At 38.8% G+C, this 72089-nt stretch overlaps 1 protein-coding gene across 1 annotated transcript; it reads left to right on the forward strand.

Moving 5' to 3' along the window:
- Window positions 1–5189: 5189 nt before the first annotated feature.
- Window positions 5190–56145, forward strand: PPP4R2 (protein phosphatase 4 regulatory subunit 2). Its single transcript, XM_041762031.1, has 9 exons — window positions 5190–5465; window positions 6513–6594; window positions 42006–42176; window positions 49451–49544; window positions 51124–51161; window positions 52021–52095; window positions 52347–52490; window positions 53290–53579; window positions 53833–56145. The coding sequence occupies exons 1-9, from the start codon at window positions 5432–5434 to the stop codon at window positions 54147–54149; spliced, it is 1245 nt and encodes a 414-aa protein (XP_041617965.1). The 5' UTR covers window positions 5190–5431; the 3' UTR covers window positions 54150–56145.
- The last annotated feature ends 15944 nt before the right edge of the window (window positions 56146–72089 follow it).

Below are 72089 nucleotides of genomic sequence, written 5' to 3' on the forward strand. Positions count from 1 at the left end.
CACATTAGTCAAGGTTCTGTGGAGAAACAGAAACAATATGGTGTGTGTGTGTGTGTGTGTGTTCATTTAATATAATGAATTGGTTTGCAATAATTGGTGATTATGGAGGCGAAAGGCCCCAAAATCTGCAGGGTCAGTCTGCAAGCTGGAGACCCAGGAAAGCCAATAGTTTAATTCCAGTCTAAGTCTGAAGGCCCAGGAGAGCCAGTGTTGTAATTCTAGTTCAAAGGCCAGTAGACCTGAGACCCGGAAAGAGTCAGTGGTTCAGCTTGAATCCAAAGGCAGGAAAAAAAGCCAATGACCCAGTTAAAAAACCATAGGGGCAGGAAGAATTTTCTTTTACTTGGTGGGGTAGGAGGGAGGGAGGGAGGTGTTAGCTTTTTGTTCTATTCAGGCTCTCAACTGATTGGATGAGGCCCACTTACATTAGGGAGGGCAGTCTGCTTTACAGTCTACTGGTTTAAATCCAAAAACACTCAGAAGGGCAGCCCGGGTGGTTCAGCAGTTTAGCACCGCCTTCAGCCCAGGGCCTGATCCTGGAGACCCGGGATCGAGTCCTGTGTCAGGCTTCCTGCATGGAGCCTGCTTCTCCCTCTGCCTGTGTCTCTGCCTCTCTCTGTGTATCTCATGAATGAATAAATAAATTTTTAAAAAATCTTAAAAAAGACTCTTATAAAACAAAACAAAACACAAAACAGAATAACATTGACTGAATATCTGGGCACTCTGTGGCCCAGGCAAGGTTGACATGCAAAATGAATGATCACAGTGTATATACATACATGAGAGAAAGAGAAAGAGAGGAAGAGCCTAGGCCAAAAAAAAAAAAAAAAAGTGGACTTTGATAACAAGAATTGATTGGAACCTATCTAGCCCTGCCTGAGGGAGAGAGGGACATGCAATTTCTTGCCTGTACTGGAAGACTGTACTCTCACATAGGATGATGGGATTGTGTTTCTAAACAACACCCACAGTCAGGATGAACTTTCTCTCAGATTACTCATTGGCTTGGGCTCCACAGGGCACCATCCTGCCTCCTGTGTGAGTTTGGTAAGGGCCAATCAGGCCCCTTCTTGTAGTCATCTTTGGGGGTCTCTGGTCACCACATCCCCTACTTTTCTGGGAATTCTCCATTGCCTGGCCCTGCTGCCCCACATTCATGGTCAAAGCATTCAGGTTTACACCAGGAGAACCTACATTCCAGGCCACAGCTGAGTGGGTACTTGGCCCAAGTCGGATTGTGACTGGGAGATACTGGTCAGTCATCTTAGCAAGTCCTTGGAAATAAGAGCATCTTTTTGAGAGCATTAAACACTGATTCAGAGAGATAAGGAGAGAAAAAGATGTGCAGAGCTGAAGAAGAGCACGTCTCATGGGTGTGGTGGGGAGTCTTGGATCCCATAAAATACCCTTCTCTCCTAATAAATTCCCCTTTTCTTTCACACAATTAGAAGCAAACTCCTGTTATCACAGTCCACCTTAGTTAAGTCATCCACCCAGGCAGCCCTTACTACGCTTTGCCAGCCTCCTCTCCTGTCGGGACTCTTCAGCCCAACATGCCTGCCATCAACAATCACATCCCTCATGGTGCCAGAGAAAACAACCCAGGGTCTTTCCAAGCAGACCTTTTGTTACCCTTATTTTCAATAAAACAAAATAAAAACCTGTTAGCTCTTGAAAGTGTCTAGAAAAAAGTTAGCCCTGGTGATATGTGAAGCTACCCACCTATTTAGAAAAATGTATTCACCTTCATTTGTCCGTATTTCTACCTCAGCTTCATCTTGGGGTACAAATGAGGACTAAAAGGCCATGAAAATCAAAGCATCTCCATGGCTTTTTATACTGGTATTTTAACCTGCCCTATTCCCTGTTCTCCAGCCCTTGCAGATGCGGTGTGGCTTTTCCAGACTTTTCCAGAACCCTCTGTACTCATCCCTTTCCACAGACTCATCTCAGAGGGATGGCCAAACTCCAGTAATTCTCTGTGGGGTTATAAGAACATCCTTGCACATTTTCTCTGACATAGACCTTTTCTTCCTCCCATTTTGCTGTCTCCTTCTTCTACTTCCTACCGTGTATCTATCTTCTCAAGTTCAGCTTTTTCTCTCCTGCATACACTCAAAGCAATGGGCCAGTCCTCCTGCATGTTCACGTTTGCTTAAAGTCCATCATTTCCCCAGTACCTAGGCGGGCATCAAGGACTGTTTGCTTGGTTAATACCACTCTCTCTGCCTGGAAGCTTCTTCCCTATTGGTGGGAATCTTTCACAACCTTTAGGTGAGGCCCTTTTAAAAGGCATCTTCTATCCCTGCCTGGAGGAAATTTCACAGCCCTTACACCACCTGATTTGCATACTTGCCTTTTACTTTGCCTCAGAGTCTGGGCTCACACCTTATCTCTCTGGGCAGTTTGCTATCTCCTTGAGGGCAAGAAAGATTTCTTTCTTTTTTCTTTTTTAAAAGATCTTATTTATTTATTCATGAGAGACACACACAGAGAGAGAGGTAGAGACCTAGGCAGAGGGAGAGAGGTAGGCTTCCTGCAGGGAAGGGAGCCTGATGCAAGACTCGATCTCAGGACCCTGGGATCATGACCTGAGCTGAAAGCAGATGCTTAACCACTGAGCCACCCAGGTGTCCCAGGATTGAATTTATGACTCTTTAGAAGCCATCTAGTTCATTCTGGTTTCAAAGCCTGTGCATCTGTGGCTTCTCTGTTTTCAACCTTCTCTCCACTTCAATTGGCTACCTTCCACTCATAATTCAGGTCTCAGCTTAAATACTAGTTTCTCCTGGGATACTTTCCCTTATTCCCTTAGCCTGTCACTGTTTTGTGTACTTTACCTCCTATCACAGACTTTCTCCCACATTTGGAAGTCAAGACATCTCCAAGTGAGGGGAACCGCTGATGAAAAGGGGCAAAGCAAAAATGGAAGAAATTCGCATGGTATGTTCTCTAACCAAGACAACTTTTTGTGATAATGGGATTTTCTTTAGTTTTTAAAAAAGATTTGAGAGTGTGTGTGTGCACAGGGGGAGGGGCAGAGGGAAAGGGAAAGAATCTCAAGCAGACTCCCTGCTGAGCACCCAGCCCTAGGACCCAGAGCTCCATCTCACCATCATGAGATGGTGACCTGAGCCCAAATCAAGAGTCAGCTGCTTAACCAACTGAGCCCCCCAGGCGCCCTGATAATGGGATTTTCTTGATCTGTGCTGCATAATACAGAAACCACTAGCCACATGTGTCTACTAAGCTCTTGAAATGTGAGTAGTGTGACTGAGAAATGAATTTTATTGAGAAACTCAAGAACTCAATTTTGAATTTTAGATTTAAAAAAATTTTAATTAATTAAAATGTAAATACCCACACCTGGCTAGTAGTAACTATATTGTCTCACACAGGTCTTACAAAAGAGAGACCTGCCGGAACAGAGGACTGGGTGATAGAGAGAAGGGGAGGCTAGGCTTGGTATCTAGAGAATAGGCCAAAAAAAAAAAAAAAAAGAGAGAGAGAGAGAGAATAGGCCCCTTCAGACTAGAAGGGACCATGATAAAAACTAAATCTAGCGCGTGGTAACTGTATATTTGATGATGCCACCTTCATACATTCCCCTGCAAGGCTATTTAGGTAGATGCTCTGAACAATGAAAGGGTCTAAAGACACAAGGGACTGGTTCTCTGATGGCAAAATGAGAAGTATTTTGGGTTTAGGGAGCTTTTGCCTACATCTGCCACCCAGGGTCAGGGTCAGAGCCATTATCTTTAAGAGGGTCAGCAGTTCTAAGGGCTGTGTCCAAATCTGTACCTTCTAAGACAAGTCAAAAATAGCCTTCTTTCCACCCTCCCTTCTTCCCTCTTCCCCTTCCTTTGGTGGCTTTGTGCTAGGCTTTCAGAAGACAAGGTGGAACACAATTCAGCATCTTTTCCCTGAAAAGCTCAGACATCAGTGAAGGTAGTAACAATGAACACGCTGGGCCGGGCGCCAGATGTTCTGGGTTCTGGTTGCCCTCTGGCCAGGCTAGCTTTCTACATCTCAGCTTTCGCATTTGAGAAATGTCAGGGTTGGAGAGGACTTTTGAGGTCCCGCCCTCCCTAACTTCCTGGGTGCTTATGTGATGCAACCCAAATCACGATGACAATAAAAACAGCAGCCACGTTAACCAAGGGCTTGCCAGTTCCAGGCACCGTGCTAAGGGCCTCATGTCCACCGTTTCACTCAAGCCTCGGGGGTGTTTTTTGCAGGTGAAGAAACTGAGGCTCTGAGTGTATAAACAACCGGGGGCAGGGTCCCATGGGAAGCAGTAGAAGTGGGCTTTGAATGCATGAGGTCCCAGTCCCTAAATGCTTAATCTCTTTGTTGTATGCATTGCCTTTCTTCAAGGTGGGTCAGTGCCCTGCGCTGGGTTCCGGCAGAGAGGTATTCTTGGTACAATTATTAATAACACTGAAGGGCTTTTTTTTTTTTAAATCTATTCATTCATGATAGACATGGGGGGGGGGTGCACACAGGCAGAGGGAGAAGCAGGCTCCATGCAAGGAGCCAGATGCGGGTCTTGATCCCAGGTCTCCAGCATCACGCCCCGGGCCAAAGGCAGGCGCTAAACCTATGAGCCACCCGGGGATCCCTGAAGGGCTTTTTTTTTTTTTTTTAAATATTTTATTTATTTATTCATGAGACACACACACACACACAGAGCCAGAGACACAGGCAGAGGGAGAAGCAGGCTCCTTGCAAGGAGCCCGACGCGGGACTCGATCCCAGGACTCCAGGACCGCGCCCTGGGCCCAAGGCAGGCGCTAAACCGCTGAGCCACCCGGGCTGCCCCCGAAGGTCTTTTTTACTGCACATTCTGACCGCTGTGTGCACACAGTCACTTAAATCTCCGAGCACCTGCACGCGGAGGTCGACACTCATTGCACCGACAGGGACAGTAAGTAAGGCTCAGAGAGGCTCGGCAAATTGCTCAGCATCACGCAGCCATAGCAACCGGCAGGGACTCGCGTTCCGGGAGCCGGCCCGCGCCCGCTCGTGGGGCCGCGAGCTCAGCGCGGGCTCGCCGGGGTCGCCCCCAGGGGGCGGGCGGGGCGGCGCGGGCCCGCCGGCGCTCCGGGACTGCCTCCGCCGCGCACGCGCTCTCGGGCTCCGGGCCGGGGCGCGCGGCGGGCGCGAGGACGGCGGCGGGGAGCGTGCGCGCGGTGACGTGCCGGGCGCCATGTTGGAGGGCTGGTGGTAGCGGCTCGGGGAGGTGCTCGCTCGCTCGGTCTCGCTCTCTCGCTCGCTTCCCCCGGCTCCCTTCGGTGCCCCCCCCGGTCGCCTGCGTGCCGGAGTGTGTGCGAGGGAGGGGGAGGGCGTCGGGGGGGTGGGGGGAGGCGTTCCGGTCCCCGGGAGACCCGCGGAGGGAGGCGGAGGCTGCGAGGGACTCCGGGAAGCCATGGACGTCGAGAGGCTGCAGGAGGCGCTGAAAGGTGGGGGTAGCTGCCCCCTCTCCCTGCTCCTCACCCTCCGCGGCCCCCCGTCCTCTCTTCCAGGGCCGGGGGGCCCCGAGGCCCCGGCCTGGGGGGGGGGGCGCCTCCGCGGTTCCCATCCCCCTCCCACCTCCCCAGGGGCGGGGAGCCCTGTGGGCAGCTCCCTCCCGCCCCGCTCTGGGCTTTGTGTCGGCCGCCGGCGTCTGGGCTGGGGGAGGGGAGCCGGGGAGGCTCCGGTAGGGGCCCCAGCGTCCCGCCCACCCTTCCGGGGAGACGCCGTGTGCCCGCAGCCCCCTTACGGGCAGGCTCCGTGTTCCGTCAGGCCCCCGCACGCCGGGCGTCGGGTTGAGAGGAAAAGTAGAAGGTTTGGGGTGAGGGGGGTGGGGTGCGAGGGAGAGGGCGGCCGAGCAACTTTAAAGTGTCTCAGGAAGTCTTTTTTCAGCGCTCCTGAAGTCCTTCCTGCACGCGCCCTAATTCTGAGGGGGTCGCCTTGGCCGCTCTCGGCCGCCCGCCTTCCACGCAACAGGCTTGGGAACACCGTGGTTCCCAAACTTAGAGTAGCGTGTGGTTTTTTCCCAGCGTTTTCACCATAATGCATGTTGACACGCGAAGTCCTTTGGAGAACGGCGGCCCCAGGTAGCTGCAGTCCAAGACGCAGATTTACGGGCTTTACCTCGATCCGCAGTTTGCGGGGCTTTTTCCGTGGGGCCTCAGATCTGTATTTTAATTAGCGGCCCAGAGACTTCTGTTGGTGTTCCCCTGGACCGCACTTTGAGAAACAGCGCCTCAAGGATTTATGGAGAAGCTGAGTGCCCCCTTTAGGAGGATTCTTGTTCACAGTGTGGAGAGACACCATTGTTGGGAGTAGAACTTGGGAGAATCAGAAGTGAATATTTTGGTTGAGAGAGGCTGGCCTCTCTTTTTTTTTTTTTTTTAAATAGCTGCTTAATATTTCAGGAAGGACTTGGAGAAAAAGTTTGTATAGTGTATTGGAAATGGTTGATGGACTTTGGACATACTGACTGACAATTTTTCTTTCTTATTTAGATTTTGAGAAGAGGGGAAAAAAGGAAGTTTGTCCTGTCCTGGATCAGTTTCTTTGTCATGTAGCCAAGACTGGAGAGACAATGTGAGTTGAAAACATGCCTTGGTTGTTTCGCTCTTAGGTTATCATTCAGAATTGGTTAGGAGAGGGGGGGGGAAAAAAAGGATATTTCAGAAGAAATATCGGCGGAAGAGCTGAATTTCAGAAGAGGTGAATAATCTATGTACAGCTGTACAAGCTCCACTTAGCGCATATACTGTATTTCCTTTACGCGTACTCCAGTGGGTTTTAAAAATTTGTTAACATTTTCTTTGTATCTCTGCTTTTGTAGATTTAGAATTTGTCTTGAAGAGCTAGAGAAAAGAATGCCTATCCTGTTAGGACCCTTTTTGGCCCTAACAAACAAGCTTATTTCCAGAATTTTGTGGCTTTGATTTCTGTCTCAAATTTTTTTTTTTTTTTTTTTTTGTTGGTGGTATTTTCTCATATTGTCCTGTATCCAACCTTTTGTTGTCATATTTATATATGTGGGTGTTTGAAGTGTCACTTCTATTTATTCTCTTGAGGATTTAGGGTGATTATCTGACAAATTCCAGATGCTACAGTTTTGACTGTCCTGTAAACTTTCTAGGATAGCTAACTTGTTACATATGCTCAGCATTTTATTAGGCTTGTTTCCAAATGTTGTGAATCTGAAACTTACACTATGAAGTTAGGATTGTTTTCATAAGGACCATTCCAGTTCATTGTGTGTGTAGTTTGTGTGGCAGGAGTTGCTTTTGCCATCACTAAGTCAGTTTGTAGAAAGCAGTGCAGATTTGGTGACTTCCTTGTACTCTTTGTAGGGGGGTGGGAGCAAGAAAGGATAAAGGTTTCTCTGGGTGCAGTGTTACTAAATGAGCTTTCTTTTGGCTCCCCTGGGTCTTGTCTATTTTTAAAATTCTTTTTTGAGTTCTTCAGTGAGTGTAAGCTTCAGCAAGTGATGTATACTTTCTTTGGCTTTATTAGTAGATGTTCATTTCTCACAAGATTTGCTTGTGGTTGTAGTATATGTAGCCTTTTAATAACTAGCCCAATTATAGAAAGGAAAAAGACCCTCTGATTTAGTAGTCATGTAGATAAGCTGCTTTATTAAAATTACCAGTCAACTTAAGAATGTATCTTGATGCGTTCAATCTTATATTTTTATTTATTCCACTTAAAAAGAGGAACTCTTTAGGGAAGAAGTCCTATTGCCTCTGAATTATAGTCTCAGAACATCTTGATTTTAAAAATTGATGCAACATAATTAACTGGTATTTATGTAGATAAGCGTAAAATGGCTAGTTGCCAGCTTTCAGAAATAATCCCTAAATCATAAATTTTTAGATTGCCATTATTTCTTTCCAGTTGTTAGCTGGTCCAAACTTAACCCCCTACAATACCAAGAGGAGAAGCTTTTTACTTTCAGAGTTTTGATACAAAAGATATCAAACTATTTGGAGATAGATACTTAAAATCTCTTCTCCTTATCAGGTTTGTATAAACTGTCTTTTGATAAACCTATGTTGACTGTAAATAGTTGAAAACTTCTGAAAGAAAACTTCTTACCCTGCCAGACTGGATCACCATGTGGCTAGGAAAGTTTAACCTGGTTTTTGGGGGTAATTATTTTGTCTTGATAGGGGCCTTAAGTTCCGCCACCCCCTTTAAACTCCTCCCATTTTTTCACATTTACTAATAGTATTTTGTATTAAAATGGTGATATTAGATTCTTCATATTTGGAAAGTATTTTTAAATTTGTCATAAAGCAGCTGGTGTTCACACATTTAATTTTAATCTTTGTTTTTAATCAACATGAATGTGCTTTTTTTTTTTTTTAATTTATTTATTTGACAGCACAAGCAGGGGGAGCAGCAGACATCCCTCAGAGCAGAGAGCCCAGTGGGCGGAACTCCCATCCCAGAACCCTGTGATCATGACTTAAGTGAAGGCAGACTCTTAACTGACTGAGCCACCCGGGAACCCTGAGCATGCCCTCTGATTCTGAAATCTGCAAAATTGCTGTCATCCATTTATGGTTAAACTGAGCTTTGTCTAACTTCTAGACAAAGATTTTAACAAAATGTAAAGTACAGCAGATCAGATCTCTCTGGTGTTTTAGGAGGGATGGGTTGCTTGAGATAAGAATTCCAGTTTTTATTTTCATTGATACATTACAGCAAGTAATCATTAACAGAAAAAATATGTGGACTTTATTTATGGATAAAGATCAGGGACTGCTTAGGCTATTTATTTTTCATTTAAAAAACCCTCAATTTGACACTTGTGTTTTTAGCTTTAGAGAGATTTTAGAATTACAGTGTAGGTTTTTACTAGCAGGAGGTTGTAGGAGAATTTAAAGAGTCCTGGAACACTTTTCCTTTCTGGTCTCTTAAAAATTACCTGTCAACATCTAATATAGGAAGTGGGGAAAGATGCCAAGATATGGCATACTAAACTGTAATGAAGACAGAGATTATCTATCTAAACCAATTCCCAAATTTGTTGTGTTTGGCTACTTCAAAAAATTATTTTTATGTTGAAAAGGTTACTTTGTCCTGAAAATGGGACATTGCCTTAAACACTTTACTGAAAGTAACAGTTTGTAACTTAATGCCAAGTATATATTATGTGTTGTATAAACAGAAACATATGTGGTGGGTTTCTTTTTTTTTTTTTTTTTTTTTTTAGGATTTTATTTATTCATGAGAGATGGAGGGGGGTGGGGTGGGGGGCAGGCAGAGGGAGAAGTGACCCTCCGAGGAGCAGGAACCTGATGGGGACTTGATCCCAGAACCCCAAAGGCTGATTGATGCTTAGCCACCCAGGCGCCCCATGTGGGGGTTTCAATCATGAATTTTAACATTTGATGGTGTTCAGTTGTGGATTTATTTTATTTTTTATTTTTTATTTTTTTTAAATTTATTTATGATAGTCACAGAGAGAGAGAGAGAGAGAGGCAGAGACACAGGAGAAGGGAGAAGCAGGCTCCATGCACCGGGAGCCCGACGTGGGATTCGATCCCGGGTCTGCAGGATCGCGCCCTGGGCCAAAGGCAGGCGCCAAACCGCTGCGCCACCCCGGGATCCCTCAGTTGTGGATTTAAACAAATTCAATGAGTCTTAGTTGCGGTTACTCTTTTTTGGTAATCATATTGTCTCATGTTTGACCTGTGGGAGCCTCTTTCATTTGATTCCAAAGTCCTTTTGACTTGATCCTTGGTATTAGTAGTCTTTGATAGTATCAGTAGTCTGTGGTATTAGAATATGGCCTAAACTCCTTCTAGCCCAGACCCAGAATCAGCCCTTCTCAAGAAGCTATGCCTTTAGTAGGAAATGGTGTTTATGGACTAGAGATGCTTATTATTACTGAGTCGGTCATTGTTTCCAGCCTTTTCAAAATGTAAAGAACAGCAGATCAGATCTCTCTGGTGTTTTAGGAGGGATGGGTTGAACTAATAAAATACTTTGTGATTCATACTGATGCTTCCGATTCAGAATCAGGACTATGGTGTTTTACTTCTTCCACCCCAATAGTTCTGGTTCTCAGGGACACAGTGGAAAAGTCTAGTAATAATACCAACATCACCAGTGTAATAATTACTAAGAACATAAAAAATTGTTTATATACTCACCCAATTTGTTAGCCCCCATTTAAGAAAAGTAGTTGTATCTGCACTATCTGACTATATAGCTGTTACGTAATCTCTTAACCATCATTTAATCTTACTTTTACAGTGGCTCTATATCAGCTGCTCACCACTTCATCTTTGCGTGTCTTCAGTATTTATTTTGTCCTGAATCCTTTTGCCTTTTTTTTGGTTTTGTAAATAAAGGTGTTTTTTTGTATATTTGTTTATTGGAGTTCGATTTGCCAACATATAGCATAACATCCAGTGCTTATCCTGTGCCCCCCTCAGTGCCCGTCATCCAGTCACCCTATCCCCCCCGCCTACCTCCCTTTCCACTACCCCTTGTTTGTTTCCCAGAGTTAGGAGTCTCTCATGTTGTGTCACCCTCACTGATATTTCCCACTCATTTTCTCTCCTTTCCCCTTTATTCCCTTTCACTATTTTTTTATAGTCCCCAAAGGAATGAGACCATATAATATTTGTCTTTGAATTCTTTTTCCTTATTTCTGTTTTTTTAAAAAATTTTTTTAAGATTTTATTTTATTAGAGACGGGGCGGGGGTGGGGGTGGGCACAGGGAGAGGGAGAAGCAGTCTCCATGCAGGGAGCCTGATGTGGGACTCGATCCTGGGTCTCCAGGATCATGCCCTGGGCTGAAGATGGCGCTAAACTGCTAAGCCACCGGGGCTGCCCTATCCCTGTTTTTTGTTTTTGTTTTTTTTTTAAAAACAGCTTTGTTGAGGTATAATTGACATGTAGTAAACTTCATTTATTAAAAATAACATCGTTTACTGAATTCTGACATCTACATTCGAATTTTGACCACACTCAAGATTGTGAACATATATATCCATTCATTATTCCCAGAACTTTGCTCATGAGCCTTTGTAATTTTCCATCTCTGGGTGTGGTCCTCTCCCCTAAGGCAGCTAATCATCCACTTTTCGTCACTTCAGTTTAGTTTACTTGTTCTAGAGTTTTATATAAATGAAATTATACAGTTTGTATTCTTTGGATTCTTTTACTCAGCATAATTGAGGTCTATGTTCAGGTATCAGGAAATAATTCTTTTTTATTTCTGACTAGTATTCATTATATGGATATAATATATATCCATATAATGAATATATATATATATATATATATATATATATATATATATAATGGATTTATATATATCCTACAGTTTTTTAATAGATTCACTTGTTGATGGGCACTTGGATTATTTTTGTTTTTTTCTGTTATCAAAAAAGCTGCTATGAACATTTGTGTACAAGTCTTTGTATAGACATAGGCATTGTTTTTTTCTTGAGTAAAAACCTGGGAGTGCTGGATCATATGGTAAGTGTTGTGTTTAAGTTCTTGAGAAACTGCCAGACTTTCCAGAGTGATTGTACCAGTTTGCATTCCCACCAGTATTATGGAGTTAAGGTTCTCCACATCCTTTCCAGTGATTAGTATGGTCCTTTTTTTGTTTTAGTCTTTCTGATAGGCACATGTTGCAAAGTGGTTTTAATTTGTATTTCCCTAATGACTAATCATATTGAGCATCTTTTCATGTGTTTATTTGCTATTTGTGTATCATCTTTGGTAAAATGGTTCTTCAAGTGTTTGCCCATTTAAAATTTGAGTTGTTTTCTTACTGGTTTTTGAGAGTTCTTTGTGTTATAAACGCTAGGCCTTTACGTGACATATGATTTGCATATACTTTCAACAACTGATTTTCTTTTTATTCTCTTGATAGTGCCTTTCAAGGTGAAATTTTTAATTTAATTGTTTTGATTTTTAAAAATTTCTTTGAACTCTGTGATATCTGTTATGTTCACTTGTTTTCATGTACTTTCTAGTTTAGTCTGTCTCCTAATTTATTAAATTTCTAATCATTTGCTATATTTGTTTTCTAAGTTTCTCTAATTCTGACTATGTATCATTTTTCTCAATGTCTTTAGCTCATTTTGGAATAGTATACAGTTTTGATCTGTTTTTGGACAGATCTTTCTAGCTTCTTTCATTGTCTGTAGGGATGTTTGCTCTGCTTCTTACTCTTTTTTTCTTATAATTAACTTTGTGCTGGGTTTGACCTTGATACTTTTCTCTTGGACATTTTTACATGATACTAGTTTTCCTGACCTTTTTTTTTCCTGACCTTTCAGGAGGAAATACAGTTCAGAGTAGCTTTCCTAACTTCACAGAGCTCTCTGATTGTTTTGCAAAGTGTTGAAGAACGTGGAGTTTGCTTTCTGAAATTTCCAGGTTCTCTTTTGCACTCTGGCTGTTATTTGGACCCCGTCTTTCCTTTATCTTTATTGTCCTCTTTTCTGCATACTGGGGTCATCTCTGGAGGGTCACGTTCGGGAGCACATTGGAGCAAGATTGCAGCTCTCCTTCAGCTCCCACTGTGGGGTCCCTTTGGTTCATTCACTAATGGGGTGGGCAAACCCATTCAGTTTTAGCTGCTGTTCTCAGATTGACCTGTCATGATTTCTAGTGAATGCTTGTTGGTAGTTTTGTGGTTCTTCTATTCCTAGGCCCTTCAGGTGCACCATTACTTCTCTCTGCTTTCTCTTGTATAGAACCTAATAAGGTACAGGTCATGTGACTGTCATTTTTTCTTATCCTTTTATTCTTTGCGATTTGTGAGGTTCGCTACCTTCTCAGCTAGCTTTTTTTTTTTTTTTTTCAGGCAGTTTTATTGTAAATGTTTTTGTTTGTTGGTTTTTGGTTTTGCTGTCTAGTTATGTCTAATATATGGGGTTTTGGAGAGGTAGAAAATTATAGTACCACTCACCCTCTCACAATTACACTTATAAAAATTGTTGTTTCTTCATCTATAAAATGGAAATAATAGTAGTATCTTGTAGTATAAGTGGTTAATACATGGAAAACTTAGCTCATTGCTTGGTAAACAGAGTAAATGCTCAATAAATAATAGTTACTGTGTTGAGAGTGCTTATGTTGAGTCTGCTTCCCCATCCCCCTACCTGCCCTCTGCAGTTTCAAGTTTTTTGTGTTGAGCAATTTTGACTTAACAGTAAGAAAATAAAAGTTAGGTTACTTAAAAGTAGTTACCAACAACTGAGACCTCATGATTGTAAATAAAATCTCCTTAAGTGAATGAGGTTATTAGATCCTTCTGTGGGTTGCTTGAGAGAATTTTGTTTTGTCAACATAGTATTTACTAAACATTGTTTCTAAAATATCAGTCTCCTAGAGTGCCTGGGTGAGCAGCCAATCCTTGGTTTCAGCTCAGGGTATGATCTCAGTACTGAGATCAAGCCTAGAGTTGGGCCTCTGCTTGGGATTCTCTCTCCCTCTGCCCCTCCTACTCATGCCTGTGCACCTGTGCGTGCTCAATCAAGTAAGCATATAAATCTTTTTTAAAAAAAGAAAAGTCAATCTCTTATACTGCCTTCATAATTTTTGCCATATCCTTGTATATATAATTATTCATTTAGTACTCTTCTCTAGTTTGGCTTACTTTTTTTCAAGAGAAAAATACGGAAGTTAATCCTTCATTTTACTCCTCCACAAAAATATAATCACTATGTTAATTTTTTCCCCTTGAGAGAAACAAAATCTGAAACCACTGGTTTGTTGCATTACTTATATCTTTCTAAGTCACTTTTTTTTTTTTTTTTTGATTTTTATTTATTTATTCATGATAGAGGCAGAGACACAGGCAGAGGGAGAAGCAGGCTCCATGCCAGGAGCCCGACGTGGGACTTGATCCTGGGAGTCCAGGATCCCGCCCTGGGCCAAAGGCAGGCGCTAAACCGCTGCGCCACCCAGGGATCCCCTCTAAGTCACTTTAAAATCTATAAATACTCAAATATGTATTTTTTTTTTTTTTAGACATAGGCAGAGGGAGAAGCAGGCTCCTCATAGGGAGCCCGATGCAGGACTCGATCCCAGAACTCCGGGATCCAAAGATAGATGCTTGACCGCTGAGCCACCCAGGCGTCCCTAAAATATGTACTTAATATGAATTTTTCATGTGCCATGTAAAGTCCTGTCATGTATATAGAGGAAGCACAGTAGATTTTCAGTAAATATTAGTTACGTGGATGTCCTTTTGTTTCAAATATCAGCAACTGCAGTGATTAAGGTATAGACATGAAGAAAACTGTAGTCATTTTCATTTGTTTCATCACATCATGCTATAAACCTGATGTGTTGTGTATACTGCACAAAATCTATTGATTGATGCATTGGAAGCTAGGCATGCCAACTTTGTTTTCTGAGTAGAGTTAACTTTAAAATTTCAATCTCTTTGGTGTGCAAGTGAGCTCATATTTTCCATGTTGAGCCCAGATTTTTACTAGTAGTTGGCTAGTCCCATAATTTCATGAGAGTTAGCATGTGGTAATATCATTCTTGGAAGGAGCATGGCTTGAATTCAGAATTTAGCTTGGCGACTTCCTTGCGTGAATTTGAGCACGGTAATTGTGAGCTTGTTTCCTCACCATATAGTTGCCTTGGCTCTTGTGAGGACTCAAATAAATGATAAATGAAAGGATGTAGCTATAAATATTAAAATTTGGCGTAAAAATAGAATGGTCTATATGTTGGGCATAAACAGTGAATTTGGCTTAAGAAACAAGTCTGAGGTCTTCATCTTGTGTAAAGAGCTCTGGGTTGAGTCAGGAGAACACAAGACCTGGGTTTGAATTCCTACTTCTATCACTTTGTGACCAAGGCTGACTTCTTTTGTACTTTAATTTCCTCGTCTGTAAAATAGGACTAACGTGGGACTTGAGATAAAATAAGTTTATCTCAAGGGATGTTGTGGGAATTCAATGTATTTTTATACACCTAAAGTACTTAATACAGTAACTGGCACACAATGAACATCCCCCTCTCATTCCCACCCCCTAAGTGAAAGGAAGCTTCTGTAACTAGTTATTTTATTTTCCATTATTTAAGTCAGTTAAATTACTATGGGATACAGTTTGCTCAGATACTAAGTGAGGGGCTTTTAATAGATAATTTCCAAGGTTCCTCAGCTTGGAAAGCTTATAGGACTCTGTGTTGTGGCAGTAGTTACCTGGGGATATAGTATTGCAGCAGTAGTGATTAAGGGTGGAGAATGGGGCACAGTGATAGTGGTTGATGTTAAAATGTCTGATGATGGTGAAAGATTAACTTTTGGGAGTATGTTGCAGAGGTGAATGGTTTGGAGACCAAAAAAGAAAAAGAAAAAAGGAGAATTAGTTGTGTATATTTGGATGAGAAAGACCAGTCATTGTTTGTTACCTCTTAATTCATTGGAACCACAAAGAGGTTCACAGAATGCCATTCTTAGTGTCACCTGTATACACACCTGTGGTTTTTATCTACATCCATAGATCTTTTGCCTGCTGAATGATGAATACATAGATTCATAATGCTTATGGACTATTATTAGAAGTCTGTCAAAAACTTCATGTTGCCTCAAAACATATTAGTAAGAAGTTACGGATTTTATCCAGAATTTACTGTGCTTTCCCTCTGTTTTGTGAATTGTAGGTCTTTTACTTTAATGAAATGGGAGTTTGTGAGTGAAAGTGTGTGTGTGTCTGTCTGCATCCTTCTGCATTTCTGTACCAAAATCAAGATTCAGTGTTAAGAGCAAAAAAAAAACAAAACAAAAGCCTTAAATGTATTCAGTGACTAAAAGTATAGACAGTTGAAGAGGAAAATGTTGGCTGTTATTTCATTTAATACATATGTCTCTGAAAGCATTTTACTTTAAAAATACCCGATGAATCTGAGAAATATATTTTAGACCTTCATTTTTGCCTTCACAGGCCTTCAGATGTGTTCAGTTGCTCGTCTTTGCTTTCTCTGGTTTCAACCACAGCAAGCCTGTCCGTATTATCGGGCTGCCTGGCTTTGGCACTGCTTTTGTGGAATCTACCTTGTGTAATAGGCACTTCTGTAAGCACCCTCCAAACTCCATTCCTGCCAAATACATTGAATATTATTGAGAGATTACACCGTTGACTGCAAAGTGAAAAATAGTTAAGTGTCAAATTAGTAATGATGTAAAATAACAGTATTAATGCCCCAGTGCTTTTTCAAAATGTGCCATATATATGGCAGTTAGATAAGTAGGGCTTTTTTGTTAATACTTATTAGTGACTTGCACGGGTGGGAGAAAAGCTTTGAGAGGTTCTATGACAGTGAAGATACTCTTGGAGAGGTATATTTGTCAGGGTATCTTTCTTGATTCTGTGCTTATAATTTGCTTGATTTAGAAGATAATATTGGTGAAAATTCTAGTTTCATTATAATCTGTTTGAATGACTTGATGGAACAAGTTAGTTACCTAAGCCCTATTTTCCTCAGCTCCCCAGCTGAAAATGAGCAATGCTGAACTTCAGTCTTTTGAAACAGAAAGCTTTCAGTAAATCTTTGATTCTTTATTTTGTTTGTACACTGATATGAAAATAAAAGTTAGCATCAAAAATAACATTTATTTAATACCAGTTTTGATACTTAAGAGTTTTGCAGCTTACTGAAATTGAAGTCCTAATAATGAAAACATATTGACCAGTTACAGTGATCTCTGTTTAGGCCCAAGACTTTCTAAATTTCATCAAGCTTCCTTATACTTGTGACTGAGCTACTCTTTTTTTTTTTTTTTTTTTAGATTTTATTTATTCATGAGAGAGAGAGAGGGACAGAGACACAGGCAGAGGGAGAAGCAGGCTCCATGCAGGGAGTCCCGACATGGGACTCAATTCTGGGACTCCAGGATCATGCTCTGGGCCGAAGGCAGGGCTAAACCGCTGAGTCACCCGGGCTGCCCCCCCCTTTATTTATATATATATATATATATATATATATACATATACATATACATATATACATATACATACATACATATATATATATTACATTTTATTTATTTATTCATGAGAGAGAGAGAGAGAGTCATTTTGCTTTCCAGAAGTTTGTTTTAGCTATTTTCCTTCTTTGCTGTAAGTAGATCTGACTTAGACTTTTTCAGACCTAGAATACATTTTACTTTCCTGTCTCCCTTTGATTTGTCTAGGCTCCTTGCAGATGGCTGGGTATCTCTTAAGTATTATGGACCCTTTAAAAATTTTATTTTCCTAATGTTACTTCTTGATGTATACAAGGCTTCTCAGTACTCCTACATACAGAGTTTTTATTGGTCTTAAATTTGTGGACCTGAAATTGGGATTTATCTTTAAGGGACTAGAATTTCCACATAGGACTTGTGTTTTGGGCTAAATTGTTTTTTCTTTCTAAAATGCAAACTTTCAGTAGATGCTTATTTTGTGCCAGGCACTGTCAAATGTTTCATATGTGTATCTTAATTTGATCTTTACAACTACTCTCTTAAATAGGTATCTGCTTTTTAAAAAGAAGATACTGAGACTTACCGAACTTAAAAAGTTTTAAGATAGTACATTTGGTGAGTGAATTGGAGTTTAAACTCAGGCATCCTGACTTTAGGTCCTCTTATAACGTGTACTTTTAGATCACTTGGTGTCTTCTCACTTCTTTCCTCTTCACTGAAGCACTCTGAGAATTCTTTTAAAACCTTTAGAATTTGAAAATAGACTTTTGATAGGAATCTGTTAACTAGTTGTTTTGAGATTTTCTTGCTGCTTATCTAATCCTGACTAGATATCTCTGTCCAGCTTTCCTTTCCTGTGGCATACCATCATGTATGACCTTAGAAGGCTTACCTCGTAAGCACTGACACCATAGTTTCCTGGGGATTGTGGCAAGTATTGGGAGGTTGGGTGTGGTAATTAATTCGTGATTTAAGAAAAACTGTCCGGAGATATGGAAGAGTCAGTAAGGTAAATTACTGGATATACCCTTAATATTTGTGATTTAGACTATTTTTTCAGTAACCTCAAAGGCTGAAAACTTATAGTAATTGTAATTTTCCAGCAGCATAAATTTGAAGCACATAGGTGTGAGACTGATGCATATTTTAGTTGGAAGTAGGAGTCTAGCTTTCTTTTTAATATATGCCTTTTGAATTTGTTATTCTTAATCAACCAAAAATCTTAACCTCTGAGTATTATTGGGAGGTAGGTGGTAATATTTCCATTTACAGGTGATGAAACTGGAAAAACTCTACAGAAGGATTTGAAATTTGAGAGGTGCAAGCTATTATAAGTACATTTGGGAATTTTGCACTATTGTGTGTGTGTATCTTTAAGAGGGAGGGTGAGGATAGCTTGTTAACTGATGAAATATTTCTATTTAGAATTGTTTGTACTGAAGTGAATTTGATATTTTTGGAGATTGTTTTATTTTGGTCTTATTTTAGGAATATTGTCCTTGGTGACTGCAGGGTGATTTTTGAGATTATAGATGTTTTGCCTCAAAGTAATTATTTGGAGACAGGTCCCACCTTTTCTAGGGACTTGGCATGACAGAGTATTTCTGCAGGGTGTAATCTTGAATGTGGGTAGTATGTGGCCTAGTTTTCTTTTTTCCTCAATAAGTACTGTTGGTGAGTTCAGCGTTTTCCTGTTGATGAACTGTTGTAAGACAAGTAGTCTTTTTCTTCCTTTTTTCTTCCTTTTTCTTACTCCTGTATAGATATTGATGGCTCTCTAGTCTTGCCCTGTGAATTAGAGAGAATTCATGGGGATACCGGTTTTCTTGTAAATTTTGCCTGTGGCATTTGATTTTGCTGTCTTAGTTGCTGTAGGATATGACAGAAATCAATGCCATGGTCAAGATGTAGCCACTTCACATTTTATTTTCTGACAAAATATTAGGTGAGTGAACAGGTGGTAAATTTTAAGTACCTGTTTTAAAACTTTGTCTTAATATTGTATGTATCTTGAACATGGAAACTATCATACATACATTTTTTGCTTACGTCCCCATTTCGGTTAAGGAGAAATTTGGTGAGAATAACTGCATATCGAGTTTAATGGACATGAATTAAATAATTATGCCTATACTGTGGAAAAACTCATGTACAAAGATTATGGAAATTAGTATTGCTTAGATAAGCTTGTCATTAAAATTTTTTTTTATTACAGAAGTACTAAAAAAAAATCAGACCGTACTTTTAACCTGTTTCTTTTATATTAACAGAATTTTTCTGTGTATATAAGTGTATATGTGTTAATTCTTTTTAAAAAAGAGGTATCAAAGTTCTGCAGTTTGCTTTTTGTTAACTTGCTGTATTTGGATATCTTACCAAAACACAAAAATTTGCCTCATTGTTTTTATGGGTTGCATAGTATTCCCTTGTTTGGGGTATACTGTAACTCACTTGCCCTGTCCTCCTTTGATGGTCCTTTAAGTTGTTTGGAATTACAAAACAATTCAAACAGTGCTTAAGTGAGCACAGATTAAAGAATGGGATCTATAGATGGAAGTTTATGTGCATTATTATTTTATGAAATCTTGGCAGCTGGCCTCCCAAAAAGTTTTTTCAACATAACACTTATACCAACAGTGTATGAAAGTTATCTACCCCTGTCAGCACCAAGCATTGTTAGGCTTTTAAATCTGAAAATCTGATAGATGAAAAATTGTATATCATTTTAATTTGCTTTTATTTTGTGCCTACATCTTTCCATTTGTTTATTAACAATTATAGTTTCTGTTTTCCTCATTTATGAAGTTATGATTTGTTTTTCAGGGTTTTTGCTAGATTTTTATTGATATAAAGTAGCCTGATGAAATTACTTCTAAATAATTGTACTTTTATGTGTTAGGAATAATCTGAGTTTAAGACCGCATCAAACAGCAAGTTGTTTAAAAACAATGGTCATGACTATATAGCAAAGAATAGTCTTTGTAATGATTGGGTTGAATTTTTAGTTTCTGGCATATATGTCTTTTTAGTCACATTCCATAGACAGGTAGTCATATTTATCAGTTAAAGACACTTTAGAGACAAAGTATGAGCTGTGTCTTTAATTTTATGACTGTATTTGAAGTTCTGTCCTTTTGAATTTTTTCTTTGCAATCTGGTTCTGGCCTGTTTCTTTGTAAATAGGCCAAAACAAACCAGTTATTTTAAGTTAAAAAACTACATTTTGCTCTTCAGTTGACTGAATACTGCGAGCACTCTGAGATTGCAGAAATGTCCCGGAGTCCTGATACTCAAGCAGAAGTAATGAAAATAACCACCTACAAAAATAAGCTTACCTTAAGGATTGTACTGTCTTAAGTTTAGTTTTGAATAAATATGTTCTTTTATTTAGATGTAAGTAAAATATTTGATCTTACTTGTGCTTATGTAAGCTCATAGGACTCTGCAATGATTAAAACTACTTGAAGATGTTTCAGATTTTGAAATGGGAGCTTTTTCTTCAAATTTGCATTTAATTCTCTAACATTTGCCTTCACTTTCCTTTTCAAATATTTACAGCAGTGGTTCTCAAGTAGGGATGACAATGACTAGAGACATTTTTGATTGTTACTAGTAAGGGAATGCTATTGACATCAAATAGGTAGTGGCCAGGGGTGCTGTTGGAAGAACCTATGTTGCACAGGATAAATCCCAACAATAGAGTATTATCAGACCCAAGATGTCAATGGTACCAAGATTGAAAGATTTTACTTCATAGGGAAAAGAATACATTAAGCTTTAAAATGTGTCTCATAGTTTATTCTTTGACTTGTGAAATAAAAACAATGATGGGTATAATCAAGATCTTTAACCAAGTCTTCTACTTTTACCTTTTGGAATTCTATTTGAGAAACTTAGTAAAGTTTAATTTTGAGAGATAAATATTCTTGTCAAAGATTCATAGCCTCATTATAAGTGTATTTCTTGATTTTCAGTAAAGATGGAAGTCTCAGATGTTTGCCTCTTATCAAATATTGCCTAGAAAATTCAGTTGCGTCTTTACTCACACTCAGAACACTTCTAACACTACATGTGTTAGCTTTCTTCCTCATACCAAGCAATTCTTTGAAACTAGCTAAGTGTCTGTCCTACAGTTCAGTTCAGTTCTGGCACTGTCTACCTGGGGTTAATTTGAGATCTCATAAATTAAGGGCTTACTCTCACAAAACTCTCCCTCCCCCTTCAGAGGCCAGTCACACATCCCAGATGTTACCTGTGCTCTGACCAGGCTAAAAAAATCAGAGGTTTCTATGACCTGCTCCTTGGGTTCCATTAATTTGTTGGAGTAGCTCGCAGAACTCAGGAAAGCTGTTTACATAACTAGATTACTGATTTATTACACTGGATATTGAAGGGTACAAATGAATAGCTAGATGAAAAGATACATAGGGCGAAGCCCAGCAGGATCCTGAACTTAGAAGTTTCAGTCCATGTGGAGTTTGGGGTGCACTACCCTCCCAGCATGTAGCTGCATTCTTGTTCGTGATTCTGGAAGCTCTTTGAATCCCATAGTTTATGGAGGCTTCATCATGTAGGCATGATTGATTATTCACTCCACTTCTAGCCTCTATCTTTCTCTGGAGAATGGGGAGAAGGTGCTGAAAGTTCTAAGCTTCTAATCTTCTCTTGGTCTTTGTGGTGACCAGCCCCCATTCAGGAGCCCATCCAGAGTTGCATCATTAGAACAGAAGCTGTTTTTATCACTCAGGAAATTCCAAAGGTTTTAGGAGCTGTCAGGAACTGGGACCAAAGACTAAATAGTAGAACAGGTGTCCTAGACCCCTGTTTTCAAGGCTTTTGGGAGCTCTGTGTTAGGAACCAGGAAGAGAGACCATTTTGTGTGTGTGTGTGTGTGTGTGTGTGTGTGTATGTACATGTATATGTCTGTATATTATTTCACAAATACATCCATTAGTTAGTTTCCTGGGACAAATACATACATAGAGGTGAGAGAAGCTTTAATTCGTCATTTCATTGAGAGTACTGGCTTTGTGTGTTAACATTAGCTACTCTGCACGTATTTAACCTATAATTTCCTGTAACTTCTGCTCATTGGTAGCTTGGCAACTGTGATTCAGGGATGAAATCACAGGCTATAACTTGGCTGATATATCAGTAGAACATTAGTGGTGGCAGTGTTGACCACTTCTTCCACCTCCAAAGGCGCTAACTGCCCTAGCCTTGAGAAGTCCCCTGCATACTAACTCTTAAAAGGGAAGGTTAGATACATTGAGTCTGGAAAGGGTGAGAGAAAGATAAATTAGTTGTTTCTGTCATCTTTAATGTATTCTCTTCATTATCCATGCATTTCAGAAACAAGCTGACAAGGTCATCATAGAAGAAGGTTGCAAGTTCAAAGTGGAGAGGCCTGGGATCCCTGGGTGGCGCAGCGGTTTGGCGCCTGCCTTTGGCCCAGGGCGCGATCCTGGAGACCCGGGATCGAATCCCACATTGGGCTCCCGGTGCATGGAGCCTGCTTCTCCCTCTGCCTGTGTCTCTGCCTCTCTCTCTCTCTCTCTCTCTCTCTGTGTGACTATCATAAATAAATAATAAAAAAAAAAAAAATTAAAAAAAAAAACCAACAAAGTGGAGAGGCCTACCAAACCTGCATATTTTAGTGCAATTACTAATAATGCATCATTAAATATGTTAAAAAGGGTAACTGGGTGGAACACCAGATGAACAGATGTAGACCAGGACTGTTCTAGTTAGGATGTATGGTCACTCTTTGTTCCTTTTAAAGTCTCCCATGTTAGCATTATGAGTTAATATCATTCCTTCAAAAAAAAAAAAAAAAATATCATTCCTTCTTACACATTTATTTCAGTGAGGCAAATACTTTAAAATTTTATTTTTCCAATATTGTCTTTTGCTACCATTTGTAACTTGCCCAAATTACTTGGATTTCATTGAATATGCAGTGCTGTTTTTTGGTAGTATTAAATTCTAATTGCATCTTTCTTTTGGCTATCCCTGATGTTCTTACTCATGGTATAACATCCACCTGTCTTTGAAGATTGTTCAGATAGTTCCATTCAAATATATAGTAATCTATTGAAAAGCTTTCTTAGACCCCCTTTTCTTAATAGAAACCACCATGTTTCTGATATGCATTGATCATGGTTTCTATTGCAGCTCTTTGCTTACTAATCTGTTTCTACTTGAGGTTCCCCAAGCTTTGAGGAGGCTGAAATCGTGACATAAAGTAGGAGCTGAATTAAATATGTATATAGAAGAAAAAGCAAAATCTTGTCTTCCTCTGTTAAAGAAGTATTCCGACTTTAGAAAATAATCGAAACTACTGTGTCCAAATCCTGAGATATGTATGTGAGAGAGAAGCTTGCTTTCTCTTCCCTTTTAGTTTTCCTTTGTCTAGATTCTATTTATCCTTTGTAAACTTTGTGTCTAAGCCTTCCCAGATTTTTAGACAATATAGTAACTTTGCCTTCATAAAATTTCCATTTGCCATTTCCTATTCTATGTTAGGTATTTAAATAGAACTGTTATTTCTCCTATCAAGCTAAATTCTTGGCTTTTGATCTTTATATCCTTCTGTAGTGTATGTCACTATTTCTTCAATAGTAGGCTTGCTGTCTCAGATTATAATAATAAAATAGTGTAGATTATGGCTTCAACAGCAGAACTTACGTTCTCACAGAAGTTGGAGGTCTGAGATTAGGTGTCAACATATTTGGGCTTTGGTGAGGGTTGTCTTCCTGGCTTGCAGAAATCCACCTTCTTGCTCTATCCTTACATGGCAAAGGGAAATGAGAGAAGGAAGGGAAGGGTATGAGAGGTGAAATAGAGAAACAGCAAGCAACCCCCCCCCCACCCCGCCCGTCTCCTAATAAGGACATTAATACCATTTTTAGGGACCCACCCCCATGATCTCATCCATACCTAATTATACCTCCCAAAGACCTCATCTCCAAATACTATAATTTTATGTGTTAAGGCTTCAACATAAAAATTTTGAAGAAACACTTTCAGTCCATCATATTTGCAACTCATCTGTGCAATTAGTACATCTTTCTTTTTATGCCTACTGATTAAATTCAGGTGTGGTTTCAGATATGCAGATATGTTCTTGAAATTTTGATTTCATGGGAGTTTCGTGAAGTAAATATTTTAGATGTACCCAGTTTAAAGGAAAATGGGAAAGAGAGGGTCTGGGATTTTTTGAGCCTCCTACATTATAATTCATATTATATGACATTCTGCGTAAGATATGCTGGTGTGAAATTTTTCTGAATGCAAAAGTTCTTTTTGTAATCTTCCCACCACTTAGTTTTTGTGTAATTTCTGATTGTGCTTTGCTTCCTTTCCTTCATTCCTTCACATCTCTATTAAGATGCTAGCAAATATTTATTGAGCCTATATTCTCTGCCAGGTTAGTTGCTGGGAATGGAATGCAGTGGTGAGCAAACAAACCACAGTTGGTTATAGTATTTATTATTTTAGCATTACAGTATTATTTCATACAGTATTTTGTTTGCTGCTTTTATTGGCATTTGCCTGTATCAAATATGTTGTCTTCATTTTTAAAATTAGGGCTAGGGGGAACTGTGTAAGTGTAGTTCCTTTAGAGAGTAATTTCTTTCAGTTGATCTTTAAATTAGTATATGCTATGAGCCTAAGGCTAATCAGATATAGAAGGGGTCAACCAATAATAATAATTTTTGTCATATATTTGTTTTTAGATTTTGGGTAGGGAGGGGAAAGCTTTAGTTTCAAGAGATAATAGCCTCATAATGTATGAAGTGCTATAGAGGTTGATTGGATTAGATGGAGATAAAATTGAAATTGCTTTAAATTTCTGCTTTTCAAATTTTTCTGCTATGTATATATAAATTCCAGATATTTCTGAAAATTTTGACATAATCACATATATATATGTATTTAGGTTTTATTTATTCATGAGAGACAGAGAGAGAGAAAGAGAGGCAGAGACATAGGCAGAAGGAGAAGCAGGTTCCTCTTGGGGAGCCCTATGTGGGACTCAATCCCAGGACTCCTGGGATCACGCTCTGAGCTGGAGGCAGACGCTCAACTGCTGAGCCACCCACGCCTCCCATAATCACAGATCTTATTAAAATTAAGGTTTGGCGCACCTAGATGGTTCAGTTGTTTAAGCGTCTGACTCTTGGTTTCAGCTCAGGTAATGATCATGGGGTTTGTAAAATCAGGCCCTACATCAGGAGCCCCATGTCAGGCTCTGCACTCAGCACGGAGTTGACTTAGGATTCTCTCCCTCATCTTTGTTCCTCCCCCAGTTTGCATGTTCTCTCCCACTCACTCTGAAATAAGTAAAAACTTGAAAAAGTTTAACCTCAGAGTCTCTGTCACCCAAAAAAAGACATTTTAAAATTGAAACTAAGATAAATTTTATTCATTAGTATGTTTTTTTTTTTTCTGTTTTAGTATCTCTGAAATCGAATGTCTTTCAGATACCAGTAGTAGTCTAGGATTCTTAAAATCTTGGAGAATCTTAAAATTGATCCTGATTTAGATTTGATGAATATAGTGCAGTTAGCTCTTTGAAGTTTTAGGAGAAGCACATATTTAAGTATTGGATAGCTAGTGCAGTTTGGAAGTATCATTCATTCTTGAAAGAATGGCTTCTGAGTATTCAGTGTAAGGTTGAATTAATTATTGACTTGTATAAAGTCAAAAGGTTTTTTTTTTTTTTAAGTCAAAAGGTTTTTTTTTTTTTTAAGTCAAAAGGTTTTAAGAAATACAAGTATTTAGTTTTTTATATTTAGTTGGTAGTCTTCAAAAGTTCAGGTTGTTATAAGGTTTTTTTTAAGAGGGGAAGGAGGAGAGAAAGCAGAGCGCACCTGTGTGCGGTGCATGAGTGGGTAGAGGGAGAATCTGATTCCCCACTTAGCAAGGAGCCGGATTTGGGGTTTGATCCCAGGACCTGGAGATCAGGACCTGAGCCCAAGGCAAATGCTTAACCTACTGAGCCACTTAGGTGCCCCAGGTTGTTTTAAGGGTTTGTGGATAAAATCATATCCTTAGGGGATCCCTGGGTGGCTCAGAGGTATAGCACCTGCCTTTGGCCCAGGACGTGATCCAGGAGTCCCGGGATCAAGTCCTGTGTCGGGCTTCTGGCATGGGTCCTGCTTCTCCCTCTGCCTGTGTCTCTGCTTCTCTCTCTCTCTCTCATGAATAAATAAATAAAATCTTGAAAAAAATCATATCCTTATTTATGACTTTTTGATATTTTGCTTTTTAAAAATTTATTGTTGAACAGTATAAAACTTAAAATTCTAGAATCGTCTTAATGGGATGAAGATTTCTAAGTGTGCTGATTTTTGAAATTACTGAATTTCTTATTGATGTTAGGTATAGAGTATTAAATGCGGCTGGATATTTAAAATGTAGTTTTTATTAAAAAGTAGGATACCTGTGTAAAACAATTTGAACAGTGCATTTTTTTCTTAAAAGAAGTGACAGTTCCTCCATTTTTGTGCCCCAGAATTTGCTGAATTTTTATATTCACCAAGTAAAATACAAAATGGAAGTGAGAATTTAGTGGCTTAAAAAAAAAAGCTACCAGGAAAAACTAAAAAATAGCTGGGCAAACCTTGTGTTCTAAGGAATTAAATTCATATGTTTCAGGAATAGTTGGAAATGAAATGCCAATGTCCTTTTAAAAATACTATTTGGATCAACTTTGCTTTCTAGTATTCAGTTTGAATATTTTTATTTCTCTCTCAGAAAATTTTACCATCAGTAACTTAATTTTTCCTATTTTATAATTTCTGACTTTTATTTATTTTTATTTTTTATTATTATTTTTTAAAGGAATTATTTATTTATTCATGAGGGACACAGAGAGAGAGAGAGAGGCACAAACACAGGCAGAGGGAGAAGCAGGCTCCATGCAGGGAGCCTGATGTGGGACTCGATCCTGGGTCTCCAGGATCACACCCTGGGCTGAAGGCAGCACTAAACCTCTGAGCCACCCGGGCTGCCTTCATTTCTGACTTTTAAATAATTACCTTTTTAAATATTTTCTATTTTTTATACTCACATCAAAAAGAAAAACTTTATAGATATGATTGAAATGTACAATCTCCAGACTTACAAATTCATAAATATGTACATTTCTAATTTCTGACCTAGGAAAATCAAGCTTTAGGTTGCTGTAGGAACATCATAATATTTTGAGGACCTTAGGTATTTATATTGGTAAAAGATAAAATTGAAACTATAATGAAGGGATGAGCTGCTAATAAAGAAGAAAATTAACAAAGTTACTTTATAGTAGTGATATGTCATAAAGAGATTGGCAGTGTATATAACAATATAGAGGGTCTTTGACATTCTGGAGAATTACATGCAGAGAACAAAGCTAAAATCCCAAATCTCTGAATACCATGGATAGTCTGCTGGACTGAAGATGGCTCATTTGGGAGTGTCCACTTAGACTTGAATTAATTTATTAGAGTCGCACCATTTTAAATATTAAAATATAAGAAGTCAACTTTGAAGTTGTAATTTGAAAATCCAGAAAAGGCTTTTTTCTCAGCTCAGATTTCTGCTTAAAGATTGAGCATTAAAGATGTAATCCTCAAAGAATATATGACTTTTTGAAAGAATCAAATTAATTTAAAACTTTTGCTTGCAAGCAGAACAGACTGATTTTGGATCTCTCAAGCCCAGAAGAAGATAAGAGAAGAGACAAAGATTTATTTGAAGGATACTGAGGTAGAACTTAGCATCACGGGTTGAGTTAAACTAACCAAGCCAAGGATATGAGAATGGGCTACCTCAGGCTGGACTAGAAGTTGCTGGATGTTTCTTTTAGGTTCCTGACAAAGGGGTGATTTAGTCCAGTAATTTCCAGTCTGTGTTCTCCATATTTCACATTTCTGGGGGGGAAATGTCCAGTTGGCTGGCCCTGAGATTAATCCACTTTTTGCAAGGGAGGAGGCAAGTGATGTGGACAGGGAAACAATTGATTCCTGGAGGATCATCACATACCTTTCTAAGAAAGTGGGAACTGTGAGCTGGGGAGCCAACCTCATTAGTATGTGCTGTAACCAGCATATATACATGCATATACGGTGTCCCTAGTTCATACAGATAAAGTGTTAAAGTTGTTATACTAAAATGGTTAAGGAGATTATAACTGTGATTTGTAAGAAAGAACCCCTATTCTTTTATGTTTAGAAATTTTTCATTTTTACTAACATCTCTGAATTGTTGAAATGCTTATAAATTGATGCCTAGCTTTTGCCTACGTTCCTATCATAGTATTTCTGTAACGAAAGACAAGTTTTTTTCCCCAAGGAAAAATTCTGTTGGATGATGCTTAGCTTCATGGAACCTCACAAGTGGAGAAAAAGAGTCTAGAACCTAGTGATTATGGTCTGGGCAGAATATAATAGTTGCTTTAAGATAATAATAAAGTACTTCAGGAGCAGTAGAGTAAGAAGTTGTTTTCTGAGGATTAGGGAGAGCTTCCTACATGAAGTAGTTTAGCTCAATCCAACTAGAGGGGAAAATGAGGAAAGGAATATCAGGAAAAAGTGTGTGGTATGAAGGTACATCTTGCTGATACTACATAAAATTTTAGAAAATTTTAGAAAGACCTTACAAGTTATTGAAGGTTTTTTTTTTTTTTTCTTTTAGCAGAGGAGAGATAAAGCAGAACTTTGCCTTGGGGAGCTGGAATCTAATTTAGGTGAGCTAGGGAAAACACTTAAGAGACTATTATGGGAGTTTAGGATAGAGGAAATGAGAACTTGAAATAGGACATCATTAGTGGGAATCGACATGAAGATTCTCAAACATTGGGTTACTGTTCTGTAGACATTATCAGTCATTCTCATCTTGATTTTCTTTGTAGGCTTTTCTAAATAGTTTCCTAAACTTCAGTTTTACTTGTCCTGTTTAGTCTCTAAGCTGTGTTATTAGCAGTGGTCTTGCTACAGTGTAAATATGTTCTGTGATTAAAATTTAATGCACCTTCCTCAAGTTGAAATTTAAAATCTTTATCACAAAAAAAAATAAAAATAAAAATAAAATCTTTATCACGACGTTTTAAGATGTATATTATAGGATTGTGCCTCTGCTTAAAACTTGCGCTTCCCCAGGTTGCTCCCTTTTTTTCTGCTTTCCTAAACTACTTAAAATTCTCTGGTGAAGCCTGCTCTCTCACCTCAGTGACTTTGCACATACTCTTCCTTGCTGGAAGAGAGGCTTCTCTTTTCCTTTGTGCTCATCTTTTTAAGATATATATTAAAAGTCTGGATGTAGGCAAGTCTTGTTTCCACCATTGGATGTATAGATTTTGTTTGCTCTCCTTTTTTTTTAGATTGTGAATTCCCTGAGGGCACCTAGACTCATTTGTATCTTTTCCTACTACAGAGTAGCTTCCAGTTGCATGTTTCCCTGCCTGCCCTTCTTCCCCTCCCTCCCTCCTTTTCTTCCTTTTCCTTCTTTGTCTGTAGCTAGATGTCATGACTTTCTAGGAGTATGGATTCTGAAGCCAAAATGCCTAGGTTAAAATCCTGGCTCTGCCACTTACTAGTTGTGCAACCATAGGCAAACAAAACCTCTTTGTTTCTTAGTTGCCCACTGGTGATAAGATTGGTGAAATAATACTGCCTAACTCATAGGGTGGTTGTAAGGATTGAATTAATATGTCCAAAGTGCTGAGACCAGTGATTGACATTAGTGGTTACACATTTGCTCCAATTTCTGTTATGCGTTGCAGTTCAAATATGAATCTGTATTCCTATTGCAAAAACAGTTGCACAATCAGTACTTCCCAAATCTGTTTGGTAACTGGTATTTTCCTGATTTTTTTTTTTTCCTATTGTAGGTGGGTTGTATTATTCCCACCAAAGCAGGCTTCAGGATATTCACCAAATAATTAAACACTTTTGTCAGACATATTTTCTGATAGTTTTGATATATATGGACACACACACATATATATATTGGTGAACAAATGTGTAGACATATAGTAAATACAATAAATTATGTTACTTACTTGTAAAGGCAATAGAAAAATGAAGGTAGGCAAATGAGCGTTAAGGGTGGAGGAACTTGTAATTTTAAATACGGTAATTTAAAATACTCAGCCTTATATAGTAGAAGAGCATTCCAGGCAGAGGAATCTTCCTGCACAAAAGTCCTTAAGAGTGTGTCCTGCCTTTTCAAAGGCTAACAAGGAGGTCACAATGGCTGGAATACATTGACTAGGGACAGAAGGTCAGAGAAGTAAAGGGGATTAGATTTAGTTTATGTAAGACATTGGGGACCATTGTAAAGACTTTGGACTTTACTCTGGATGAAGTCAGGAGCCATTGTGGAGTTTTCTGTAGGTAAGTGACATTAGGTTTAAGATGATTGTTTTAAGAATGGCTGTGCTGAGAATATACTTTAGGTAAAATAAGCTAGAAGCAGGGTTTGTTGAAGATGAAGATAATGATATTATTGAAGAAAGACAATGGCTCAGGTAGCTGGGGGTGGTGAGGTTTAGTCATATTCTTTATATATTTTGAAGGTACAACTTCACGGAATTTCCTGTAGATAGGCTGTGGTGTATGAAAGAAAGGAGTCAAAAATGACTCAAGGGTTTTGCCTAAGCAGCTAAAAGAATTTCATCATACCTGCAATGGGAAAGGCTGTGGCAGGGGCAATATATAGAAAGATCAGGAGTTGAGTTTTGGACATGCTGAATTTTATATTAATGTGGAGCAGGTGGATGGATGAAAGTGAGATCAGGAGACATAATTGGCATATAGATGGTATTTAAAATCTCCAGACTGGAAAAAAAAAAAAAAAAGGGATCCCTGGGTGGCACAGCGGTTTAGCACCTGCCTTTGGCCCAGGGCACGATCCTGGAGACCCGGGATCGAATCCCACGTCGGGCTCCCGGTGCATGGGGCCTGCTTCTCCCTCTGCCCCTGTCTCTGCCTCTCTTTCTCTTTCTCTCTGTGTCTATCATAAATAAATAAATAAATAAATACCTTTAAAAAAAATAAAATCTCCAGACTGGATAAGATCCCCAAGTGTGGACAGAGAAGAGATAGTCTGAGTTTTGGATTGCTCAGAATTAAGTTTGGGAAACCTGTAAAGGAAAATGAGCAACAAAGGCCAGTTTTTTAAAGAAGACCCAAGAAAATAATTAAGGAAGAATGGTCATCTATGTGAATACATTTTATAGGCCAATTAAGGATGAAATGTGTGAGAATTGACCTTTGAATTTAGCAATATGAGATCATTGATGAGTTTTATTAATAAGAGTAGATTAATTTTAGTGGTGGGGCTGAAAGCTTGATTGGAGTGGATTTGAGAGATAATGGGAGGGAGACACCTCTTAAGGAATTTTCCTGCTGAGGAGAGAAATAAGAGGGATAGGTGGATAAGTGGAAATTTTTGAAATAGGAGAAATATCAACATATTTGCATGGTAATGGAAATGACTCATTAGAGATTAAAGAGTAGATATAGATGTAGTTGACAACATAAAGAGGAGAATTACACAAGAAATGCTCTGGAGTAGGTGCATAAATGGAGAGATTCTTAATAGATGAAAGAATTAATAGTTTATATGTGATTACAGGTGAGATTTCAGAATGTGTACCTGATCCTGCTAATAGGTGGATAAATGTGGTAGAACTCTGGAAATTTCACTGCTTTAGTTTTATAAGTGAAAACAGGAGGCAGAGTCATTGAGTGTGATGGTGAGGAAGAACTCAGTGGGGGTTTGAGGAGATGATATAAAGTGGTTATCTACAGGAGTCTGAGAGTAACTAAACTGGGGAAATATTTTACCTGTCAGCTTTAATAGTGTACTTGAGTCTAACTAGCATGGTGGTTAGACCATATTTATTTTCTACAACTTTCATATTCTCTCTCCTCTGTGCATTGCCATATGGGCACAGATTTGGTGGGGATTACATTTAAGCAGTGGAGTTGATTTTGTGAGTACTATGAAGCCAAAGAGGGAATAGAGAGTCAACTGTATGCAAGGGGGTGATTATAATGATTATTAATTTTTTATGATTATTAATTTTAATTTTAGCTGGATAATGAAGGGAAAGGATATAAAAGGGGATGAGAGACCGTAGAAAAGTGGAAGGATCAATGGATTGGAGATCCTGGTGGAGTCAAAGAATTTTTGGAGCAAGTGCAATATATTTTCTAGTTCATCGAGAACTGTAAAAAAGGTTTGACAAAACTAGATAATCTGTAGGTGTTTCTTCCTATTCTCTCTTATCTATTAGCTGCAATACTCTGTGTATTTTTTTTTTTAAGGAAATATTTTGTTAGTGGTGGAGGGAGGAATATTGGGTAAAACATTTTCTCTACTCTAATGAAGGGAATAAAGAAGTATTCTTAGGCTCAAGAGATTGCCTGAAGTTCTTATAATCTGTTGTATGACAGTACATAAGGTAAGCCCAGACATTTTATTATGGCCTAACAGAGGTCTTGGCTTACTACTATAAGTCTTTTTTTTACTAATGCCACCTGGAAAGCTCTCTGCATAGTTCTACTGTGATATTCACAGATGTTCTCCCTGTCTTGAGTTTGAGTGTTTACTAAGTGTGACTTATTTTGCTGACAAGCACTGTCTGCTTACTCTGTTAATTATCACAGTTCTGTGAAGTAGGTACAGTTATTTCCATTTTTATAGATGGGGAAACAAAGGGATTATTTTAGATGAAAAATGAAAAAGTGACTGAGCTGAAATTTGAATTTAGCCAACCGTCTAGCTTATTTTCTTGGTTTTATCACATATAGGTAGACATTCTTGGGGTGGGGGGGTATCCATTTGTCGTGGTGTTCATATAGTTCTTGGACCAAAGTATAAATTGTCGTTGTAGTAGATGCGGTGCTTTTAATGGTCTGTTCTTCATCCTTTTGAGAGTATGTAAATACAGAAAATGCTTTCTAAGTAATTATATCTTTAATTAGCAGTTTTAGAGTAGCAAATAACTCTGGGGCATACTTTAAAACATGAATAAAAATAATCTGTATATGACATAGCACAAAAGAGACACATACCAATCTACCCAAAGCCCTTATTGCAAATACCGTCAAAGACTCTTTGAGCCTCATCTTCATACTCAAGATTTTCTGGGATGAATTCTGTATACAAAGTATACAGTAATCTCCCACCACTCGTGGATGTCTAAACTCTTTTTTATATTTCGATAACAGAAATTGTAAAGCCTTAACATTTACATACTTATATTTCAGTCTTTAAGAAAAAAAACCAAAACCCAGGATGCCTGGGTAGCTCAGTCGGTTAAGCCTCTCTCTCATTTTTTTTAAAGATTTTATTTATTTGTTCATGAGAATCACAGAGAGAAAGGCAGAGACATAGGCAGAGGGAGAAGCAGGCTCCCTGCAGCCTGATGGCAGGACTCAATCCTGGGACCCCAGGATCACAATGTGAGCCAAAGGCAGATGCTCAACCACTGAGCCACCCGTGTGCCCCAGCATCTGACTCTTGATCTCAGTTCGGGCCTTGATTTCAGGGTTGTGGGTTCAAGCCCTGCATTGGACTCCAAGCTGGGCCTGGAACCTACTTTAAAAAAAAGAAAAAAACCCAACAATTAGAGATTCTTTGATCTGTACCACATGAGTTTGTCTCTGGGTCAGTGTGGAAAGATTTTTGCTGTTTTTTACCTTTACCTTTCTCAGTACATAGATTACACTTGAAAAAAATTAAGGTCACATCTCACAGCACATTTTCCTGTGGAAGTGAGTCGTGAGATAGATTTTAATGAGTGTTTTATTTATTTATTTTTTAAAATTTTTATTTATTTATGATAGTCACAGAGAGATAGAGAGAGGCAGAGACACAGGCAGAGGGAGAAGCAAGCTCCATGCACCGGGAGCCCGACGTGGGATTCGATCCCGGGTCTCCAGGATCGCGCCCTGGGCCAAAGGCAGGCGCCAAACCGCTGCGCCACCCAGGGATCCCAGTGTTTTATTTTTTAAATGAATCCTCTGCATTTTAGAATTTCTCTCTACCATTAAAAAATATGTATATGCATATTATTTTATTCTTTAAATTTTGTGAGACTTTGACCTTGCAGTTCTCTCTTTCCCAGCCTTGCTAATTTTCAGGAACCAGTGTAATCCTCAACAAAAGGAATTGTGTTTTGCAGTGGTACTCGATGTGGGGGGTGGGGGGAGGGTACCATTTTCCACCTAGGGTCCTTTTGCCATTGTCTGGAGATATTTTTGGTTGTTGCCACTCGAGGTGGGAGTGCTACTGGCATCAAGTTGTAGAGGGCAGGGACGTTGCTCAACATCCTACAATGTACAAGACAGTCCACCATAACATAGAACCCTCTAGCTGAAAATGTCAATAAACGCTAAGTTTGAGAAATTTGTCCCACTAATTAAGCTTCTTTTTCTTTTAGGTCCTATACTTTTCCACTTTGTTTTTCCATATTCTACTCATCCTTCTACATCTTTCTATTTTTCCATATTCTACTCATCCAGCTTATAGTTCTACTTAGTCCTGAAGCCTTTCCTAGATAGCTCTCTAAGCCTTCATTTTGTATTTCCTTTCTCTGGGTTCTCTTGTACCATCACTAAATCTCTACACCTAATGGTTTATGCTGTCCTATTTGTTTATTGTCTTTGTATCTTGTTTTATAAACTCATGTTATTAGTGGAGGATCAGGGTTCTGAGCTTCCTAATTGCCGTTGACTCTGATTAATAATGTGAGTTGGTAGAATGCAGAAAGGGCCCAGACTCTACCTATTTTCTGGCAAAGGTGACACTGAAGGAATGGACCAGTGCCTGTGGATGGGAATTTGGAATTGCTGTCATATGGATTGTATGGAAAGTGATAGTAGCAGTGGTGAAAGTGGTGAGAAGAGCTACTCCCTTCGAGTAGGAAACAGAGTAGATCCATCTCAGCCACTAAGCTTGTGCTGTTAAAAACCCCAGGACCCCCTGAGTTCTGAATTGGTTGTCCTCAGCCTGAGCCTTGCGGTTAGAGGAGATGTATCTTTGGTTCAGTTGTTTATGAGGGACAAGAGGGCTCATGTTGGTATATTAGTAAATTTTAGAAAGATTTTAAGTAAGGGACCAAAGGTTAGCTAAGAGTTAAGCATAAGCAGGCTAACCAGAACACACTATTTCTTCAATTTTTTGCTTTGGTAGGGAGAGATGGGTGGGTAGAGGAAAAGTAACTTGACTCTTTAGACATGTTAGAATCCTTATGCATATGTAGGTTGCCAAAGAAGAGACTCAAGTTCATGCTGAGGTATTAACTGAATGTATATTTTACCTCTTGAAGCTCTTTTCCATCGGATTGGATCCTTGATGTGTACAACTATCAGGAAATATTTTAAGTTGAAAAATTCACTTTCAGTATTTGTATTAGAATTTTATTGCTTTGGAGCAGGTAAAATACCTTGCCATCTTCAGATAAGAGCTTCTGAGCAAGAAAATGTGTAACATTTCAAGGATAGTTTCAAAGTAGGAATAATTAGGGCAGCCCCAGTGGCGCAGCCAGCGGTTTGGCGCCACCTGGAGGCCTGGGTGTGATCTTGGAGACCCGAGATTGGGTCCCACATCAGGCTCCCTGTGTGTGGAGCCTGCTTCTCCCTCTGCCTGTGTCTCTGCCTCTCTCTCTCTCTCTCTCTCTCTCTCTCTGAATAAATACAATCTTTGAAAAAAAAAAGTAGGAATAATTAGACAAAAATTTTAGTGTCACTTTAACATTTATATAAAAACAATAGTTAAAGTTATTTTTTTTAAAGCAGTACAAAATGGGAATTCAAAAGTTATCTTCATACTTGTGTCACATAGTAATTTGCTTTCTCCATGATATCATAAGAGTAAGAAAAAGACAATTTTAAAGGGATGGGGATGGTGCTGTGCTTCTTAATGGAGGACAGTTTTTGTTTTCTGTGTAACATTTGGCAATATTTGTAGATGTTTATGGTTGTCACAACTTTTGAGACAGTGGGGATTGGTCACTACTGACTTTGGGAGGTAGAGGCCAGCGATGGTGCTCAACATCCTACAGTGCACAGGACATTCTCCTGTGACAAAGAATTATCAGGCTTACAATGTCAGTGGTGCCAAAGTTGAGGAACCCCAGAATGAGAGGGTTGCAGAGGACCTATTCAGGTACAAAAGAAATCTCTTGTGACAAGTGAACACAGGTTAAAATATTCAATTTTACTAGCAGTGAATGAAATGCAAATTGAAGTGTTTTTCTACTATTAAATTGTGACAGGAATTTTGAGAGAATTTAATACTTGAATGATGGAGGTGTTTCTATACTGATGACACTATAACGTGGTACAGCATTTCTGAGAGATTTTTGAAAGTACACTTAGAAGTTGATATTTATACTTTAGACTTCGTAATTCCACTTAGGAAATCTATCCTAAAGTAATAAACAGATGCCTCCAAAGTTTATTAGGATGTTAACCACAATTATTTTTAATTGTAATCAACTGGAAGAAAACCTAACTCTTTGAAATGGTGGTTATTAAATAATGGTGCAACTAAATGTGTTATAAATTAAAAATCCTACTCTCAAAGACTACTGATGATGTGACAATAGCCATAGTGAATAAAGAGGGAAAGAAAAGGGTATCAAACTAGAGCACTGTATTTTAAATAGAATTTAGTGAAAGATACACTAAAATATATTTTAATGATAATTACTGGGCAGTTTATGGGCAGTTTTCATTTTGTTTCTATTTTTTCTAATTTTTAACAACTGTACTAATATCAGAAAAAATTATTTTTACACTCTAGCAAAATTATGTAGTAGTCCTATCATTTCTTAGCGTATTTCCTGAGTAATTTGTCCTTTCCCATATACCAGGTTTCCTTTTGTGTTCTGTTTCTGGGCTCTTTGTTCTTAGATATATATGTATTTTTTTTGTTCATTTAACTGATAAAATATAATATGGTATAATCAGGAAAAGGGAATATCCTTGATTGAGGGCTCTGCTTACAGAATTTTTCTGAACTAGTAATTTGTATTTTAAAGTTCTTAAAAATGCTGTTGATATGTAAACAATTCACAGTGTGTTCTTATTTTTGCCACGTGTTTTTGCTCATGTAATTCAGCATTCAGATTAAATTTACTTGGTTTCGCTCTTCCCTGTCACGTAAAAGTCCTGACACTTTAAATCTCCTGATTCAAATAACTGCCTTTTGAAGATTTTATAAGCCTGTCACCTTGCATGAATGATTAGCCCCCTTAAATTTCTTTTTGTTTTTATTCATTCATTCTTTGCATATTTCCCATTGATATTTGCAAATTGTATAGTGTTTGCTATCCCCTAGAGGTACTGTGACTGTGATCTCTTTTGTTAGCTTCCCCTATAGATTTTGTATGGAAAACAATGGGCTGAGTAGAAGTAATCTTAATAGAATTTGGAACTGTAAGAGGCAACCACGTTAAGGTGGTGGTTGTCACTGGCCACTAAAATGTTCTAGAACCAGCTGAAAAAAGATTTTCTGCCATTGAGCCTCTAAAAAATACTTTAACTTGAGAATTGTGAGGTAAGCATGTTTGTTTTAGTATAGACTGGTCAATTCCTATGGAGAAAAAAAGTCAGTGTGTAGTATTTCATAGGAGGATATCTTTATTAGTGATAGAGTTGTGCCTTCCCAAAGGAGAAACTGCATAAAGGAAAAGATGGAAAGGAAAGAGAAAAAGCAGAGGGAGGTGAGACTACTTTTTAAAAATTGAGTAATAAATTTCAGTAAGATAATGAGTTAATTTTAGCCAAGTAGATTAAATTATGAGTATTTTTTGGAAATTTTTATGTGGAGAAATTGATTTTAAAGTTTAAAGTGTATATTTTATGAGCATCTTTTTAGAGTTATTTTCATTTGAAAAATAAGGCGTTTTTGGTTTATTTCTAGTTTTTACTCAACTAATGAGTACATTACTAAGAAAATATTTTTTTTGCCAAATTCTTAGTTGATTTGCTCATGGCCTGTTTTTGTGTTGAAATTATGTAATATTCAGGGAAGTATTTTCTGTATTTGTTTTTATTACATAGTTGTGACAAAAAGCTGCATCTTTTACATTTTTGTGTAAGTGGTTTTTCATCTATATATGGTGTAGTCACTTCTGAATTGCATCTCTTGGATCTAGTTCAAAATAACTTTTTGTTATCTTTGAAATTTAAGTTACAATGTATACAAAATTCATTGTAGTTTAATGGAACTTAATTCCTATCCAAGTTAAGATCCCCATAGTTTGCTTACCTGGGCTATCTTTCCTCATCTAGCTGTTCCCATTAATGTGTGTGGCTGTTTTGTGTCTGTGTCTTTGTGGGGGTTTTGTTTTTGATAGCATGGGTGGATTAAAAAACAGTTACTGGGGGCAGCCCCGGTGGCGCAGTGGTTTAGCACCGCCTGCAGCCCAGGGTGTGATCCTGGAGACCCTGGATCGAGTCCCACGTCAGGCTCTGCATGGAGCCTGCTTCTCCCTCTGCCTGTGTCTCTGCCTCTCTCTCTCTCTCTCTCTCTCTCTCTCTCTCTCTCTGCATCTCTATGAATAAATAAATCTTTAAAAAAAAAAAGTTACTGGAAAGGTGGGGAAAAAACTCCTCGGTGTGTAGAAATCCTAATTTGTAAAACATTATTACTTAGTGGCTTTAATAAAACAAGAAGAAATTTTAATTTAAGAAATGAAAAGTGAGGGAGGGATGCATGCACCTGGGTGGCTTAGTCGACTGAACATCAGACTCTTGATTTTGGCTGAGGTCATGAGATAGAGCCCCATATCAGGATCTGCACTGGGCAGGGAGCCTGCTTAAGACTCATTCTTCCTCTTCCTTACTCTGTTGCACTGTGTCCCCCACCCCCGCCGCCACTTATGTGCGTGTGTGCACATTTGCTAAAAAAAAATTAATTAAAATTTAAAATATGAAAAGCATAAGACTTCTCTTTCACTAGTCTTCCGTGGTGTGTTTTAGTTGAATGCTTGTGGGGAGTCCAGTGAAATTTAGAGATAAATTTTAGTAACCATTGGTAATTGTATGTTAACCAGAAATTATTATTAGGCATGTCAGAAATTAAAATGGGCTGCCTCTTCACACAAAACATTCCCAAAATAGACCAGGGAATGGAAGGAAGAGATGATCATGCAAATCAGCTTTTAATAATCATCCTCACCAAAATTTTTTAATATTAATAAAATTTATATACCATATAATTTACTCATTTAATGGAATGGAATTGTCAAGTCACGTGTTAACTCTATCTTTAATTTTGAGGTACTGCCAAACTATTTTCCTACAGTGACTACACCATTTTGCATTCCCATCAACAATGTATAGATTTCTAATTTCCCTACATCCTCCCCGGCACTTGTTATTGCCCCATCTTTTTTATTATTCCTACCTTAGTGGATGTAAAATGGTATCTTGTGGTTTTGATTTGTGTTTCCCTAATTGGTAATAATGTTAAGCATCTTTTAATATGTTTATTAGCCATTTATCTTCTTTGGAGAAATGCCTATGTGAATCTTTTATACAATCTTCCACACTTCTTTAAAATTTAAATTCAATTTGCCAGTATTTAGTATTAACACCCAGTGCTCATCACATCACGTGACCTCCTTAATGCCCGTCACCAGATCCCTCCTACCCACCTCCCCTTCTGCTACTATTTTTTTCCCCCAGAGGCAGGAGCCTCTCATGGTTTATTTTCCTCTCTAATTGTTCACCACTCAGTTTCCCCCCTTCCCTTATTGTCCCTTGGACTATTTCTTAATATTCCACACATGAGTGAAACCTTAATGATAATTGTCTTCTCTGATTGACATGTTTCACTCAGCATAATACCCTCCAATTCCATCCACATTGATGTAAATAGTAGATATTCTTTCTGATGGCTGAGTCATATTCCATTGTGTATATATATCACATCTTTTTTATCCATTCCTCTGTTGAGGGACGACTCTGCTCCTTCCACTTTTTGGCTGTGGTGGACATTGCTATGAACATTGCTGCTGTATAGGTGGTCCGTTGTTTTACTACATCTGTATCTTTGGGGTAAATACCCAGTGGTGCAATTGCTGGGTCATAGGGTGGCTCTATTTTTAACTTCTTGAGGAACCTCCAGCTTTTTCAGAGGGGCCACACGAGCTTGTATTCCCACCAACAGTGTAAGAGGTTCTCCTCTTTCCACGTCCTTGACAACATTTGTTTCCTGTCTTGTTAATTTTAGCCATTCTCATTAAAAGAGTATAAAGTGGTATCGTATTGTGGTTTTGATTTGTATTTCCCTGATGACAAGTGACAGGGAACATTTTTTCAAGTGCCTGTTGACTATGTCATACTTTTCTATTGGGGTGTACATATACATAACATATGTATACATAACACATCTTGCCATTTTTTTTTTTTTTACATCTTGCCATTTTAAGTATATAATTTGGTGACATTAAATACATTCACAGTCTTTTTTTTTTTTTTTTTAAGATTTTATTTATTTATTCATGAGAGACAGAGAGGCAGAGACATAGGCAGAGGAAGAAGCAAGCCCCGTGCAGGGAGCCCAGTGTGGGACTCTATCCCGGGACTCCAGAATCACGCCGAGCCAAAGGCAGATGCTCAACGGCTGAGCCACCCAGGCATCCCTCGTTTTATTAAACTTTTAAGTGAAATGCTTTTTCGTTTTACTGTGAATTTGTGATGAATGAAGAAGGTGGATGACTGCTACTAACAGATAGGAGTTTGGTACTGATGTCTTGATTTCTGCTAAAGTGTCTTCATTTTCCTGCTCCTGTTCTTGCACCATCAGGACAAATATTAACATAGTAAAAATGTCAACTCTTATGAAAATGGCTTATGAAATGGCTTTGGCCTCTTACACTACACTTTGAGAATTGCTGCACTAGTTTATAGGATTGTGGATGGGAGGGAAGAGTGATTTCAGATTAGTACTTCTTTGTTTTGCTTATAAGTAGTCACCCGTGTTAAGATTTCTCTGCTGCCACTAATGTTTGTTACTTTCTCTTTGGGTAAATGGTTGGCATTTCTTGATTCTTGAATCTCCTAGAATTCAGGCTATTCAGACAAGTGTCATCACCAAATTTTTTTATATTAGTGGTAAAATGTAAGAGGACAGGGTTAAAAAGATGTTTATATTAATTTAGTATGAATAGATACTAAGAGTATATAAAGAAATAATATATTTTTACTTTGCAGATCATGTTGAATAGAACCCATGAAATAAACCTTTTTAAGAGACATAAGATCCAGAAAATACTAGCTGAAAGAAAAAGAATGGAAGATTATTTTGCTATTTAACATAAATACACGACAAGAAACCTTTATTAGTTTATGTAAGCATTAGCTTGAATACTGAGAGCGTAGGGTCTCGAGTCATTCTGACTTGTCTATTTTAAATGTGAACTTGTGCCAATTTCTAATAACCTATTGAAGATGGGACAGTAACACCTCCCTGGTTAACTTTTTTAGGAGTAATAGAGTTGAAACAAAATATTTTTAAAATGCTAATAATTGAGATGTATATACATATACATACATAGTGGGCTTTCAGCCACACGGTTGTCCATTTTAAAGATTTTTATCAGAGATTGGGGTTTCATTTGGTTCAGGGGTGGGGAGAATTGAATGTACAGGTTTGGAGCTTGTGAATCAGATTCAGCAGGCATGGTACATGCTACTGAACAAAGATATTCTCACTGCTCCTTATTCACATCTTTTTTTTTTTTTTTAAGATTTTATTTATTCATGAGAGAGAGACAGAGAGGCAGACATACATAGGCAGAGGGAGAAGCAGGCTTCCCACAGGGAACCTGATGTGGGACTCCATCCCAGGACTCTGGGATCACACACTGAGTCAAAGGCAGATGCTCAAATACTGAGCCACCCACGCGCCCCTAGATCTTAATTTTATTAGCATCGGTGTCGTAGTGTATTCTGTATTTGTGCTTTGTGTTCAAGAATTGTAAAGCTACATGATACTGTGTTTTTTATTTTTTGCTTATAGGATTCAGTGGTCCCAATTTAAAGGCTATTTTATTTTCAAACTGGAGAAAGTGATGGATGATTTCAGAACTTCAGCTCCTGAACCAAGAGGTCCTCCCAACCCTAATGTCGAATATATTCCCTTTGATGAAATGAAGGAAAGAATACTGAAAATTGTCACTGGATTTAATGGGTATGCACTTAATATTATTTTAAGGATTTAATTTTTAGCCAACCATTACATGTTATTATTTAAGCTTTGATCATGGATTATCCATTAAGTTCTTTGTCTCTGGTGACATTTAGTAGTTAGTGATTTTTAGCTTACAAGTATATAAAATAGTTTAGCTTACAAGTATTAAATAAAGTACCTACTTTATTTAGTTTTAACCACCTTTATGGGTATCAGTGGCATTTGGACTTTAAGGATTTGATGGTGGAAACATTCAGGATATATGTTAGTTTTTTTCTTCCCATTTTATATGTGATATTATAAATCTTTATACTTGCCTAGAAGCTGGACATCATTGAGTTTTGAGTAACTTTTTTTTAAAAAAATGAAAAAATAACAATTTATGAACGTATTATACTTAGACTTCCCATTAAAAGAATTTTTTTTTGAGTTCCCCCTTTACTCCTAAATAACAAATAATCATTTTTAGCCCTTTGCAAAACATTGCATTGAAAAGATACACTGCATTAAAATAAACTGCCATTTTAAAAAATGTTGCTGCGTGTCATATTCTGTGTCATTTTTAACTATTTTTCTTTTTAGGACTTTGTATTTATAGAGTTTTCTTTATTGAAAGGAAGAAGTATTTATAAAGTTGAATTGTTCGATATTTAGATTGACATTAAAATTTGGAGTGTGGGATGACGATACCAAATTGAATGACATTATGGGTATGTTAACCATGAATTCATATTTGGGGTAGGTTTTATTTGAAAGATTTCATTTGTAAGTATTTTTAGGTAGCATAAACAGTCTTACTCTTTTTTGTTTTTCTTACTTTGGGGTGACTTTAAGTTTGTAATGTTTTTGCTTTTAACTAGTAAAAGCTCTCTATTAAATGCTTCATGGTATTTAGTCGTGAAAAAGATCATCCATTTTCTAAAATTATTTTAGAATATTGTCAGCATTTAAATTTTCCCTCTTTGAAGTGAAATTGTCAATTCACTTGTTGGCTTGATTTCTTGAACCTTAAGGATTCTGTAAAGCAGAGTGAATTGCCTTTTCCAAATACGGCCTACAACAGTGAATGCCTGTACACAGGTTTTCAAACAAATAATGACTAGATCAAATCAATTAAAGGAAGAAAAGCATGTTTCTACATTTATATTTTATTTCTAGTAGTTCACTTATAATAGTACACAAAGAGGGATTTCAAGGGGTAGAAAGAATATAATATACATTTCTAGTAGTTTTTAAAAAGATAGTTATATGTCCTCTAAATTATGACATGGAAGAATAATATAAATTAACTATGTGTCTTTGCTTTTCTTTTGTCAATGTTAGACCTAAGACCTTTCTAAAATAAGCAGTAAGTTTCAGTTACTGTGGGTGGTTGACTGAAGTAGTGTGGCTATATATTTATGAGCAGTTCTGGAAAAAGTATATATAACAATTTGATACTTTAAAAAATCTTTTAATTGTCACACCATCTCTAAGACAGGTATAATTGGTTACAACTGAAGAGAGCTCTTCATCTTTTGGCATGATAGTCTTTCTGAATATTGAATTTTTTCTCTAAGGTTACTTTAACATACATGATTGACCAGATTTTTCTTAGTCCTAAAACTTTGATATTATTTTATATGTACGTTGCATTCACACACAGATATTTCTTGTAAGTTTCTACATCTGAGAGTGTACCTCTTCATGCCTTTTTAAAGGTCATATATTAGATTTTTATACTCTTAAATCTAGATCATGGATTTATAGCATGATCCTTTTTTATTTGGTATTGTTTGCTTTACATTTAGTGTAGATGATTCAGGGAAGAGAGAATAGGTTCTAGATTTGGTTACTTTGTTCTCTTCTTTGACCTGTTATATTGGTACTTACTGAGTTTTCTCTTCAGATGGGGAAAACAGGAGTTTTTGCATTTTTTGTGTGTCAGTATTGATCATATTACTTCTTTTAGCTAAATGTGTTTGTTTTCTTCGCTTTCATTTAGCATAACTAATTGAGAATTGGAATTAAGTAGCCTTCCCTCCTCATTTGACTCCTGCCTTGTCTTGTCCTTTAGTCATGTGATTTGATTTGATGCTCTAATAAAATGTTTTAAATTGAAAGGTAGGACATAGCAGAAGCTTATATTTTTTTCTTGACATTTTTTATTTGATGCCAGGACAATGACAATTCAGATTATTGTAGGCACTATAAAAGGTGGTTAACTTTATTAAAAGTGTTGACAGTTGCTACAGATTTATTTTGGGTTGGGGAATGGTGCAGATACTAGTTTACAATTACTTAGCATTTTTTAAAGAGTCTAATTTGTTTTGTTTGTACTTGTCATTTTACACTGATGTTTTCAATAAATCTCAGAATTTCTGATACTTGATTTGAGATAGAAAATATATACATAAAGGATGCCTGGGTGGCTCAGCAGTTGATTGTCTGACTTTGGCTCAGGGCATGATCCCAGGGTCCCAGGACAAAGTTCCACAATGGGCTCCCTGCAGGGAGCCTGCTTCTCCCTCTGTCTATGTATATCTGCCTCTCTCTGTGTCTCTTTCATGAATAAATAAATATTTAAATATATATATACACATAAGAATATTTATGTATATGTGTATTTATACAAATGTTAAAGTCTCAGTACAGATTAGAGCATACTGCTTTATGTAAAGATGTCACATGATTCCATTGGTATTTCTGACTTTTGTAGGACTTAAGAGTCAACAGAACTGAACCTGTTCAGCCTTTGATAACTGAGATATATAGATGTAGATTTTTTTGTGTATGTGTGTGATAACTGAGATCTATTTTAAGCTAGTTTTTACCTAAATAGTTCAGGTCAGATTTAAGTAATTGTGTTAATAACTAAGACATGGTATAAATGTAGCCCTTCATAGGAAATAAGGACATCGTAAAAATGACATCTTTATGCATAAAACTAAAGTGACCTGGCTATTTTAGCATTTTTCCTAACAGGATGTCTGATTTTTATGGTTCTCTCTTAGTTTTTATACTAAATGGTCATTGTGTTATATTTTATATTCCTTTATCTTTTTTCATGAGGAAAGTTGCTTGCATTATAAAGGAGTAAGGTAATTAGTTATCTGATTTTTATCTTAATTTCTGAATTAAATGAGCATTTTTTTCTGAATGCCTCCTTTCCAACTGAATACCTTGTATTATACGTTCAGAATATTTGTATATCTTAATGATAAAATATTTTTAAATAGCCTGAGGTCAATTATAGTCAAACTATAATCTCAGGTTAAAATATAAGATAGGAAATTCTTTGCTTGTTGGCCTTTTTGTTTAAAATTTCTCCTATTAAAAATAGCATTGAGTTGATCGTCCATGCTTAGATGTTTTTCTCTGATGTACAGTCCCTGTCCTGATATTTGAATTGTCATAGCTTTCAGGTGTCTAAGACTTAATACCTTTTTGAGAGAGCACATGAGTGAACATAGGGTCAGGAGTGCAGAGGGAGAGGAGGAGAGAGAATCTCAAGCAGGCTCCACACCCAGCACAGGGCCCTATCCAGAGCCAGATTTCACAACCCTGAGATCATGACCTGAGCTGAAATCAAGAGTCAGATGCTTATTAACTCACTCACCCAGGTGCCCTGATATTTTTTTCAGTGAATGGTATTGCAGCCAAATTCAGTTATACTAAAAAAAAAAAACCAAAAAAACAAATTCAGTTATACTCTATAACTAGCATAAAATGTGTTCCTTACAGTCCTTGGAATTAAAAGGACTATTTTAAAAGACAGATAAACTTTTGGTTTTGTTCCTCCATAGTTGGTCTTTGGAATGCTTTCTACAGCTCCATTAATTAATTAGTGGGTTGCATCAGGATGATGATGGGAACTAAGATTTAATGAACACCTTATAAAATCTTCCAGGCACTATTAAGTGGTTTATATACATTATATGTATTTAGTCTTCCTCATAATCAGTGTGAAAAGTACACTTTCAGAATCCCTGTTTTCTAGATATGGACATGAAGCTGTAAGAGGGATAAATTCAACGTGGACATGGTCTCCCAGTGGGCTAGCAAGTATGCCTTTTTTAACCACACTACCTTATAATTGGTACATCAAAAGTAGACTGGTCATTAGTGTTCTATAGTATTTGAGTAATACCATTTGAAAGGACCTGTCATTTTTGGGTCCTTTATTTAATGTAGGTTTTTTTCCCCCCTCTAGGTTTTACTGGATTTTGTAGACACACTGTTTTTTAAAGTTGAAAATGCCAGTTATGTTCTTTTTAAAAGTGCCCCTCCGTCTCCCAGTTCCTTATGTAATCTTAGTTTTTATCTTAGGATGGTAGGCAAATAAGATAATGTATTGCACATTAAACTGTGAATGTATTTTATTTGAAATAACCCCACATATTTTTCTACTGAGTCATTTGTTTTTATAGTATATCATTCCACTGAACATCCTTAACTCATTCCCCCAAATTTAGGGATGCTGATTCAGATTTTTCATTGTGTGCATTATTGCTTTTTTTCTTCTTAGCACATAGGGTCTTGATTTAGTGATTTTCATTGGAAAAAGGTTTAATATTTTTAGGAGTTAGAATAAACTGTTTTGTATGCTATATCTAAAGAGTAACAGAGTAATAGCAAACCTTTGGTACAGTTTTTGTACCAACCATTCATTTTCAGTTTATCTGGTTTATTCTTATGCTTCTTTTAAATATTTAACTTAAATGTTTCAGGTTCTTGCATGCTTCCCTGGCATACAGGTTATTCTGTCTTGATAGTATGTACAAATTTTATTAACATTTATTGTAATTATTTACCTGCTCTCCTACCAAGTAAATATTTCTAGCTTATTGTAGGCTTTCATATTTACTTAAAAAGTTAAAAAGTGCAACTGTGTAAAGAGATCTTCACTGCAATTGTCAAGATTATAATAATGTTTTCAAAGGATACTTTTATTTACAAGTAATATTTGTATGTTAGCCTCCTCAGGCAGAAGGGTGGGTATTATATGACATTTTAGTGCCATCTATTGGACACTTTGTAAAATACCTTCAAAAATTCCTTAAAGTATCCAGAAGTAAACTCATATTATCATCTTAGGCTTTTTTATTGCTAACAATGCTATGCAAACATAATACACTTCTCCCCTAAAAGCAGTATCATTCACCAACACATGCATTGTTAATAATTGGCTACACTTCTTCTTACCTTCCTGAAAAGAAAATTAGCCAAAACATTTAGTGTAAATATTGTTAAATAGAAAGTTTAAAGATAATTAGGTTTTAAAGCTATTTTTAAAAGAAAATACTGATTTTTGGTGTTTGAAAGAAATTTAGTTGGAGGAAAAGACAAAGCTAGGTAGTATCTGTTTAAGTGTTTGTCAGTTAAGTATCGTTTGAATACTTTTAACACTTGGTGCTATTTTGCTTATTTTTGAATAATGTATACACTTTTAATTATAGTAGCATTGTGAGTTCATTAATGAGGGAATAGCATAAGTAGGATTTGTGTATTTAAGGTTTGGAAAGTAATGAACTTGGAGAAGAGGCTGAGGTGCAGGTATACCATTAATACTCAGAAATTCATGGTGGTAGTGCATTTCAAGTGTGTGTGTGTGTGTGTGTGTGTGTGTGTGTGTATACATGACTTAATATGCTGAACCTAATATAAAGGAGGAGATCATGTCCTTAAGCTTTCAATGAAATCTGAGGAAAGACAGTTTGTAAACTCGTGTTTTTTATTATGTATTTAGCTTGGGAAATGTTTTTCTAATTTTTTAAATACAGTTAACAGTTTTCTGTATTAGTTATAGGTTTTCAATTATGTGGTATCTTTATAGGAATGAATAAGACAGACCAGTAAGCTGTTTCATTATTAGTAAGTAACATTGTCGGTGTGACTTTCTAGTTTAAAGATTCTTACTTTTGACTATGTACTCCACTCTGACTATATTTTCAAAAGGAAGAAACCCAAAGGAATTTCCTCTAGCAGTCATGGTGAACATGAGAGTTCTGTAATTTCTAGCTGCTTCTGAGTATTTGTGACATCAGATACCCACTCTGTCTTTTAGTTAGCACTCAGTCTTTTGTTGATAGAATGATAGCTTTCTGATTTTTAAAGTTTTGGTGCTACTTGAGAAAAGATTCTTGGCCTGTCATAAGTAAGATGTTTGCTTTCGTGTGAATAACATACGTTATACCCTTTCAAAATCTGTTATACACTTTATACTGACTTTTTTGTAAGAAAAGAATAGTATTGATGCTGAAAATACGAGAACTAACTAGTTTTGTCCCATTAAAAGATAAAAAATATTTTAAGTATGTTTAGAATAATAGAGGAGTGGACAAGGAATTTGAAGTTAGAGACGCTGGGTTTGAGTTTTGGCACTGTTACGCACAAGCCACTTCCCTTGTGGGGGAGAGTATTGTGTCAAAAGGCCTATTATACACAGTAAAGAACTTTGTGAATATTAACTCTTACTTTGAGGTTTTGTAATTCACTTTATAAGGAGAATAAATAGATTTGAATGGCAAATACTGAGGTTTGAAGTTTATGTTTGTACTTTTTAGCTGTGTTTGACCTATTTAATGCTTTCACGTTTGCTGTTCAGATTGTAATTCTGAGGAATACTAATAGTATGTGAGATAATTTTTTAAATATTTATAAATGATTTTAGTTCCAACTCTCAGTTTTGTATTTGGTATGATCAAGTGAAAATTTGACTATGGTAAGGCACTTATCAAAATACTGTGTTTGCGTGTATTTTACTTCTGATGAAACAGAGTGTATGTAAAACTAACTATGGAGTAGAATCCTATTTATAATACTTTTTCATTGGAATCATTTGCCTTTTCCATCTGATAACAATATTTGTAGTTTTATTTGGAGACACTGTAAAGAAATCTTTATGTGCAAAGGAATGCTTGAGGAAAAGCTCCTGTATTTAATAAACTGTAACTTGATTATTATTTGTGTTGTCTCTCTTGTAAACTTAAAATTATCATACGCAGAATGTTAAAATATATTTATTTGTCCATTAGTTTTGAAACTTGAAAAATTTTGTGTGCCTTTTTTAATAGCTTTTTAAGGCAAAGGATTTTCTTGTTAAAAAGATAGATGTGCTTATTGTCTTGCCTGTTTTTTAAGTCACTCATCTATTCATCTCCCTATTACAGCATTTTCTTTTTCTCGCTTAATACATGGGTGACTAGATAAATCTTTAAATAGTAAGAGTAATAATGTTCCTAATTCTCTTGATAATTAATGACCTCAAACTTTAAAATTATATTCTTTTGCAGTATCCCTTTTACCATTCAGCGACTATGTGAATTGCTAACAGATCCAAGGAGAAACTATACAGGAACAGACAAATTTCTCAGAGGAGTAGAGAAGGTATTTATTTTATCACTGGGATTATATTAAACTTTAGTTCTATTTCAGAAGGGAGTGCTGACTAAGCTGTTTCAGGCTCCTATTCTTCAAATAGGTTCTCTGAAACCTACCTGGAAGTTTTCCCAAATTGTTTTCCTAATTTGGGAAAAACTAAGTTTTGGAGCGAGATTTAGTAAGAGGGACCCAGAGGGAGGACTTGTGATCAGTTAAGTTTGAGGAAAGCAGCTTATTATCGTCTCCTCAAAATTCCTAGTATACATTAACATTAAAGGCTCTGCGAAGTTCAAAATTGATATTGTAACTTCAGTTGTGTTTTGCATGCTTGTTTACCCATTGAATTCATTTCTTTCTGGATTTCGGAGGTGCACAACTTTGGAAAATCTGATGCAAAAATTTACCTTAGATATTGAGAAAGATGTAGATCAGATTTAAGAATAAAGCAAGCATTGTTTTTATGTAGGGTAGGGGATATTTGTAGTTGTAAGAGAGAAGGACATTTTGAAGCAAAGAAACTGTGATGAATGAAGATATCAAGGTGTTTGAGGAAATGAAAAGTAGGAAATTTACATGTCTGGAGTAAAGAACCAATGAAGGAGCCCTGTGGGAACCAAGATTAGACCAGTGGGTGGCTAATTCCCTCTTTGATCCTAAAACATAGGCCAGTGTTCATTTTATGGTTCTAATTCAAACTCAGTGTATTTTTGTCTTGGAGCAAGAATCCAAAACCATTACTTAATGTTTACAATAGATACTAGGGCCTTACTAGATTAGTTTGGTTGAGCTACCATGCCCTTGATTTAATAAAATTCCTGAAGGGCCAGAAACTGAGATGATTAGTCATCAGTACTTATTTCCGCTTATTGGAAAGCTTAATAATTAGCTTTTGGCGATCTTTGAATGAAGGGGTAAAGTAGTTGTACCAAGAGTGACCTTCTCACCAAATCAGGGTTGCAATGTTTCATAGTTAGGTGACCATGGATCAGTTACATAACCTAAGTCGTGATTTAAAGTATGGATAATAATCAGGCTGTGGAAGGGATCAAATGTAAAACATTTAACTCTGACTCATACTACATTTTACATGAATATTGACTGTTAATAAAGTTGGTACTCTTTTGAAGACTATAATTAAAAAGGTCTGAGCCTCTTTTTTGGGGTGTATGATGCTACTACACATCAAGTTTTTGATTGGGTACTGCTTTTTAAGGAAATTTCATTATACTTGGCCTAAATACTTTATTCTCTAAATACCTCAGTGTGATTTTGATCTCAAATAAGAGTGTGGTTCCACTGAATTACATCTGATATATAATGTCAGGGCTTCAAAGTAGCTAGAGTTGAGTTAAAATAATACTAGCAAAAGGAGCAAAATGGTTTAGTAGGTTATTAGATATAGTCTGTTACTGTTTTAGTTTCTGTTTGATTTTAAAAGTTCATTTTTAACCATTTAATTTCTTGTATTAGTGAAAATTGGAGTAGATAGGAGCTTCATCTGCCAGGATTCTGAGCGCTTAAAAACAAATGATTAAACTTTGTCATAGTGCTTCTCATATTAAAGCATCAATTTTTGTTATTGCAGAATGTGATGGTTGTTAGCTGTGTTTATCCTTCTTCAGAGTAAGTATAGAGATTTTTGCATTTCTGTATATACTAATTAATATATCATTTCTAATATGTCTTTAAAATTAGGTTACATTTATTTTATATGGAAGGAAGCAGGATGACATCTATAAATACTTGTGAACCTACTCCCCAGTCCCTCAAGTAGAATATTACCAATGATATGACCTATATGTCTTTCTAGTGAAGAGATTTGGATTAAAGTGATTTGTTGGTTTACTATAATCTTCACATTTGTGGATTTATATACTGTCTTGGTACTCAGGGCCCTGAGATCCCATCCTAGATACCTTACCATGGCATCTCTAGGTCTTAAGTCCTAGGTCTGGAATGGCTACTTGATGACTTTCCTCTTTGTGATGGAAAAGTATTTCCAGTTGTCAAGATTTATATAGCAAATTAATGTATTGATTTAAGACACAGTCCTTGTTGTTTTTCTTATGAGTGGTTACCATGGGAATTACAGCAGGTTTAACAATGTCCTTGGCTTCTACCTACTGGATACCAGTAGTGTACCCCTCTTTCCCTAAAAAATGTCTTCTCATATTGCCAAAATCCTGTGGGACTGTGGGCTAGGTGAAGGGGAGGTGAAAGGAGAAAGTTGTCAACTGTTGAGAAACACTGGGTTTATAAAATTTCTGTGATTTCATAGACAGTAACTGAGTTTGTTTTTAGAACTCTCACAAGAATATACCTGGGTTAAATGAGATTAAGGTGATCCCATAATTCTGTGTCACAGAATTCTGTTTGGTTCTGTGACCGTGAGATCATACAAAAGATCTTTTAGGCCTATGGTTCTTTTGGTTAAAAAAAAAAGCTAAACAAACTATAATGGTGTTTTCTTCTTTTCTCATAGGAAAAACAATTCCAATAGTTTAAATCGAATGAATGGTGTTATGTTTCCTGGAAATTCACCAAGTTACACTGAACGGTGAGATTACTGATTTTAATATACAGAGAGTTTGCCTTTTCCTAATTTTGAGAAGCAGGTTCAGTATACTTTCTTAAATAAAGTTGGGCATTTTATGGAAGATATAATATATACTAAACAATTTTACAGCCCATAAACCTGAAAGTCCAATTTAGAGTAAATACTTCCATGATGTGTTCACATAAGCAAACCTTGGGAGGGTGACTTCTTAACCAAAATAGGAAAATGATGTTCATTTATCTTAACCCTAGGTCTAATATAAATGGGCCTGGAACACCCAGGCCACTTAATCGACCAAAGGTTTCTTTGTCAGTCCCCATGACAACAAATGGCTTGCCTGAGAGCACAGACAGCAAAGAGTCAAACTTACAGCAAAATGAGGACAAAAGTCACAGGTTTGTATGTGATTTATATTTAAAAACAAAAAATGTTTTCAAAATAGGTTGACATTTATCGATTGTTTTCAGTACTCATTATTCAATACATAGTATTGTTTTAAGGAAACTCAGCAAGGTTTTAGTGTGTGGTATTAGGAGCTGTCTGTTTTTTGGACCTTTTCGGCATATTAGCATATGAACATGTTCATGGAAATGTCTTAAAACTGCTAATGTGGGAGGGATCCTATTATAAACAGGATCTTAAGAAAATAAAGTGGTTATAAGTTATGATGATTTTTGGTTTTGAAAGGAACCTGAAAAGAGAAAAGATTTATACATGAGTTGAAAATTTTGTGAGTTTTTTCTCATTGTAAATCATTAAAGGAAACTTTATTTATATCCCATCTCAAATTTTCTGCATCACATTAAGGAGAGCAGTGAGCGGTTTTAATGAGTATGTCCATCTGGAACACTTGGAGTTCTCTTACAGGAAGACATTTAACTTACTGGAGAATTGAGCAGAAATGTCCTATAATATGTTGACTAGTTATAGTGGGAAATGTTCATGAGAAGTTTAGGTCCCCTTGAAATTATTCTCTTAAATTGAACTCTAATTTAAAAAAATAAATTAAAAAATATATGTAACAATGTAAAAAAAAAAAAAAGAAATTATTCTCTTGTGTTTTTCTCTGCCCAGATGTTATAATTTAACTTTGACACTGAAATAACAATTTTAAAAATTATTAGACCTTAAAAATGAGAATGTGGAAGATGAAGAAAACAATATATTAATGACACTTTAAAAAAACATTTACAGTGACTCTGCAACATCTGAATCCGAAGGTTCCTCAGTGAGCCCTATAAAAAATAAACATCCAGATGAAGATGCTGTGGAGGCCGAGGGGCATGAGGTAAAAAGACTCAGGTTTGACAAAGAAAGTGAAGTCAGAGAGACAGCCAGTCAAACATCTTCCAGTGAAATTGCTTCAGTTATGGTAGAAGAAACAGAAGCATCATCATCATCTCAGGATAAAGACAAGGAAAGTAGTTGTACCAGACAGCACTGTACAGAAGAGGATGAAGAAGAGGAAGAAGAGGAAGAAGAAGGTATTTAGAGACCATCTGTAAAAGGGTGGAGTAAGGAGATCCTCAAATTCTTGTACTTCATTTTGCGTGAAAGAATTTAACATAATGGAACTCCTTTTAATGCTGATGTTGGGCTTTTCTCCCACCTGTATGTAGTTGCTGCTGAGTTTCAGGGGATATGATTTGAACTGTAGAATATCAGAATTCATGAAACTTAACTGTGGAGGTATTTTGAAAATAAAATTTAACTACAACAACATTTGCTTATTTTTAGAGTCTTTTATGACATCAAGAGAAATGATCCCAGAAAGAAAAAATCAAGAAAAAGAATCTGATGATGCCTTAACTGTGAATGAAGAGACTTCTGAGGAAAATAATCAAATGGAGGAATCTGATCTGACTCAAGCTGAGAAAGATTTACATTCTGAAGGTAGTGAAAATACAGGCCCTGTAAGTAGTGGTTCTGATTGCCATGAGACAGAAGAATTAGGATCCAACTCCAGTAAAACTGGAGAGATTCTCTCAGAGTCATCCATGGAAAATGATGACGAAGCCACAGAAGTCACAGATGAACCAATGGAACAAGACTAACTATTTAGAAACACGTAGATGCAGTATTTTACATACAGTTCTGGTTTTACACTGTATAAAACTTTTATGTAATAAAGTGGACCTTTAGTTTTACAAGAGAAGCAGGTTGTAAAATAAAGTACTTTATGGGATAAATCCTGAAAGAGTTGTACATGTAAGAACTGTGAATATCAGCTCCTCTGGGTCCTGCGTACCGCTGACTTTTTTTCGGTCTGGTCAAATCAGTGGTTTGTGTATAGATTTTTTTTTTTTTTTTTTTAAGAATTAAAGTTTTTAAACTGGAAGGTAATAATTATAATTTTGAAAACCTTTTGGAGATTATCACATTTAGTTTATACATATGCAAGAAATCTTTTTGTCTGTCTCTTTCTGACAACTCTAGCAGTTTTCATATTTTGGTCATAGTTTCAACATTTTAACATGTGAATTGTAGGGTTTCATGCTGGTTTCCAGATTTTATTGTTTGACTATGTACAATGGAACTTTAAGTCATATATACATACATATATATATATTATTCTAAGGGGGGAAATGTTATATTTTTCTGTTTCTATAAGAGATGAATACAGTGGATACTTTTTCTATTGGTAATGATTGAGTTCACCTCTTTCAGAAGACAGTTTCAGTTTCTCTTCTGAGTAATTCAAATAAAATCTGGCCCTTGTGAAACCCTGGAAATAAGTCTGTTGAAATACCAGGTTAAACACATTCCAAGAGATCTGTTCAAACTAAAATTCTTTTGTATACTTCTGAGGTGCCTGAGAAAAAGACTTCATTATTTATGAGAAAATATGCTTTATCTTGGAAACTGTGTTCAAACATTAGCTTACTATTTTGTAGAATGAATGCTGACATGAGACCATCTCAGAAGAACCCGGCAGGTTCCTTGACCTTTTGCTTGCTTTTCTGAACATTGTGAATATTACACATTTCTTTCTAAATTATTCTAGAGTATGCAAATGTCAATGGTATGAAACCCCACTGTACTGGAAGAATTAATATATTACTATAGTAATGTACTGGAGCTAAATGACTGAAGCTTTAGGGGTGCATAGAAACCACCGTAATTTGTATGACATTTTGAAGTGAATTAAATATTTTTGAACATGCTTCTTCGACAGCCAGTGTTATATTTTTCAGATTAACACAAAGCACAATGATTACTCTAAACTCAATATTTTCAAATTCACATATTTAAAGTCATGCAAGCTGCAACTTCCCTGTCAAAATTACTGGCTGCCAAATTTATACCTGTTTCTTCAGCTGTACCTTTTGATATTTAGAATTTTTAAATTTCTGTAAAGTAGATTTTGTAGACTGTAATGTGTTCACTGCCTTTGTGAAGCGGTATATAATTGTATAATTTCTGTGTGTAAACTGAATGCTTGGGCTTTCAATACAGTATTCATATAAAGCAATAAATATTAATGTTATGAAATATTCGAGTACATTTTTATCAAAATACAAAAGAATCCCTTTTTTAGTTTCAGATACCTGAAGTACGCAGATGAACTTATAAAACTGATGCAAACAATTTCTGACACTGTATCATAATCTTTGGGGTGATGTGGGTGGTGACCACAGCTTTTGCATTTTGACTACTTAAATTGCTTATGACTAAAATTACCAAAATAATTTGGCTCCGTTTATGTTTATAGGGTAATATACTACTGACTGACTTGACTGTCAGGTTCACAGCAGCTAAATGAAATATTTAAGAATATGTCTAGTAGTTGAAGTAAAAATTGAATATCGATTTATTGTACCCAGGAGGGGAGAAAAATCACACATTGTAAATTAAAATTTTTTTTTTTGCAAAAATGTTAAAATGAAGCAAATTTTAAATGTGACATTCATTTGTAGTGACCTATTGACCTGTTATTTTGTTGAGGGATATTTTGCCAATGAGAACAGATTTTAAACATTTTAAGTTTAGAAATTTTGAAATTTTCTTTAGAATATTTATGAAATTATTGTCAATAAACATATTCTTTAAGATCCTGTGACCTTTTGATATTTTTTTGTTTTGATTGTGCCATGGACCATTTGTAAACAAATCAATTTACTTCTGTTGGTTATAAGTTGAGGATTTAGCGTCATGACTTTGAGGTCTGTGGTTTTATTTGTAAACTTGCAATTGCTATTTTTGCAAGGGCAAATGTATTTCTTTATTAAATAAAGTACAATAATGGTGAATGTACCAAAATGCCATCACTTAACTCTATGAGAGATCTGCATTTTAATCTATAGTTTAATAGTTTTAATATTTATTAGATATTCATATGTTGATCATAGATCGAACTTGTTGCTGTTTATACAGATAATTGTAGAATGCTCATGGATATCTCCTTTAGGATAGGTGGGATACTTCTGTAGTTAAACTGGGAAACCTTGTTCAGCTGGTTTAAGATACTGATGCCCATTTGGAAGTAGATTTCCGCAAGTATGCATAGGTGCACTTACACAGACTTTGCTTGATGGAAACATCAGTTCTAATAGTAACTGATATGAATGTGGATTTTTTAAAGGCTAATTTTAGGCACATTTTCTTAACATATCAGCAAAGTCATATTAAAAGATCTAAATGAAGAAGCAAGACCTCAGTGATTTAAATTTTTTTTTTTTTTGGCCTTGAGCAGTTTGTTTACCTGTTAGAATTTAGACTCTGAACCCAACATGTAAAAAGAACTTGAAATGCTGATGAAGATACAGAATATATGTAATATGTTTTTAGCACTTTTCCCTTTAAAAAAAAAGAAAACCTTATCCTAGTACATTTAAAAATCTATTCAGTTCTGAAAATGTAGCAGAACAGAAATGAGTAGTGGAAAATGTCCTATTTTAAATGTTGATTAGGTAAATTTAACCTAGTTAGGGTTTATTGTAACTTCGCCTTTCAGCAGTGTGGACAGAGGAGTGGAATTCCCCATCAGGAGCCATAACCCTTTGGCTTGGAAAGGCATCCCAGAATTCCTGTGCCAGAAGGTGCAGCCTGAAGCATGGAGGTTCAGAGTACTTTGTTTTGCCGGTGTAGATAGGCATGTATTTATGCATTTTTGCATTTGTAAAATCAGTAATTTTTCAAATAATGTAAATGTAATATACTAGTTTACTTATAAAGGTACTGGGCAGAACCTGTAGCTGCTACCATGTTTGATTATGAGAAATGTAACGTGATAAGGATGAAAATGCAACTTGTAGAACCAAAGGAAATAAAAATTTTGGGTAGTGTTTCAAATTGTCTTCTGAACAGGAGTTTCTTAATAACATGGGTTTTGATCAAATGAAGCTCAGTTCTCTCGAGGTTTGTGCTAATCATACAATGGATGAATGCAAAAACACCTTGTGACTTTATGTGGAATTCTTATATTAGGTTTATTGGATTATTGGCCTAATAAGAATGCTAGTATGTATTGGTTAGGATACATCTAATATTTCACATTTACAAAATAATCAGTACACTTTCTTCAGAATTTTATTTCAATTTGGAGCCTAGATTACTTTGCCAAATGTATTATTTTCATAATGCAATAAAATATAAATTAGAAGAATATCTTTATGTGTGGAATTACTTTATTTACCATAATAGTTCACACCTCTTCTCTCCCAGCTCCTCTTCCCCAGTCACTTCAGATGGTTTAGGATCCATAAGCATTTCCTGGTCTATAAGGGAAAAAGCTGAATGCTTTATTTTATTGCAGCTGTTTAAGTGATAATGGTATTTCTACAGGGAGGGTACAGCTGGTTTGAATGGACAACTCAAACCTGGTATCTGACAAAATCCTGATTTACCTTGTAAAAAATTCTCTTGGCATAATTTGGCACTAATTTGCATGCACAGATCTACAACATTTGTATTAGGCTCATTTTAGAACTGTTTCCTCTAGACGACTACATCATTAGAAGTACAGAATTGCCCTAAAATGGAGAGAATGGATTGTTTTCTCAGAATACTGGATTCTTGTTTCTTTATGTGTTTTGCACAGTAGGTGACACTTGAGGCTTTGGACTCAGAAGATAGTACTAGTTAGCATGTGTTTGAATTTAAATATTCTTGAGTTTCAGTTTCTTCATATTTGATCTGCAATTTATCCCCAGTCAACTTTATTATTCAGTAAATGGGATTGGTAGTGCAGAGTTCTGGGATAATGATACGAAGTCTGATTATTGCACTAAATAGGAAGAAGATGCACCAACTTTGGCCACTTGCCTGTCTAGAATACTGTTTCCTGTTGTGTACTGTTTCCTGTTGTGTTCTGTTTTAGAGCAACAGACTTTTTTTTTTTAGTTCAGAATTCAGTAGAGTTTGTGGTTAGCTGGATTTGTAAACTTAACAGGCTTTTTCTTCCCAAAGGCAATGGATTTTTAAACTAAAGTGACAAATGCTGGCAATTCCCTGTTTCCCAGTCTACCCACTCCACTATTTTACTAATTTTTCTACTTCGACAAGCTAGTCCTATACTTGGCAAGTGGTTAATAGTTGAAATCTGGTGGACTTTGGATACTGTCTACACAATTCATTTTGTGATTCCTAAATTTACTAATCCTACAGTTACTTTCTTCCCACTTGAAGGGTTGTAAATTCATCCCTGAAGTCTTTCTTTGCTGCTAGGTTTATGGAATTGAGAGCAGTACTCACAGTTGGATGCCCTTGACAGGAAATCCACAGGCAGGTAGACTGAATCGCCAGCAAATGAGTGTCCCAATAACAGAAGACTTAGGTCTGTAAGATCAGCCTTCCCTGGCCTATAGAAAAGCACAACACACCTTCACCTGATAGTGGGCAGGTGTTTCTCTAAGTGGGATGTATAGTCAAACCAGCCAAATCTGTTTTAATGTGGTATGATAGGACTTGATAATTGCATCAAGAAATGCAGTTGAATGGGCTTGCAAGTGTTAATGCTGCATATATTTGCTGAGAATTTGAGGGTTAGTGGTCAGTATTGGGCTGTCTTCATTTCGGATATTTTTCTTTGCAATTGTAATGCTACAGCATGAAAGGGTAAGCTTAGTTGATGGCGTAACAATTGCCATGTGTATTTAGGAGTACATAGTCTCCCACTTTTCACCTTGACTGGATATACCTAAAATTAAATTGGATAGCAACTTGTAGGAGTTGTGTATTCGGGGGAGCTAAAAGAGTAGATGTATTTCCTATCTTAGAGGAATTCAGTCACCTTTGGAGAACAAGAAGCAATGCAGGTTTTTAACTAAAGGGTGGTCTGTGACGAAAAGATTCACAGGAGAGACCTCACTTGAGTGCAGCTGTGGCTGTCTGGAAAGGCTTCTCAGATTCGGCCTTGAGAGATGAGCAGGGAGGTAGCAGGTGTCACGGGCAGAACAGAAGGGCATAGGAGTTGCAGTGATGATGGTAAGTGTGGTTTGCCTTCCCCAGCGGGACCACCTTGGGTAAGCTATAGTATTTCTTTGAGCCTTAGTGTCCTCATTTTTGAAGTGGGGACATTCTTTTTTATTTATTACAGCGCATGAGTCGGAGGGGCAGAGGGAGAGAATTCTCAAGCAGACTCCCTGCTGAGCGCAGAGCCTGATCTGGGTCTTGATCAGGACCGGGAGATCATGACCTGAGCCAGAGTCAAGTCAGATGCTTAACCAACTGAGCCGCCCAGGATCTGACATTTCTTTTAAGGAGAAACATGGAGAGGAACATATGTATTCTGGGGAAGACAACAGTTTCACCAGAATCAAAGTTGAGGTTTCAATCCTGGTCAATAACAGAATAATAGCAATGATAATAGCAAGCACTAATTGAGCACTTGCTTTATGCCCCTCTTATCCTTAGCATGTGTCACCTCTTTTAACCTTCCCATCAGCCCTATGAGATGTATAATATTAGCCCCATTTTACAGATAGCTAAGGTAAAGGAAGGCAACTTGCCCTGGGATCCTTTGAAAGGGGCAAAGTCAGAATGAGAATCAGGGGCTCTTGACTCCAAAATCTCATGTTTTTCACCCTCCTTATGCTCCGATCCTTTCATCTTGCAAGGCCTGTCAAATTAGAGTGAGGCCAGCGGAGAGGAAGCTATTCCACATTCCACATTTCTGAACTTTCTCAGAGCCATTCAGACTGCCCACGTTTAGGTACATTGAGGGGCTTTGCCAGTCCTGAACTCAAGCATTTGGTTTCACACTCCATATTTCACTGTCTGGTTTCACCTTACGTTTTCCAGCACCCATGGTTTTCCAACAAGATATTTTCAGTATATAATCTATTTTTTAAATTTATCTTAAAAATTAGTAATGCACACCTGGCAAAAACTCAAAGGAGTATATGTACACTGGGTGGTGGTTGTCCTACTACTCCTGCTTCCATATCCCTGCCTCAACCCTGAGGGAAATGCTCTCACTAACAGGGCAACATGCTTGAGAGCAATGACCCTCGACCCAGATTGCCTGGATTTGAACCCCAGCTCTGCCATTTGCAGGCTGTGTGATCATTGCATATGTCTAAGAGAAGGATGAGGTCCCAACCTTATCTTAGAGCTTGACCATTGGAAGAAAGCCTTACTTGCTAGAGGTCTCCCCGACTTCCTTTCCGTAGTGAATGTGCACATTACACATAGCAAGAGGCACCTTACCTTTCCTGCCCTATTTAATATATTTTTGTAATACGTGTGTTTCAGTACCTACAAAGCCACGCCAGTCGTTTTAACAGCTGCACAGTATTTCAGTGGGTAGATAACCATACTTGATTTAACCAGCTTCCCTGGTTGAGAGCCCATAAAGTTTTCATTTGTAACCACTGTTCACTCAGTTCGGGCAGTTTGACATGGGGACATGTGAAATCAGCCTCTCCTCCCTTACCCCCACTTTGCGAAGAAACAAACAACAAACAAACCATTGAACTTTAAGGATTCCTTAAAAAATTAGTAAGCAATGTGGGAAATAGACACCCTTGTCCCTAAGGTGTGGTGGAGGAGAGGAGGGGAAATTTTCTGTTAGGCAAACCACATGCTGTATTTCCAGCCGTCTAAAATCGTAAGAGACACTATGATTTTATGTGAAGTAGGAAAATAAGCTGCCCATTGAAATCTGACACATGCTTAGCGATGTTCCTGCATCGCACACGGAGCAGTCACAACAAGTCTCTGCTGGCTTGCCATCATCATCTCTTCTGATGATTTTTGTGATTTCTCCATTGTTTGCATGGGTTTAGCTTCTGCTGGGCAACCTGCAATGAAGCAAGGCAGCTTCAGCCTCTTTGTGGGTGTTTTCATTTCTTAGGCTCTTGGTTGTTGCTTGGCAAGAAAGTATAGAATTTGTCATTCCTGCAATGACAAGTACTTGCTTTACTAATTGCTCTAATTTACTAATTACTTGCTGTTCTATTGTTGTGACTTTCATGACACGATAAGCATTTTTTTTTGAAGGGATGTGATAACTTTTTGTCTCAATGCAAAATCACAGGGTAAGCCTTTTAAAGATGTTTCCTTCCAGTGGCAACTAATTTCAACTCATATTGTTGTAACAAGCAATGCACATAGCTCGATTGCTGTGACAACAGTAGGAACAGCAATGGCCACTTCGCATATGTTCTCTAAGTGGCCATTGCCACAACCGCCACTGGCCCACCACTCTTGAGAGATGCACCCAGAGCTTGAGAAGAGAAGAGCACGTTGGAATCAACCAACTCAGAAACAGCCATCAGTCAACCCAGGCAGTGCTCTGCTGCCCCTTTGTTCATCCATATGTGTTTATTAAGGGACTGTTTATGAGACTGGGCCAGGAGGTACAGCAATTGAGACAGAGAAACAAGGTAAGTAGAAATATATGTAAGACCAACATTACTAGCCGTATCATATGAACTTTAGAATTAGCTTGTGTGATTCCAGAAAAATGATCTGGTTGGTACTTTAATTTGATCATAATACATTTAAAAAATAAACTGTGGAACGATGGGTATCTTTATGATGTTGAACATGGTGTTGAGCTGGTAAAGGAATTCAGTCCCAGGATACAAAATCAGTGTACTGAATGAACCCTGTTACATTCCTATACACTAATAACAAAAAGTGAAATTAAGAAAAGCCCATTTATAATTGCACTACAAACAATGAAATGTCTAGGAAGAAACTTAACCAAAGAGGTGAAAGACCTGTATTCTGAAAACTATAAAACACTGATGAAAGAAATTCAAGATGATGCAAAAAAAAAAGGAAAGACATTCCATGCTCATGATTTGAAAGAATAAATATCGTTAAAATGTCTGTATTACCCAAATCAATCTACACATTTAATGCAAACTCTATTAAAATACCAATAGCAGGCACCTGGATGGCTCATCAACTGCTTAAGTGTCTGCCATCAGCTCAAATCCTTATCCTGGGATCCTAGGATTGGGAACCAAGTTGGGCTTTCTGCTCAGTGGGGAGCCTGCTTCTTCCTCTGCACGCCCCCACCCACCCTGGCTCATGCTTGTTCTTTCTCTCGCTCAAAATAAAAATAAATAAAATCTTTGAAATAAATAAATAAAATATCAAAAAAAAATAAAATAAAATATCAACAGCATTTTTCACAGAACTAGAACAAACAGTTCTAGAATTTGTATGGAACCACAAAAGACCTCGAGTAGCCAAAGCAACCTTGAAAAAGAAAAAGCTGGAGGCATCACAATCTCAGATATCAAATACTACCTCTTTGTAATAAAGGTAGTAAAAATAGTATGGTACCAGCAGAAAAACAGACACACAGATCAATGGAATAGAACAGAAAACCCAGAAATAAATCCATAATTATATGGTCAAAAATCTTCCACAAAGGAGGAATGAATATCCAAGGGGAAAACTTTCTTCAACAAATGCTATTGGGAAAACTAGACAGCCCCATGCAAAAGAATGGAACTGGACCACATTCTTTCACCATATGCAAAAAGAAACTCAAAATGGATTAAAAGCCTAAATGTGAGACCTGAACCCATTAAAAAAAAACCCTTGAAAAGAGCACAGTCAGTAATTCTCTGACATCCACCTAGCAACATTTTTCTAGATATGTCTCCTGAGAGAAGGAAACAAAAGCAAAAATAAACTATTGGGACTATATCAAAATTAAAAGCTTCTGCACAAAAAGGGAAATAATCAACAAAACTAAAAGGCAGCCTACGGAATGGGAGAAGATATTTGCAAATGACATATCCCATAAAGGATTAATGTCCAAAATATATAAAGAACTGATACAACTGAATACCCAAAAACCAAATAATCCAATTAAAAATAAGCATAAGATATGGACAGACATTTCTTCAAAGAAGACATCCAGATGGCCAACAGACACATGAAAGATGCTCCACATCACTCATCATCAGGGAAATACAAATCAAAACTACAAGGAGAGATTACCTCACACCTGTCAGAATGGCTAAAATCAAAAAAACAACAAATGGTGAGGATAAGAAGAAAAATGAACCACTTTGCACTGTTGGTAGGAATGTAAATTGGTGCAGCCACTGTGGGAAATCATATGTAGGTTCCTCAAAAAATTAAAAGTAGAACTACCCTATGATCCAGGAATCACACTACTGTATACCCCCAAAATACAAAAACACTAATCCAAAATGACACATACAACCCTGTGTTTATTGCAGCATTTTAATAGCCAAACCATGGAAGCAGCCCAAGTGTCCATCAATAGATGAATGGGTAAAGAAGAGGTGGTATAGATCCACATATAATGGAATATTACTCAGCCATAAAAAGAATGGGATCTTGCCACTTGCAATGACATGGATGGAGCTAGAGAGTATTATGCTAAGCAAAATAAGTCCATCAGAGCAAGACAAATACCATATGAATTCACTCATATGTAAAATTTTAGAAACAAATGAGCAAAGGAAAAAGAAGAGACAAACCAAGAAACAGACTCTTAATTATAGAGAACAAACTGATGGTTACCAGAGGGAAGGGGGGTAGGGGATGGGTGAAACAGGTGATGGTGTAAAAGAGTACACTTATTGTGATGAAAAAGAATGTAAAAGGATAAAACATGGTATATCTTTCTGTTTGTTTATACTTATGATTTGAAAAAAATTTAAATTTCTTCCTGTAGGTTTGTGTGTTTTTCTTAAGTTTGCTCCTGAGTACATGCCAGTTATTACATGGCTCATGAGGTAAAAATAGTCTTTACATTTTTAATGGTTGAAAAAAAATGGAAAATAAATGTAGTATTTTGTAGAACATGAAAAATTATTTGAAACGCATGTCTCAGTGTCTATAATTAAAGTTTTATTGGAATGTAACTGCACCCATTCATTTTATGTATTATCTACAGCTCCTTTCTCACCACGAAAGCAGAGTGCAGTAGCTGCAACAAAGACGGTATGGCCCACCAGGCCTAAAGTATTTATGATTGACTCATTGCAGAAAGTCTGCCAATTTTTGTCCTAAGTGGTCATTGTTTTATTTTATTTTATTTTTTAAAGATGTATTTATTTTAGAGAGAGGGAGTGCAAGCCCGATGGGGAGGAGCAGAAGGAGCGAGAAAGAGAGTCCCAACCAGACTCCACACTGAGCTCAGAGCTGGGCTTGGGGGCTCGACCTCACGACCCCGAGATTATGACCTGAGCCGAAACCAAGAATCGGACACTCAACTGACTGAGCCACCCAGGCGCCCCAGCGGTTGTTGTTTTCATGCATACTTACATCCTCCAAGGGTGTAATCACGCAACTAGCCTGGTCCTACATTTAGGACAATTCAGAACCTCACCGAGGTTGAGGGAAATGAGCAGAAGACTGCCACGAAGGGTTGCAACCAGTAACTGAACCACCTAGAATGTATCCAGTGGAGGAATGGCCTACAGTACAGTACCACTGACCAAAGATTGAAAGTCTGTTTCTTCTTCCAAGTGATGTTTGCTTTTTTCCATTAAATGGGATTATTTCTTTTGAAAGCTGTAGAATCTTCTTTGGGGAAAGATAGGAAAGAGACTGGCCAGGTAACCTTTTTTCAGAAGCAAAATGACAACCATCCCCTGGGAGCCACCACTCCTCCACGTTCTTCCTTGGCAGTCCTGGCCCTGTGGAGGTGGAACCCTCAGCCAGACGCTTCATGTCAGGGGCTCCCTGGCACTGAGGACCAGCGGGGTCTTTCCTTTCTGTCAGGAGTCCGCCCAAGGGCTCTGCTCTTGTGGAAGCTTTCGGATGCACGTGTCTTTCTCAAAAAGTTTCCCCTCATCCCACTTCAGCTCCTACTTCTCATTCAGGAGTTGAACCTAGATCCCAACCCGGTTTCTGTTAATAGAATATTCATCCCGATCTAAAGCAGAAACAGATGCCTCAGTTTGGCCTAATAATATACCCCTGCACTTAGGATAGCTTGTAAAAGTCTGGAAAAAAGACTTAATTTCCACTAGAATTTGTGCCACAGTCATGTATATGAATGTGCCAGGAAAAAGTTACTTGTGTTGGGGCTCCAGAAGCCAGAGGTGGGCTCTTTGGTGCTGCGGTGTACATCCCCCTGCACGTGCTGTGCAGAAGTGGACCACGTGGAAAGTTTGTCGTCTAACTAAATGGATGCAATGAGAACACATCATTATGCTGAAATTGTTCCTCCTTTCGCAGTGTTAAAATCTTCTCTGAAATGCTGGTGGAGGGGAGAGTTGGTGGTTGTGGTTGTGCCTAGTTGGTAAAATAAAACATTGAAAACTCTTGGTTGGGCCCCTGGGGCGGATGATTGATCTGTATCCCAGAGCTATGATCGTGTACTTGCCTCTTGCCAGCCTCTAAGGTAGAGGCTGGGAGGTCCTGGCCCCCAGTCACCAACGAGCAGCCGAGCAGCCCTGCCTCACAGCTCAGGCCAGTGAGACGCAGGCAGGGCTTCCTTGCTAGGACAAAGTACTCTGTTATCTGCGTCTGTACCCTTTGTCTTTTTTAAGATTTTATTTATTTATTCATGAGACACACACACACACACAGAGAGAGAGAGGCAGAGACACAGGCAGAGGGAGAAGCAGGCTTCCTTCGAGGAATCAGATATGGGACTCGATCCCGGGACTCCAGGATCACGCCCTGAGCCGAAGGCAGGTGCCAAACCGCTGAGCCACCCAGGGATTCCCCACTTTGTCTTTTTCTATTCCGCCCCCTACTCTTCCCCTAGCTTTCTGTTCTCCAGTAACTCCCACCCGAGTCTTGAAACCACCTTCCTCCAAGGAGGAGACCAGCATGAGGGTGAAAACCAAACGCCGGAGCAGGCTTGGCACAGCAGAAATCAGAAAGGTGTTAGTTAATGAAATGCACAAGTAGGAACCCCCACCCTGGTGTATGCGCGGTTGGCTCTGCCCAAATAGCGTCTTACAAGCTTTGGCCGCCAAATCTCATGATTGCTAGAAACTGAAAATAAAATGTGATGTGATCTTTCAGTGAATTTTTTGCATATCCCTTGCTGCAAATCCTGTCTTCTTTATAGAGAGAGACTCCTTCAGGGCAGGGGGTGGGCTTTTTGCAAACTCTCTTCACCCCCTCCCCACAAATAGTACACCAAGCAGGCTCCTAATGTTCTGTGAAACCTGTGCCATTCATTTTTTTTAAAAGATTTTATTTATTCATAAGAGACACAGAGGCACAGGCAGAGGGAGAAGCAGGCTCCCCACAGGGAGCCCGATGTGGGACTCGATCCTGGATCCGGAAATCACGTCCCCAGCCAAAGGCAGAAGCTCAACCACCGAGCCACCCAGGCGTCCCAACCTGTGTCATTCAGATGCTCTCTAAAGTAGCTCAGCCGTTGACCTGCTATTGATATCAACACGATCTGAAAGTAGATCCTTAAGCACATCTTGATCCACTGTGGCAGGAATGTCTGAAGCAAATGGCAATTAACAAGGGGTTATAATTTTCACGAATCCATTGGAGTTAAAAAGTACTGAAACCTCTCCTGGCGCTTCCTGGCACTTGAGGAATTTCAAAAGGGACCCAATAATTATTAGCAACATAGAGACATTTCTTTTTAAACTGACGCCCGGAAGTGGCATTTCTCAAGTTATGCCACCTGTCTGGCCTGGGCCTGTGAAACAAATGGTTATTAGTGTAGCCGTCTTGGCATCTGTTAGGCATCAAGTGATTTAGATGTACTTTTCCTGGTCCTCACAACCTGGAAGTAGGGACCGTTATCACTGCTCTTGTAGAGATAAAAAGATAAAAATTAAAAAAAGTTTCTCAGAGAGGTAAATTAGTATCTCCAATGACACACAGTTGGTTAAGCTTTGAAAGGGGTTCTCGGGGATGCCTGGGTGGCTCAGTGGTTGAGCGTCTGCCTTCAGCTCAGGTCGTGATCCCAGGGCCTTGGGATCAAGTCCTGCGTTGGGCTCCCTGCATGGAGCCCGCTTCTCCCTCTGCCTGTGTCTATCTCTGCCTCTCTCTCTCTCTCTCATGAATAAAAAAAAAAAAAAAAAAAGAGGCGGGGGGAGTTCTTTGATGTCAGAACCTGAGTGTTCTTCTTCCCAACCCTATAACATTTACCTGCATGGTTAAAACCTGTTCCTCTTCCTCCCTCTGTACCCCTCCATCCTTCCAAACCCATCAATCATCCCATTTACAGGATTACACAGGGTCCTCTGAGGTTGCCACCCTCTAAGACGGTGATAGAGTCTGAATGACCCCCCCCCCCCCGCCCCCTTTAAGATCACAGTCCCTAGGTGCTCATTTTTTTCTTTTTTTTCCCCTAGGTGCTCATTGTTGTCACCTACTCTATCTGCCTTGTCCGGAGAGTCTGTTACAGAGCAATCCTCTGCAAAGGCTGCAGTTTACAGGAGTCTCGGACTTCCTCTGTCTATGCTTATGGTAGTTGATGGAGACACTTTCCCCGCTCAGGACAAGAACTTAGAAAGGAGCATATTTGAGTCAATACGGTACTTTACATGTTCTATTAATTGCAAATTCTGCAGCGTGTGACTGTGGCCAGGGTCGCACTAGTGGTTTTCCAGGCCTGCCGGGGACCGGGCAGCGGGCGCCTCAGCGGCGGGAGCCGCGGGTCCTGAAGCCGCAGCCCGGGAGGGGGCGCGTCCAGGCCGCCCCACGGGGCCTGCATTTCTGGGCCGGCCCCGCGGCGCGGAAGCGCGGCCTCGCGGTGCCCCCTAGCGGCCATGTGCTTAGCTGCAGGGCGGCGGGGCGGCCCTTCTCTGCAAACAGGAATAAAGCAGGGAAGGAAACGAGGTCCCGCATATGCTTTTAGTCAGCAACAAATTTTGAGACGTGACAGTCCTGTCAAAACAAAACAATTCAACAAACTTCAAAGTAACCACAACAGAGGCTATGTAGGCGCGTTTTGGAGCCTCGCGACGGGGCCCTGCTGAAAAAAACGTGCCAGGATCGTTTCGAAGGACGGACAATAGGGCTGCGCAAGGGGGTGGGCGGGTGAGCAGCCCCCAGGTGCCAGGCCGAGCCCAGCGTCCCGCGGCTGCGGCGGGAAACCGACGTCCCCGCGCACCTTCGGAGACCGGGGAGGTTCTGCGCTCCGCTCGGTCGGCTCATCCCCCTGCCCTGCCCCTCTGCCTCCCTCCCTCCCTCTCTCTGTCTCTCTCTGTCTCTCCCCCAGATAAAACCCTCAGGATGCAGAAGCTCCGCGGTTCCCCCGCGCCCTGTCTGTCCGGGCGCGTCCTGGCTGCTGTCCCCGCCCTCGCGGAGCTGCAACGAGACAAGACTTTGGGAGGTGCAAGGCCCCCCCCCGCCGCGAAAGTGAAAGAGCAGAATGGGGGAGCCCTGGGTGGCGCAGCGGTTGAGCATCTGCCTTCGGCTCAGGGTGTGACCCCGGGGTCCCGGGATCGAGTCCCGCGTCGGGCTCCCTGCACGGAGCCTGCTTCTCCCTCTGCCTGTGTCTCTGCCTCTCTCTCTCTCTCTCTGTGTCTCTCATGAATAAATAAATAAAATCTTAAAAAAAAAAAAAGCAGAATGGGATGGAGAGAGAAATTGAGGAGAAACGGGCGCCCTCCGGGGGAAAGCAGCGGTCACGTCCCGGACACAGCTGGGAGGCGGCCTGCTCTGCGGACAGGCTGGTGCAGGAAGGAGCCAGGGCGACGCCAAGGGATGGAGACGCGGAGCCCGCCAAGGGGCCACCGCCAGCTCGGGTCGTGCAGACGGTGAGCGGCGGCACACACCGGACGGCCAGCCGGAGGAGGGAGGAGCCAGGGGAGGAGCCAAGTGGAGGGAGGAGCGGGGGGGAGGGAGGAGCCGGGGGGAGGGAGGAGCGGGGGGGAGGGAGGAGCTGGGGAGAGGGAGGAGCCGGGAGAGGGAGGAGCTGGGGAGAGGGGGGAGCCGGGGGAGGGAGGAGCTGGGGGAGAGGGAGGAGCCGGGGAGGGAGGAGCTGGGGGCAGAGCCAAGGGGAGGGAGGAGCCAGGGGAGGGAGGAGCGGGGGCGGAGCTGGGGGAGGGAGGAGCCGGGGGGGAGGGAGGAGCTGGGGAGAGGGAGGAGCTGGGGGAGGAGCCAAGGGGAGGGAGGAGCCAGGGGAGGGAGGAGCCGGGGCGGAGCCGGGGAAGGGAGGAGCCGGGGGAGGAGCCAAAGGGAGGGAGGAGCCGGGGGCAGAGCCAAGGGGAGGGAGGAGCCAGGGGAGGAGCCAAAGGGAGGGAGGAGCGCGGGGGAGGGAGGAGCTGGGGGAGAGGGAGGAGCCAAGGGAGGGAGGAGCCGGGGGAGGAGCCAGGGGAGGGAGGAGCCAGGGGAGAGGGAGGAGCCGGGGGGAGGGAGGAGCGGGGGGCGGGGGGGGGGGGGGAGGCAGGGGCCAGGGGAGGGAGGTTCCATAGGTGCAGGGTTCCAGGAAAGGAGATGTGGACAGAACAGGGGACACGTGACTCCCAGGCAGCTGATCGAAGAGGGAAGCGGGTCGCCCTCCTGGATAGGCGACCCTCCACCTGGGTGCCCCTTGGGTATCTGATCAGTCCCCACAAGAGGGAAGGGGGCCCTGAGAGCCTTGTGGAATGACCGGGTTTAAAACCCCAGGAGATGGAGAAAGCCCTAGAAATCATGGAGAAGATCTGCATGTGATGAGCTTAAGCTGTCTTCTCTCAGGTGGGAAGGGGTGGTAGGCTCAGATTATGATTTCCATTCAAAAAGTTAGAAAAAACAAAGAATTGACACACTTGATCGTACTTGATCAAACCTTCTTAGGCTTTTAAAGTTTGCGTGGCCCCGAGAGGGAGTTCCTCTCCTGCTTCACCAGCGTCATGGCCCCTTGGGAGTCCTGGGGGACAGGGCGCAAGGGCAGGTAGGCAGGTGTCCGCCCAGGGACACCTGGGGGTTTATCCGCGACAGTGGTGAAGAGCTGCTCCCAGGGGCCTCGGGGTACCTGTGGCCGCAGAGCTCCCAGGGAGATGCAGGTGGTGGCTGCGGAGGCTGGGGTGCCCTGGAGTGGGGGGCGGGGTGGGGGGCGCCGGTGCTGCCGGGACGCTGCTCCAGGGCTCCCTTGTCCCTGAAAGCTCACTTCCATCCCGAGTGACTCCAGTCTGCGTCCCTTGGGAGAAATCCCACGTTTTCCTTGCTGTAACTTGTCACTCTCCTTATGAGACGGACCCTGTGCTACAGCCCAGCACATACCTGATGATGGCATTCACCCCCCACCGCACCCCAGTTTTCTTCTCTTGGGATCAGTTGCTCCAGTTTCTTTACTGCTCCTCCCATCCTGCTGGCTAGTGTTTTGCAACCCGGTGCCGCCCTGCTGGACGCACCACTCCAAGCAGAGTGACATCACCGTGGAAGTGAGGAACCGGCCACCAACACCCCGTGGTGGAGCAGGGTTGGCAAATTACAGCCTGAGCGCCAACAAAGGGTTTGCATTTTTAAATAATTGAAAAAAAGCAAAAGGGAATAGTTTCATAGTGTGTGAAAATTATATGAAATTAATGTCTGTAAATAGAGTTTTATTGGAACCCAGCCACATCCACTGTATCCCCCATACAGGGTGCTTTCAGACTTCAAAGACTGGCGGAGGGTTGTGACGGAGGCCACAAGGCCTGCAGAGTCCAAATTATTCACTGTCTTGGTCCTTTATGAATTTTTCCAACTCCTGCCCGAGAGTGATCCTGAATAAATAAATAAATAAATTAATTAATTAATTAATGTAATTTTATCTATTTTTGAGAAAGAGAAAGAGCAGGGGGTAAGGGGTAGAGGGGGAGGGGAAGGGAATCTCAAGCAGGCTTCCTGCCAGTGCAGAGCTCGAGTCAGGGCTGGATCTCTGAGATCAAGACCCGAATGGAAATCAAGAGTCAGACGCCCAGCTGACTGAGCCACCCAGGCACCCCTGCCTTTACTATTTTATTTTATTTTATTTATTTATTTATTTATTTATTTATTTATTTATTTATTTTTGCCTTTACAATTTAAAAAATCCATCTTAATCTTTCTATTGAAAGGCTAATGCAATCACATGATTTAAGATGTTCCAGGCACAAATACAATCCCAACCCCGAGCCCCTCTGTAAAAACTACCAGTGGCTTCCAGGTCCTTGCAGACACACTAAATGCAAATATAATCAAGTACCCAAACAGAGCTCAGCTTTCTACTTCATTCTTGCACGCACAAATAGAAGCATTTGATAGGACTGTTGTGGACTGTGATTTTTTTTTTTTATTACACCCAATAGTGTATCTTGATTTTTCCCACAACAGTTGCTAAAGAGCTTCTTTATTCTTTTCACAGCTGCTGAGTATTTCATTGTATGAGTTTATCTATAATGTTATAAATTTAATCCATAATATATGTAATTCATCCTATCTGAATGGACTTTTAGGCTCTTAACATTTTTTTTTTCTTTTGCTAACACAGAGAGTCCTTCAATGAATAATCTTGCATATGTACCATTTCACAAGTAGGCAACTATGTTAGTCAGATAAGGTCCGAGAAGTAGGACTTCTGGCTCAAAGTGTATGTGCTCTTTGCTTTTGAAATAACCTGAACTATTTCCTTCTTCTCCCTCTACCTCTCTCTTCCCCACCACCTTTGCTTGTCT

Source organism: Vulpes lagopus, chromosome 7, assembly GCF_018345385.1.
Source record: "Vulpes lagopus strain Blue_001 chromosome 7, ASM1834538v1, whole genome shotgun sequence".
In the NCBI taxonomy this organism is placed as follows: domain Eukaryota; kingdom Metazoa; phylum Chordata; class Mammalia; order Carnivora; family Canidae; genus Vulpes; species Vulpes lagopus.

What these genes read in the sequence shown, in the direction of transcription:
- PPP4R2 (XM_041762031.1), top strand. Translation starts at nt 5,432, where the DNA reads ATGGACGTCGAGAGGCTGCAGGAGGCGCTGAAAG. An exon ending in GCTGCAGGAGGCGCTGAAAG is followed by an intron (nt 5,466 to 6,512) that starts GTGGGGGTAGCT and finishes TTTCTTATTTAG; the next exon opens with ATTTTGAGAAGAGGGGAAAA. An exon ending in TCACCAAGTTACACTGAACG is followed by an intron (nt 52,096 to 52,346) that starts GTGAGATTACTG and finishes TCTTAACCCTAG; the next exon opens with GTCTAATATAAATGGGCCTG.